The sequence below is a fragment of the Amborella trichopoda genome, chromosome 4 (genome assembly GCF_054954075.1).
Source record: "Amborella trichopoda isolate Santa Cruz 75 chromosome 4, AtrichopodaSantaCruz75HAP2 v2.0, whole genome shotgun sequence".
Lineage (NCBI taxonomy): Eukaryota > Viridiplantae > Streptophyta > Magnoliopsida > Amborellales > Amborellaceae > Amborella > Amborella trichopoda.
The window spans coordinates 24,193,571-24,265,659 of NC_142339.1; the positions used below are offsets into that span (position 1 = coordinate 24,193,571).

Below are 72,089 nucleotides of genomic sequence, written 5' to 3' on the forward strand. Positions count from 1 at the left end.
GACTACTTAACACTCTGAACAGGCACGGCACCACATGAAAGAAGAAAAAGGCTATACACAATTTCTAACAGCACCACCTCCACTGAGAGAAGCGCCATCCCTTTTATAGTTAAAGATGAATACAAGCTGAATGTACGGACATGTGTCACATGTCAGTATGGACTAACACGTGCCGATAACTATTGATATGTCAGGTGTTAGTATGGAAGGGTGTGCCACTCTCATATTCACTGAATGAAATGTCACATCAGTTGTCGATCATACAATGACATCCAATGGTACTGACACTGACGACACTGGGAATGGCACCAACGACAATTAGAATGGTGTCAAAATCTGATTGGTCGATCAGTTGTATGGAAGAATGCCCAGAAGATGACATGTGTCAAATTGTGTTAGAAAGTCGTTTTGAATGTCTCCAACGACACTTCCAATGATGTTAGGCCTTTGACACCCCTTCCACAAAGTTGTACCTAGGCCAGGATCACGTGATCTTGGAGTATTTAGTTGCGCTAACAGTAATTAATGTTGATTGCGTGCCATTGCTAGTGGCTCCAAAGCCACTACAAGTGGTGCCATAATTTGAATGGCTCAAATTGCATAAAAAACGACCAATGGTGATTGTGGAACTATTCTACTCATAAATAAAGGGTTTCTGCTCGAGCAAAACGCTCAGAAGTTTTATAAAATTTTGCGTAAGCTCTGTTGGACAGGCCAAGAATTTTCTAAAAAGAGCATGTAAGCTCTACCGAATCAAACGCTTATCCAACCCCTAAAATGAAATCCAAACCCCATACCTCAAACCTTAGGAGTCTTATTCAATTTAATCCAAACCGAAGGCAGTCTAAATAATTTGACTTTCCAGACCCTCATCTACTTATAACGTTGACTGGTAAAAACCTGAAGGACCAGGACTACTTGTGCAATTATCGACAATGAACCAATGTTGACTCCGAGTGTAAGGCCTAGGGGGCCCTGGCCTAAGGTATCATTTCTCTTCTAATTTTTATTTTGTTAATGACAATTACAAGCTTTCTTTAGTTTCATTTATTGCTTTCTTTAGCTTGGTTCTATTTTGAAACCCTTCATTGAACCACACCCCCCCACTCCCCCGCCCCCCCGGCCCTCTTTTCTTATAAATATTCTGAAAACCTCTCTCGAACTCTAAGACTAAGGTGTATGGAAAGCCAGCTTTGCTGGCAGTTCAAGAGGGATGAGGTCTTATGGCCAAATTCTTGCCCAGAATGCAATTTGATGGGACCATTTTTTCTATCAACACTTTTGACGAGTTTACGCCCAAAACTAAGGTAGGACCAAGTTCTTGCCCTCTTTTTTTAGTATAAACAGTCTAGCGCCCACCGCGAGCCTGTCAAGCCTCCCTTACACCCTTATTTTTGAACCTTTGAACTTCACCCCAAAGGGCCACCATCAACTTGGAGTTCGTTCCGGCTCGTTACGAGCCTCTTTTCGCTTATTTTGGAGTTTGGAACACTAAAATTTCACTGAAAATTGCATTAAGGAGATAATGCCTTCTTGTCTCAGTACCTTTTGTGCATTCCCTAAAATCTCAAAGTACAGGTCGCGCCAGTGGCGTCAAATCGCTAAGACGCCAGCAAATGTTGTTGACCTTTCACGACCTCTTAGTTTCCATTTTGAGTTCAAGGAACTTATGGGCCAACGACATTGCCAATAATGTTGAAACCATTGTCACTGTCGCTGGTCCCTTCTTCCCTGTTATGCTCTTTCTTCAGTTGGTCAGAAGTGATAGAGTATTCCTCAGTTGGCACTATCATTGATTTTGGCACCATTCACACTGGCGCCCGAGCCAGGACCGTTTGCTGGTCTCAGCAAGTCCTGATCCTGGCGACACTACCATTGGTATTGGCACCATTGCCATACTCGCCATATCTAAGTCACCCCAAACCTTTATGTTTTTGCTTGGTAGTGTAGCCTTACCGATTTCCAACATCTCTATCTGCTCCTCGACATCTTTAATTTAAGGGACTTCCAGCTCCCCACTTAGACCGTGCTTCGAGAAGGGTCACACATGACTCCAAGAGCGCTCGGTCCGGCATAAGCTGCATTTTTCACTTAAACCATGCCTTTAGTCAGTTTTTCAACCCAAAGCGCACCTCACTAGGCACCAACATGCACTTGTTTTATATTACACACTTACGCATGCACCCTATGCACAAGTGAAAAATTATCTATCAAACTCAGTTTTTCAAAAAACATATATCTGGCCTTAAGGTTTATAGAACAGGCACCTAGTTCCTAGAGGAAGGGAAGTTGGGATTGTGGGCCCTCAACCGGAGTGCACTTTCTGTATATACTTGGCCTCTAAGAACACGCCACACTACTTTAGACCCATAACCACTTAAAGAGTGGCTCAGACCAAAGGTGTGCGTATCCAGTTACCTGCCCTATTTTCTAAAATGGTTAACCCTTAGGTAAGATCCCCTGACCTTGCCTCACCCATTAGTGGTCTAGAGGTACCAATGTCTTTTCTTATGCTTGTTTTCTTTGCTTAGCGAGATGTACTTTGACCCAAGTGCGAGGGTGTGGGACTTAGACATGGAGTCCACAGCTACCTCATGCCCAAGACCAGGTGTGTCGAATGGCCACATAGTGGGACCACACGTTTCCATCCCCTGGGACTATGGGACACAAATTCAACTCAAGACTATGGTTAAGTCTCCCAACTATTTCTATGGTTACCCACGAGATTACCGGCCAGATGTTGGGGTCATCAAGTTTGAACTGCCATAAGAACCTTGAACAACTAGGGTGTCAAGCTAGGTGTAATCCTCTAGGAATCTAGATTGTTACAACTGTCTTGATGTCGAGCTCAAGACAGGGTTTGTATCCAAGCCTTCGATGGCAATCAAGCCAATGATCTTAGTGTAGCTAGTCTTGGAATCCCAGTAGCTCCTGCTCAACCCCACAAGGAGACATCCCTTAGGCATAGCACATCCAAGGCCTCTAGCACTCATAATAGTTGTGGGGTTGATCACACACCTCTTAGGACCACTCCACCTAATGTAGGGGTAGTAGGGGATCCTAGCATGGCTCAGATTCCACTAAGGATTAGCCCACCTATGGTAGGTAGCACCATAGATCAGGTCGTAATAGTCCAAGTTGTTCTCCAAGCTATGGGAAACCCTAGCTTAGGGCATGCAGTGAACCTTTCGGCCCAACCTAATTCAGGGTCCCCACAATTCGGTAGCATGAAACCTAACCCTAGATGTTGCCTAGCCAACCCACATTCGACCCATCATATCCCTTCTACCATCAACATCAATACGATCCTCAACCTAAGGGAGCTCCACCTGCCTCTATGATGCTAACTTCTCCACTGGTACACCAACCACCCATCTATTCAGCTGCTCAACCCATGACCCTGGGAAGTAACCCTTGGGCATCATTTGTGTAAGAGGATGCCAAATACCCATTTTTAAAAGACCGGGTCAAAACCATTTGAGGGGCCCTACATCAACTAGGGGTTGACGATCCTGCCCTCATGGAATCTTATGATGAGTCCTACCGTCCTAGCATGGCTCACAAGTCCCTTGGCTCTCTACCCTAGGCAACTTCGACCTCATCAAGGAATGACCCTGTTAACTCTCATCGATTGTGCACTAAGCCCAAGTAAAAAATGGTTTTCTAACTCGAATGTCCTAGAATATAAAGCTCAGTCTAAGTATCAGCAAACAGCATTTGCCTATCTTGATCCATAAAGGACTATACTCTCATTGAGTTTATGTTCCATTATATCAAAATATTGAATACAAGCTCTCATAAAGCCTTTAATGGTCACATAAACCCAACAAAGATAACCAAAATTGGGACTTCCCTGTTGCCTGAAGAACAAGACAATATATCTTTCTTAAATAATACCGAGATGTCTTTGCATATTCATATAATGACATGCCTGGTTAGATCCCACTCTAATGAGCACCACCTCAATGTGCGCAAAGAGCTGACCCCAATCATGCAAACCAGTCGACTAAAGACCTATCTAGAACTAAAAACTAAAGAGGAAATCGATAAACTCTTAAAGGAAAATTTCATCATGCTTAACAATTTATTCTGATTGGCTGGCCAACATTTATAGTCATCCCCAAGAAGGACAGGAGAATCTGAATGTGCATTGACTTTAGGGATCTGAATAAGGCATGCCCAAAAGATGACTTTCCACTGCTTAATATAAGTACCCTAATCGACAATATTGTCAAACAAGAAATGTCATTTACGAATGGCTTCTTGAGATACAACCACATTCGTATGGCTAAGGAAGATCACATAAAAATTTCTTTTACTATGCCATGCAGAACATATTGTTGCCGAGTCACGCCCTTCGAACTTAAAAATTCCGGAGCAACATACCAAAGGGCCATGACCTTTATTTTTCATGATATGATGCACATCAGCATGGGAAATTACATGGATGACATCTTAGTCAAATCTAAGACTAGGGATGACCATTGCACCAATCTAAAATTGTTATTCTATTAATTCCAAAGATACCAACTCAAGCTCAACTGGTAAAAGTGTGGCCTTCAGAGTCGCTTCGAGAAAATTGTTGGGCTTCATCATCAGTTGGAGAGGCATTGAGGTAGACCCCCTAAAAATTCGGGCTATTGCCAATATGACACCTCCCCAAATATCTGAGGCCTACAAGTAAGAATACAAGCCATAAGGCATTTCATTTCTCAATTAGAAAACAAACGTGAACCCTTCAATCGACTATTGAAAAAAGATACATCGTTTGTGTGGGATGAAAAAAGTCAAGAAAGCACTTGATTGGATCAAGCAATACCTGTCAAACCCACCACTATTAAGCCCACCTGTTTCTAATGAACCCATGTTCTTGTTCCTCTCGGTGAAAAATAAGACCATGGGGCCTATGTTGGGGCAGTATGACAACCAGGGATAGGAGAGAACCATCTAACTATCTCAGCAGACCATGGTCGACTATGAATCCTGATACATGAATGTTAAACACTTCCTAGCTCTCATATGGGCAATTCATAAACTGATGCATTATGTCTTATCATATTCCATTAAACTCATCTCAAAGATGGACCCACTGAAATATATTATTGAAAATACATTCCTCAACGAATGGCTAGCTAAATGGCACATACTCCTAAGTGAATTTTAGATCGATTGTGTCACTCAGAAATCAGTCAAGAGGCAAACAATTACGGATCACTTAGTAGAACATTCAATTCTTGATGACGCACCAGTCAATACTAACTTACCTAATGAAGACCTCTTCAATGTCGAGGATCGGACTTAGGAGCTCCATTTTAAGGGTGTAAGGAATGAATATGGGGCGGCGTAGGAGTCATCTTATGCTCCCCATAAAGGATTTTAATGCCCATCATTGTGAGACTCGATTTATGTACAAACAATATCACAGAATATGAAGCCCTAATAATGTGGCTCAAAAATGCCGCAGAACTGCGGATCGAAAGATTATGAGTCATCGGTGATTCCCTACTAGTGATAAGCCAGATTTAAGGGGCACGGAAGATGTGAGAAGAAAATTTGATTCCCTATTACAAAAAGGTGGGCACTTGATAAGAAACTTCAAAGAAATCACTTTCTAACATGTGAGTAGGGAAACTAATATATTTGTACATATTTTACCCATTCGGCTTCAATAGTCAGTATCCTGCCTGAAATGAATGTCAAGCTCTTATACGTTAGGTACAAACATGACCTCTCACCCCTAGTAAATAAGAAAATGGAAGAAATTGACGAAGAAAGAGAAGTAAGTGAGAGGGGTCTTTTCTACAAACGCACAAGGCCACATAGAACCAAGGCCATGGTACACTGACGTGCTGGCTCCACTAAGAAATAATTAATATTCAGAAGGAGCTAGCCTAAAAGGCAAGGAAGACCTAAGAATATTTTTAGTAAATTTTGTTATCCTGGGCGACCAAGTCTACAAGAAATCCTTTGAAGGGGTCCTCCTAAAGTGTGTCGATCACTCCAAAATCAACCAAATTCTTAATGAAACACAAACAAGAAGGACACCGGCCTTCGCCCAGAAATTAAGTGCTAAGGATTCTACTGGACCATGATGGAATAAGATTGTTAGAAGCATGCAAAAGCTATCCTAACTGCCAAATTTACATCATCCATGTGCCATCCGTGCCCTTAAATTCAACACCACCAATATGACATTTCACTAAGTGGGCCATTGATGTCATAGGGATGATAACCCCTTAGGCATCAAATGGACATATGTTCATCTTAACAGCCACTTAAGTATTTCACCATGTGCGTTGAAGCTACCACCTTCACAAAAATCAAGGGGCGGCACATAGCCCCCAGTTCATTAAAAACACATAGTCTTCAGGTTTGGAGTCTCAAAAACAATTGTCCTAGATAACGAGACAAACTTCAAGTACGATACTATAACTCCTGTATGCAAACAATTCAACATAACTTAGAAATTCTCAACACCATATTATCCATAAGGAAATGGCCATGTTGAGGCCACCAACAAATCCCTTCTCAACATCATTAACAAGATTGTAGAGGACGGGAAGGATTGGCACGAAACAAATGAGAAGATGCGCACAAGAATGATGTTATTCTCACTTGTGTATGGCACACAGGCAGTAACGCCTTTCGAGATTGGTATATCTTTCCTTAAGATACTCACTCACTACGCTTCAAGCGACAAGGAACTATATGTGGCTTGCCTGGCCTCCTTCATCACACTTGATGAAAGCTAGCTCTGAGCCTACAATACCATGAGGAGCTGCCACCAGCGGGTCAAGTGAGCCTACCTAACGAAAGTCATCCTTAGACAATTCAAAATAGGCAACACGGTGCTAAAGAAAATATTCCATTCATTCGCCAATCTACACCCATTGGGAAAATTCAAACCTAATTGGGAATTACTATTTGTGGTAACTGAGATACATCTTGGAAACTCTAAGAGAAAAATCACGAGGCTCATCAATATTATGTACCTCAAAAGATACTACCTGTAGGGGACACAAAGACAAAACAAAACAAAACAAAAAGAAAAGAAAAAAGAAGAAAGATAAATGGCGGACATAGTGTAAACCCGAACAAAGGCCCCATAGGTTAAAACACAAAAAAAAAATTTGGACACAGTGAAAATCCGAAAAGAGCGCCGTAGGTAAGAAAGGAAATGATAGACATGGTGAAGACATAGTGAAAATCCAAAAAAGGCGCTATTACGGTATGCCTTGGATGAATACCCCAAAAGGGGCATCTGAAGCACGGTCCTCATCTAAGTAAGGAAGGGATCGGACCATCCGAAACTCATGACAAGATCCAAAGATCACGATTTCCCTAACCCACTTGGGAATCTGAGGGGACTTCGCAGAGCTAGGGGCGACACCCTTCGGCCTCCAAGACATGAGTTGAAGAGAAGCCAAAGGATATCTCTCGACACACAAAGAAACGTGCGAGGCTCCAAGGTGAGAGGTACGCGAGAATTTCGAATCCCCGTGATCCGATCGAAACCGGTCCAGCTCTAATTTAAAAATTTCAACCTAATGAAAAATCTCCTTTTCTAAAAAGAAACCATTTTCAAAAAAGAATCATTCTCCTCTTAAGATTTTTTACTTGGGGCAAAACTGTTTCCAAAATTAGGATTTCAAACTAATTTCTAGGTAATTTTAACCTCATGACCGCGCTTATTCCTTATCCCAACCAAAAGGGCCACAGGTGACTAAATTGTTAGGCCCACCGCCTGTTTCGAAAGAGAGTTCTGAAAATTTATCCTGAAGTTTTGAAAATTTATCCTGCACCCCTTTCAAATTATTTTTGAGACTATTTTCAAAAATAGGATCTATACTCCATGGTTGCACAAGTATAAACTGCTAATGACAAGGCTAACAAAAGGAAGAGCTCTCTCTCACCCACATTCCTGAGGCAAAAAGGGGTGACTCGTTCTCCATAGGTGTGTACCTTCCTAAATTAAACCAAGAAAACCGGCAAATCGACCTACAAGGGTCAAGACCCGTCACTTGCCCATGGGCATGCATGCGTCCGGTGCGGCATGCTACTGACCTATATACATGTAAGGGACTTGGCCCATATGTAAATATATGCGATTGATTCAATCTGCATACAAATGGAAATTATACATTAGTGCAATGCACCACCACCGAGTACTTGGCTAAACAAATTTCCCTCGGATCATGTGGGTGCAATCGGTGAATGCCCACACGCTAGTCAATCCCTAAATAGACATATACACAATCGGTGGATGCCCATCTGATTCGTATATCGCTCAAAAGTGGAGGAGTTATCCACATGATCTAAGATGGCAAATATTTAGAACTCAAATATGTGCATTTGATGACAAATATAAACAAGCCACATGAGATGAAATGAAAATAGCGATAAGAAACCCAAAGTCAGCCACAACTCACAAGAAGCACTTAAGCGCTCCAATATACAACAATCCAAGGGAAAAGAAAAACAGAAAACAATCCTAAGGCAATCAAAATGCCAAAATATAGGAAAATGTTGTAGCTGGCCATCTGACATATGTTGAGCCTCCTCCTCTCCTCGACCCTCTGCCAATCTGTTGAGACCCCTAGTTGCCTGTATAGGCTGAAAAAGAAAAGAGAGAAGACAAATACAAGATAAATTTCCACCCTTGAGATCCCAGGGATAGGAAAAACAAACAGATCAAAATCCAGAAGTCGGCTATTGGTGACTCCACCCCAAAATAAATTTTAGGGGAAGGAGAGAAGGGCTCCAGAAAGCCCTACCCCTGTTTTCCTAAAAATCAAGATAGTCTCGGGTAAGCCCTAGAAGTAGAACTCTGTGAACCCCAAGATCCGTCTTGGGGCATGAGGGAAGGGACCCATAACGGAATCTGCCTCATCATAGGTACGGTCCCAAGTAGGCCCTAAGGTTAGATGGTCAGTAAAAGAAAATATACGCATACAAAATCTAAATAAGTATACGATAGAAAGCTAGGGACAATCGTGAGGCTCTCCCTGAAGCAAAAAGGAGCAACCCAAAGCCAATAGGACCCAAGGCCACGTGAATAAGCACGTTAGTCCCAGGCTATCCGAATCAGGCCAATGCAAATCCCCACCCTCAAAAAAAAAACATCCCACGACGGCTACATTAGAAGAAGAAAATAAAGCATCGTGAGACCTCTCGAGGTAAGGCTTGCACAAGTCCCAAGACAGGCTTCAAGGCCTACCCCAAAACTTTTGGGAGAAGGCCTATCCAAGATGCCAAAGCATCAAACTAGGGTTCAGAAGCTTAAAAAGCAACGCTATGACTCCGAGCCAAAGGTATTAGACCCCCTGAAAGATGAATCACTTCCCGATCGGCCTAAATCCGATAGTTAATTATCTCAACAAGATCCTAATGATACCTGCTTGGGGTAGTATGTGATCATATTACGATGTCAAGTTTTGTATGACGATAAACTGCTTAGATGGCTCCTTGGTCATACAAGCCTAACCTACGAGCATTCTATTTTTAAATTCCTCTCTTTTCATTATTTACTCATAGTTCCGTGGTCGGATGAGCCTAAACTGCATGGTCATCTCAAATTTTCTTTATTTTCATTTTCGTTCTCAACATTTTTCAAGTCTCTAATCCTTCATTAGCCCATGGTGGAAAAATCCATACCATCTCTCTTCTTTCTTGTCAAAATCTATTTCAGTGCTCCTTGGTCATACGAGCCTAAACTATGACCATTCTATTTCAAAAAATTTCTCACCTTTATTTTCAAAATTTTTCTTTCAATGTTCAATTGTTGCATAAGCCTAAACCGTGTGATTGTCCCATCTTCAAAATCTCTCCATTTTCATTTTCTAGAATTTTCTCTATTGCCCACAGTGGTAAAAAACAAAGTTATTTTTGAAATCATTCCATCTCACTCTTCTCAAAACATTTATTTCACTAGTCCTTAGGGGCATGAGCATAAACTGCTAACCACACTGCAGAATCATATTCTTCTTATTTCATACATGAATCCAAATTGCCATTCTCAAAAGTCATTTTCAATTAGCTCTATGGATGAGGGCAAACTGCTATTTTCAACAACTCCTCTCAAAACGACCATCTGGTACGATGTAAAAGATTGGGACCCCAATTTTAGTTCAACATCAAACACCTGTTGTCACGACCCTGCTCCCGTCTACCTAACCTTCACAATGGAAGGCGACCGGGCGCGGGTTCGTGATCCCAATATAACGTTTATCACCCAGATGGGGGTAAATTTAACGCCTCTATACGGTAATCAACAAACCAACGAAATGAACAGGGCAATAAATTAAAACTTAACAAGCACATTCCTGAGAAAGGTATTACATTATATTATAGTTCAATAGGTGATACAATCAAGTTCAAGGCTCCAAGGAACATAATTAAAAAGTCTCTAAGAACAATCTAAGCAAGGCTGAGGGTCCAAAACCTACAAGGTTATCTAGCTTCTTCAAAAAGTAGCTGCTTCAGTCTTCAGCTGCGGTCCACACCTCTGACTTGTAACCTGCTACTTTCAATCTACAGGGAAAAAAAGTTATTGAATGAGCTTTGAAGCTCAGTAAGCAGATCTAGTGTTACGCATGGGTATTAACCATACCTAGGTACAAAGAATAGTGTCATTAATCATCATTTGTAATAGTGCAGTAGTCAAGCATATTGGTTATCGAATCAATGCAGCCGTTATAACAAGATATCTAATATAAAAGTGCATTCAACATAAGCAACATCAGGTAGGCAATATAGGAGAAATCATAATTCCAATGTATACATCTCATACTCACTCCCTAATTCACCTACCCCTGCTAGTAGAAACCCTATCCATAAGACTAAGTCAATCCCATTGCTTAGGGCTTCTACCATCCCACAGAAGGGAGGGTGATGACAAGCAGGGAAATCTGCATCGTAATACCCTCAACTCACGCACACGATCCCCAGCGTGCATTGGGGATCGATAGACCATCACCTTGCAAGGCATCAAATCAAATCTCATATCTCACATTATGGATCATAGAGAGCGACCATCTTTTCTCCCCTAGCTTGTTCCTGTCATTATGCAGGCTAGGGAATACGTCGGCATCACTATCTCGAAGAACCTAGCTCCACTACCGATAGGCTCAAGCCCCACTGTGTAGCGGCTAGTGTTCTCATTATTAAGCCCAATATCCACTATCAAAGGCCTCTAGTCCCAATGCAGAGTGGTCAGCATTATCATTAGTATAACAGCACAGTATCCACTACCAATGGGCTCTAGTTCACTACATAGTGGTTAGCATTTGCATCAGTAAAATAGTACAACTCCCACTACCAATGGGCATGGGTCCCAATGCGCAGAGGTTATCATTAAGGCCTCATTTCATTCCATTCATACCAGTTAATTCATTTGCCTCATGGCATATACATCACATTCTCATCATAATAGTATCATAACAGCCTCGCAATCATCACGGGGCATTTATTTCATGATTCATAGCATCACATTCATACATGAGCATTATCAATGGCATTTTGACCATTATCATGAAGCCTCCATCATTAATCAATCGTATTAATGTTGCACTGTTTTACTCTTCACCTAACACTTTGTTAAGTGGCATCATTCACATAATCCCATAGCATATACATGGCAATTATCATGTGGCATTCACACTCATTCTTGATCATTACATCTTAATGCTTCAATTAACAACTAAGCAAGAAAGTTAGATGTTTCACTTATTGCGAAAATCAAACTTTATTCACAAGATCAAGATGTGGCCTCAAATGAGCAATAGTGATGAGTAATGATGTGTCGATGCATTTTCAAACATAATTCAACATTTACAGGGAATTTCAATAATCTCAAAACATGCAACTTTACGTTCATTCATAGAACTTCATGATAGTGGCAAATTTAGGGCATTTAGGTGTCGTTTACCTAGTCGAGAATGCGGCCCAAACAGGTCCATAGTTACTGAAAATTTACAACAACTGTGTCTGTGACATATCTCGCATAAGAAGCCATATCTCTTGATTTTCATGACATTATAACATGGTGCAAGAGGCAAACTATGCACATTTTTCGTTGAAACTGATTTGGACCCAAGCGGGCACTATTTGGCTAGTAAAAAGCACCAAGCAACAGCTCTAACGTTTGCTGGAAATTCTATGTGTCATCGTCGTGTTACTTACCCATGAATCAAATTAAATCTCAATGAATAAGCTTGCAAGTTTGGCAAAAAAAGGGTTCTTTAATTTCCTTAAAATTTACAATTCATTCTCGACCATTTATTCTACTCTATTTCGTTCATCCTCCATTCATTCTTTCCATTGACGATGTTCCATTAAATTATAACTAAGCTGAAGAGCATGACACTAAACCCACTTACTTGTTCATGGTGCTCCCCACTCCCTTCACGTAGTCGCCTTCGTTCCAAAGGCCTCCTCACGACAATAGCAGTCCCACGGCTATGGTGCAGGCACAAGCACGGCGATGGGTAGAGGGCGTTATTTAAAGACATCGGGGTTGGTGAGAGTTGGTGGGAATTGGTGAAGCTTACTGTGGCTGACATCGCGGTAGGTGGGGAAGAAAACTATAGCGGGCATTAGCCGCGCAGCGCGTTTCTGACAAAAGCGACGCGGCACTGATGCTATCGGCCATCGTCCAACGCTTAACGCGCATGGCAATAGCCTTACGCCTTCCGAGCGGCGATAGCCTTCTTCCTTCCTAGCGGTGATAGCCTGCCTCTCTTCCTCTTCTCTCTACGGCGTCCTTAATCCAGGCGGCGATAAGCTCCCGGCAACGCTCCAGTCGATGATACCTTGTTTCACGCGCGACGTTAATCTCCTTTACACGAGGCGATGCTTCTTACAACTTTCACACGGGGCGATACTCCTCGCTCGCACGCGGTGTTACCATTCTTCACTCTTACGTGCGGTGATAGCTTCCATGCTATGTCTAAACACTCAAATGACGCTAACCTTTACACTTAGCGTCAGTCGTGCGCTTCCTTTTTTCTCGACTCCCTTCTCTCTCTACTGGCGCGAGTGGTCTGTGCAATCGAATTGCAGTCCTTACATCATCCCCCTCTTAAAAGGGATTTTGTCTGCAAAATCATTGATCAAGGAGGTGGGGGTATTTCTCGTTAATTTCATCCTCCCGTTCCCATGTTGATTCTTCCTTTGAGTGATATTGCCATTGCACCTGGACTAGGGGAATTTTTTCATTGCGTAATACTTGCACTCTCCGGTCGAATAATCTCGATCGATCGTTCAACATAAGTTAGGTCTTCACTAAGCGGGATTGGTTCGTACTCCAAAACATAGGACAGGTCGGGGTTGATATTTCCTCAACAAGGATACATGGAAGACATTATGGAGGTTGACCAAATCAGGTGGCAGGGCAAGTCGGTATGCCACGCTCCCAATCCTTTCCAGAATCTCAAAAGGCCCAATGAATCGTGGTCTTAATTTCCCTTTCTTACCAAATCTCGTAACACCCTTGGTTGGCGATACCTTCGGGAAGATCCGGTCTCCTACCTCAAACTCGAGGTCTCTCATACGATTATCAGCGTAACTCTTTTGCAGACTTTGGGCTGCCTTGAGTCGTTCTCTAATTAAGAAGATCCTTTTAGAGGTTAGCTGAACTATTTCGGGCCCTAATCATTTCCTTTTGCCTACTTCTTCCCAGCAAATGGGCGATCTGCACTTCCTCCCATACAGGGCCTCATAAAGTGCCATCTGGCTACTAGCCTGAAAGCTATTGTTGTAAGCAAACTCTAGCAGGGGTAGATGGTCTTCCCAGCTTCCTCTAAAATCAGTTACACATGCTCTCAACATGTCTTTCAAAGTTTTGATGGTTCTTTCTAACTGCCCATCTGTTTGGGGGTGAAAGGCGGTGTTAAAAGTAAGCTCGATCCCAAGGGTTGATTGTTGACTTGCTCAAAACCTAGAAGTGAACCTGGGGTCTCTGTCTGATACAATGCTGATAGGAATCCCATGAAGTTTCATAATTCCTCTGATGTATAGATGAGCCAACTTATCCAATGTATAGGTTGTGTGAACTGGTAAGAAGTGAGCAACCTTAGTCAGTTGGTCCACCACGACCCAATTACTATCATGCCCTGCACTAGATCTTGGTAACCTAGAGACAAAATCCATTGCGATGCGTTCCGATTTCCATTCTAGAATGGGCAAGGGCTGTAATAATCCAGCAGTTTTCTGATGTTCGACCTTCACTTGTTGGCACGTGAGACATTTAGCCACAAACTGCGCCACGTCTCGCTTCATGTTGTTCCACCATAATGCTCTTTTCAAATCTTGGTACATCTTCGTACCCCCAGGATGTATCGCGTAACGAGAGTTGTGTGCTTCCTTTAGAATGGCTCTTTTTACACTTTCATCATTGGGAACACATGCTCGACCCTTAAACCTTAACAACAGTCCATCGTTGTCTACAAAAAAATCCTCTTTTCATTTTTGTTCTTCGAAGATTTTCATCAGGTGGGGATCTTCTTTCTGAGCCGCTCGGACTTGTTGGAAGAGTTGGCTTTCCACCCTTAAACATGACAGTACTTCCCTCCCTTCACCGAGAGGTTGAGATGTCTGTCATTCCACTACATCCTCCAACAACTTCATTTCTTGCACCATCAATTGTGCCACGGAGACCACGATTTTCTGCCTTAAGGCATCAGCTACTATATTAGTCTTACTTGGATGGTATTCGATTGTGCAATCATAGTCATGTAATAGGTCCATCCATTTAATAGGTCCATCCATCTTCTTTGTCTCATGTTCAACTCTTTCCGAGAAAACAGATACTTGAGGCTCTTGTGGTCCGTGAACACCTTAAACTGGGCTCCATAGAGGTAGTGCCTCCAGATTGTTTAGTGCAAATACTACTGCCGCGACTTCCAAATCGTGAGTAGGGTAGTTTTGCTCGTGTGGCTTTAATTGCCTGGAGGCATAAGCAATAACCTTACCCCTCTGCATTACTACACTCCCGAGCCCTTTATGAGATGCATCAGTATAAATCACGAAGTCTTCATTTCCTTCAGGCAATGCTAAGATCGGGATGGTGGTCAGTCTCTTTTTAAGTTCTTGAAAACTTCTCTCACAACCTTCTAACCATATGAATTTTACGTTTTTCTGGGTCAGCCTAGTTAGGGGAAGCGCCATTTTTTAGAATCCCTCTACAAAGCGCCTGTAGTATCTGGCTAACCCCGAGAAACTACGAACTTCTGTCACATTTGCTGGCCTCTCCCATCGAAGTACAGCTTCAACCTTGGAGGGGTCGACCACTATCCCATCCTGGGAAATAATGTGACCCAGGAAGGTTACGTTGGAAAGCAAAAACTCACTTTTACTAAATGTCACTTTTACTAAATGTGGCATACAAATTTTCTAACTTTAAAGTTTGCAAAACGGATTTTAAATGTTGCTCATGTAACTTCCATCTTTTTTAGTATACTAGACTATCATCGATAAAGACCACCACAAAGTTATCTAGAAAATGTCGGAACACCCTATTCATTAGATCCATGAATGCAGTAAGGGCATGGTTAATCCGAATGGCATCACAAGGAACTCGTAATGACCGTATCGAGTTCTGAAAGTAGTCTTTGGGATGTCTCCTTCCTTCACCCTTAGTTGGTGATATCCTGATCAGCGATTGATCTTAGAAAATACTTGGGTTCTCTAGAGTTGATCAAAGAGATTATCAATTCTGGGTAAAGGGTACTTATTCTTCACCACCACTTTATTCAACTTCCTATAGTCAATACGCAGCCTCAGGGACCCATCCTTCTTCTTCACAAATAGAATTGGCACACCCTAGGGGGACATGCTTGGTCGGATGAACCCCTTATTCAACAATTCATGTAGCTGCTCTTTCAACTCCTTCAACTCTACTGGAGCCATTCTATACGGGGCTTTGGAGATGGGTGCAGTGCATGGGGCTACATCTATCTCAAAGTTGATTTCTCTTACTGGAGGCAGGGATGACAACTCTTCGGGGACTACATCAGGGTACTCTTTTACCACTGGTATTCCTTCTAGTTCGGACATAACACTCCGATTCTCTACTACATAGGCCAGATACCCTACACATCTTTTAGCTAAAAGGTGAGAGGCTAGGAGGGCAGAGATAAAATGCAAAGGAGAAGTATCTTTAATGCCCTCAAAGTGTAATTATGTTTGATTAGGACGTTTAAAGGTCACTGTCTTCTTATGAAAGTCGACGGTGGCACGGTGCGTAAACAAACAATCTATGCCCAGGATGACATCAAAGTCTTGAATATCTAGGTGAATTAGAACTACTGGCAGATCACAACCATCAATTGAAACCTCAAACTGCTTATACACTCTATCTGACTCCATAGAGCCTCCCATTCGTGTGCATACCGCTAGGGTGTAGTTAAGGTGTGCAGGTACAGCATTCAAATGGCAAGCAAAATGGGGTGCAACAAACGAGCGAGAAGATCTAGGGTCAATTAAGGCTCTAGCTTTAGCATCACAAATTGAGAGCGTACCGCGGATTGTTGAGGTGGACGCCTTGGCCTCTTACTCTGTGAGGGCAAACACTGTCCTTGAGTCTTTGGGTGATCCTCAGTCTTCATCATAGGGCAGTCACTAGCTCAGTGACCCGGCTTGCCGCATCTTAGGCACACATTCTTCTTCCGGTAACAATCTTCGGCGATGTGGCTGTCCTTCCCACAGTAAGTACAAACCGAGCGTCGATCATTGCTCGTGCCACCCGAAGAATTCCTCTGGGTTCTTAAGTTTAACTGATATGGCCTCCTTCTCACTTCTCTTCTTGGAACTTGCTGAGGTGTCTTCCTGAGCCTCCCCAATGATGCAGCCTTCATTCTTCCTTCCTTCCTCAATCAGTGGTCCTCACAGTCTCTTTCGATCTTCGAGGCGAAGTCTACAATCGGAGCGTATGACTTTAAGTTGGTCAAAATCACTCTACCCCTTATGTTCGGCTGTAGGCTCCTTTCAAACATGCAACTTTATGTTCATTCACAAAACTTCACGACCGTGGAAAATTTGGGGTATTTAGGCATCGTTTACCTGGTCGAGAATGCGGCCCAAACAGGTTCATAGTTGCTGGAAATTTACAGCAACTGTGGTAGACAGATCTCGCATAAGGGGCCATATCTCTTGATTTTCATGATATTATAACATGTTGCAAGAGGCAAACTATGCACATTTTTCATTGAAACTGATTTGGGCTCAAGAGGGCACCGTTTGGCTAGGTAAAAGCACCGAGCAACAGCCCTAACGTTTGCTGGAAATTATATGTATCATCGTCGTGTTACTTACTTATGAATTAACTTAAATCTCAATGAATAATCTTGCAAGTTTAGCAAGAAAAAGGGCTCTTTAATTTCCCTAAAATTTACAATTCATTCTCAACCATTTATTCTACTCTATTTCGTTCATTCTCCATTTATTCTTTTAATTAACGATGTTCCATTAAATTCTAACTAAGCTGAAGAGCATAACACTAAACCCACTTACTTGCTCACGGTGCTCCGCACTTCCTTCACACAGTGAGGCCTCCTCATGGCGATAGCACTCCCACGGCTATGGTGCAGGCATGCGCACGGTGATGGGTAGAGGTGCTATTTAAAGACGTGGGGGTAGGTGAGGGTTGGTGGGAGTTGATAAAGCTTACTGTGGCTGATGTCGCCGTAGGTGTGGAAGAAAAATGTAGTGGGAGTCAGCCGCGCAGCACGTTTCTGACAAAAGTCACGCAGCGCTAACCCTGTCGGCCATCGTCCAACGCTTAACGCGCGCGGCGATAGCCTTTCGCCTTTTGTGCGGTGATAGCCTTCTACGTTCCGCGAGGTGATAGCTTGCCTCTCTCCCTCTTCTCTCTACCCCGTCCTTAATCCAGGTGGCGATAAGTTCGCGGCAATGCTCTAGTCGACGATTCCGTGTTTCACGCACGGCGTTAATCTCCTTTACGCACGACGATACTCCTCGCTTGCACTCGGTGTTACCATTCTTCACTCTTACGTGCGGCGATAGCTTCCACGCTAAGTCCAAACACTAGACGGCGCTAACTTTTGCACTTAGCACCGGTCGTGTGCTTCAGTCTTTCTTGACTCCCTTCTCTCTCTCTACTGCCGCAAGTGGTCTATGCAATCGAATTGCAGTCCTTATACATGTGATGCAAAAGAGTCGGAGCAGGTACAGTAATACATCCATCACTACACGACGTTCAACTGTTGAGCTTAAACGATGCAAAAATCACTCCTCGATCGCATGAGCTTAAAATGCACAACCATCTCTATTTTATAAAACCCTTTTTACCACCCCACGGTGGCAAAACCCTCACCTTCCAAAAACCCAAACATTGGGGCAACCCGGTCATAGAATTTCATAATACTTTCAAAGTATGTAATTTTCAAAACTTTAATTTCTTTGTTTCAAACCATAACCCAGCATTAGTATTTGTTGCTAAAAACCTCTCCCTAATTATGAATTCCTTTTGAAAACATTTTTAAAAATGAAGGAGTCGGATCAGCCCCAGTAACACTGAACAAAATGCACAAAATGATACCGGGGTGCAAAAGGTAAAACACCGTGGCAAAGAATACTACACACCCCATACCCCAATAAAATCCAGAAACAAAAAAACAACAAAACAAAAACAAAAACAGCACCCCAATCCTAAACTATCTCGGCCCTGAAACCTAGGATTACACCCGAGACATGAGGTTGACCACAACCCACTCGATCAGAATTTCTCTGCGATTCTCACTTTAATCATATCCACTAATTGCAAAACTTGAACTTTCTCGGAATAATGACACCACGACCTTAGCCGACAAAACGAACAGTGTAGTGATCGCCTCGACCGATGGGCTAGCTCACCTCCTGATCCCAGAGACCATAGGCTCAAGAGGGCTGAATGTTGTCAACTTATGAGAGACAATAATGTTTCATACCTCACCACCCAACTCTATATCCTTGACGTCTACTTCTTTATCAGTATGTGTCCCACCATGCGCGCAACACAAGCGAAAAAGAGGGAGAACTATAGACACCCTGATACTGATCGCGGAACCTATGGAAGACCCAAATACCCTGGGCAAGCTACCTCAGCACTTGAACCAATCACCCCCCCTTCCTGACCTAACTATAAACCATCCCTCATGAACCCATATCACTAGACAATGCTCGAAGCATTGAAGAATGCCCCCAAAGAACAAGCAAGGTGGATCAGAACCAAAAATTACCAAGCTGGAGGCAGCCTGGAAGAAAAATGTCCCAACATCATTACCAATGGCGCCAGTCTCCATTGCCGACTCATGAAGTCTGCCCAACACTCGAACAAACGCAGTGACATGTGAAAAAAGAAAAAGGCCTGACTCCATTGCTAACGGCACCAGTGTTATTTAAAGCAACGTCATCCCTATAACAATCAAAGATGAATATAGGCTAGATGTATGGAGTTGTATCACTTATCAGTATGGACTTGTCGACAAGGACTGACATGCCATGTGTCAGTACAGAAAGGCGTGCCAATCTTGGATTCGTTGAATGAAATGTCACATCAGTCATCAATCGTTACAATGGCGTTTAACAGTCGACAAATACCGACAACACTGGGAATGGCACCGATGAGAGTTGGATGGTGCTAAAGTTTGATTGGACAGTCGGTTGTACGGAAGAATGCCTAGAAGATGACATGTGGCAATTTCTGTCGAAAAGTTGCTCTGAATGTCTTCAACACCACTTCCAATGTCATTAGGTCTCTAACCCCGCCCACAATGTTGTACCTAGGCCAGGATCATGTAATCTTGGAGCATTTAATTGCGTTGACTGTAATTAATGCTGATTGGGTGCCATTGCCAATGGCACCCAAGTCATTACGAGTGGTGCTAGATTTTGAATGGCCCAAATTACATAAAAAACAACCAACAGTGATCGTGTAACTAATCTGCCTATAAATAACGGGTTTCCCCTCAAACAAAAAGGTCGGAATTGAAGTAAATCTTAACCCTATACCTCAAACCTTAAGAGTCTTATTCAATTTAATCCCAACCGAAGGTAGTTCGGATACTATGACTTTTCGGGCCCTCTTCTACTTACAGCTTTGACAGGTAAAAACCTGAAGGACCGAGACTAAACGTGCAATTATCGACTCTGAACCAATGCCTAGCCTAGGGGCCTGCCCTAAGGTATCATTTTCCTTTTCATTTTGATTTCATTAATGGCATTTACAAGCTTTCTTTATTTTCATCTATTGTTTTCTTTAGCTTGGTTCTATTTTGAAACTCTTCATTAAAGCCCCCTTTTTTCTCATAAATATTTTGAAAGCCTCTATCGAACTCTAAGGCTAATGTGTGTGGGAAGCCAGCTTTGCTGGTGATCTAAGTGACAAAGTCTTGTGGTTCGATTCTTGCCCGAAACGCACTTTGATGGGACCATTTTCTCTATCAACTCTTTCAACGAGTTTACGCCCGAAACCAAGGCGGGAACCGAGTTCCTTGCCTGCATTTTCAAATATAAACACTACCCCACTCACACCTTAAAAAAACTAACTATTAAACTATTTGAAAAAAATGGGTAAAAACATGTCCCCACTGAATTACCAAAAAAAAAAAGTTATTAGATATAATTATAAAAAGAAAGAAGAGTCACATGAAACTAGTGATAATCAGTTTAAAACACATTTGGTTGCAAAAGGCTATAGGTGAGCGCCTATAAGGGTACCTGTGAAAAAAATCAATGGGAATCTCTTTTGAAATTCAAACGGAAAGTAGAGTTTTGTTGATAATTTTACCTTGAATTCCTATTTTATAGGATTAGTTTCTTTTTATTTTTAATTTCTTATTTTTTAGATAATTCCTAATAAGATGTTATCTTTTGGAGTAGCCTATTTAGTTTAAGAGGCATGGCTCAATCGGGATAAGGATAAAATTAAGGTTTTCAAAAGTTATGGAAAAGTCGATGGCCTCATGTATTTGTCTTGAGGTGTGCTTTTCTCAATGGAAAAAGTTTATATAAAGGCGCAACTTTATAATGTAGAACTATGGATGCACCTTAAAAATCCATCGGAAAAGGTAATTTCAATGTTCAAAAACCCTTTGATTGATCATCTCGACATCGAGATGTATGACCATGAAAAATAATGCATTTTACAACATATTATCTACACCGTCTATTTTCAAGATTTTCATATGTTTATAAATCTACTTGATTTTAACCATTTTTAAATTTAAAATTTTATAATTAGGTATAAAAATAGATTTTGAGATAATCCTAAGAACATTTTACATCAAAATTATATACCATCATAAAATTTGAAGGTGCACAACTACAAATGCATCCGTATACCAACAGCACCTTTCTCATTAGTTATTTTACAAAGTGATATGCCAGGAAAGAAGGAATCTTAAGTATTTAGAGAGGGAATGTTTTTCTCTTTATATATTGGTTATTTTGTAGAGAGTGAAAGTGCAAGAAAAAGAAAGAATATCGGGTGTTTAGAAGGAGAATCATAGAAAGAAAAAAACTTAGTGGAAGATTGAGTTTTGAGTATCTTGATCTATTAAGTGCCTCATAATTTATTTCTTTCAATTAATGAAAATCCATCGATCATCTTTGCATGTACATGCAACTTATAATGATCCATGTAAAATCCGAAGTTTTTTTTGCATTATTTATTTCCTGATTTATTTTTTTGTGTTTATTGCTTGCTTGATGCAAGCTCTATTTTTCTACCTTCTCTTCTATTATAACGACATTCCATCAAAGTACAGGATACCAGCCAAATTCCTGCTAAATTTTCCTGTCACTGACTATATCACTATTCTCTCATTAAAAATTAGTTTTTGAAGAATTAAATTCTCTCCCTTTTTTTTCGTTTGTGGATAAGTATGAAAAATAAAATCCAGTAAAACTTGTTTGTCCCACGCTAAAATATCACAGGAATCTGAATCCTCCAACACTAGCTCAAAAATCCATAAAAATCAAACATTGAACACGCTATTGACTTTTTTAGAATATATTATGAAAGATTAAGAGTCACAAACAACAGGGGATGCAATGCATACATTCTTTTGACAATCTCAAATGCCCAATTTGGGGGGCCAACAACTCTTTCTCACAACAAAATCTTAAAAGCCGAATTTACGTGTCCTAAAATTCAATCCAATATGAAGGCATTTAATAAACAACACCCATCTCCTTACCATGAACCGTAACTTGCAAGGCCCTAGAACAGACAAAAGATGAACCCCTCGCCCCCCCCCCCCCCCCCCCCCCCCCCCAACCCAACGAATGAACTCATAATCTAGCCTGAACAGTGACAACGGGCAAAAGATGAAACCCCCCAACCAATGAATGAACTCATAATCTAACCTGAACAGATGCAATGTTTAACAAAATATTTGACCAAAGAAGGGAAGCGAAAAAATGAAGATACAACGTTTAACAACATATTTTCCCAAAGTAGGGATGCAAAAAACTGAAAGAGATCCCATGTTGCAGAGAGCATTTACATTCCCATCTGAGCAGGACGTTGTGCTCCTCAACAAATATGATCTCCCTGGAGCAGTAAACAAGTCATTCTAAGTTGCAACTATGTCTTTGTCTCAACAAATTCTTAAAAGGGCTTCCCTTTTCAGGCAGGAACTTGTGCTCCATGACAAATATGGACTTGTAAAGCAATATAACAAGTCATTCCAAGTTGCAACAATGTCCTCTCAAAAATCAAATTCTTGAAAGGGCTTCCTTAATTGCAAAGGCAGAAACAAGATCATAAACTCAATGATGAAGAATGAGAAAAGTCAATGACAGCTCAATTCAATAAAACAAACTTACAAATGTGCTTGGTCCAGCACGAAATTGCGGTTGACATGGTATATAAACCATGACGTGCTTCGATTCTTTTCTATTTTCATCACTCTTAAGTAGCAATCTGCTAGTTTAATGGTTATCTAAAATCACCTAGGAATGCAAAACGGAAAGCACCAACCATTGCCTGTGTATCCAGATAGAAGCTAGAGGACCCATGAAAAACTTACACAAGGATAGCCTTTGAAAGAAAGATCACAAAGGAACACGCACCCATAAGTAATATCAGCACGAAATCCTATTCAGAATTTTGGAATAACACAAAGTGGCTTGAATTCATTCAGCACCAACCTTAGCAATGATGGATCCACCTCTTTTGGCAGAGGCGCGTAAGAATAATCAGAAGTACTAAACCCAGCTAACCACATGTAAACTGCAAGGTGTTCAAGCAGCTCTTCATTAGCCTTTCTTTCAGAAGCATGACAACAATCACACATTCGCTATTGCTTTTCAACTCCAGACCATAAGCATTGTAGTTTATCTTGCCAATCCAATGGTGTACCACATCACTGCCTTAGAGCAACCAACACATTGAAAAACCATTACTTAACCTGCTATAAGTTCCTGCTTGAGCCAAGCAATATTGGCAGTCGTAATACCATTTTCAGTTGCTTTTGATGAATAACACCTTTTTCCATGGTTGATGAAGAATACCATTTACAAATAAAATTCCATGTTATCTTGGAAATTAGAAGATGGTCTGTGTCTAAGCATTCTGTTATCATACAGTAACATAATTCTTAAGGCTGATCACCAGGCTTCTCAGGACAGACGAGGAGCAGGTAACCAAATGGAGTTGCAAAATAGGAGTTCTAGAAGGTTGAGGATTCAAGCTCCTAGGGAATGGATGCACAATATAGATGTATACGACAACACCTGGAACACAAATATACTTAAAAAGTACGATTTTTCTTTTTCAGTGTTTCACTTTAGCTTCACTATGAGACACCTAGTCTATATTGAGATGAGTCTCAGGATCACGCTTACGGACCCTTTCGTGAAAACTTAAGCTGGACAAATAAACAAATAAGTAAATTTGTGGTTAACAAATGCATACAAAATGCATTACGTAACTGTACAATTTGAAACTAATTATAATATTTCATAAACCACGCCAGGTTAACCAGAAAATGAAAACCAGAGAGAGTGTTCTAAATTTACAGAGAATTTTTTTAGAGAGTTTTGGAAATAGCTACAGAAAGAGTTGGATGTGATAGCCTTAAAGATAAAGCAATAACATCATTAAGGACGAATTAAGTGATACTTACTTACAATCAACAAGGATACAACATTATTGCCAATGTCCAATGTACGTTAAGCTTGTCAAAAGAAGCAACCCTAAGTGTGCCAGTAAGTAACTATCAGCATACCGTAAAGCAAGCGACAACTCAAGGGGAGATGACAATGGTGCAAAGCGTTCAGGTTATGCATCAGGTTCAAGGTAACAATGTGTTGAGTTTTTTAGGTTCGCCTATTGTGGGTAGAAGAACCTTAATGAGATATGGTATTTGAATGTGGCATAGAAATGAGTAGGAATCATAATAGGATTGGGATAGATATTTAGATAAGAAAAATATTTCGGACTTTGGAGAAATATAACTAGATCTGGGATTTGGATGAATATATTAATTGGATAGAAATTCTTCCAAGATAGGGAGTCTTGGAATTTGGACAGAGAGAAAAAGACACTTTCCTCATTTGCTTTAGAGAATCATGTGCCATACGTCTCGACCCCGTGTTACTAGTCTCTCCGTTCTCTAGGTCCTCTCTAGAAAGAATAAGAGCTACTTACGTTCCATTACAAGAATCCTTGGGCCATCTCCATCAAAGGCTTGGGGATTTGCATTGCATAAATCCTGTTTTTAGTTCGAGTAATTAAAAGTCAATCTAAGGTTACAAGCATCGAGCTCTCGACCAAGAGGAACCAATTGCGGAAGAAAAGGGTAAAGATCAACAACAACAACAAGAGGGAATTCAAATTCAAAAAATGTGTTTAATCTCTCTTTGATCCTCTTATTTGTGTTTTTACTGTGTTTGGGGATCATCAATAGATTCCAACATTGGTCTCCGAGCACTTTTAGTACATATTCACCTCTCAGATTTGATAGTTGTGTAGTTGGTTCGTGAAAACACAATGTAACCTAGTTTTTAGAAAGATTTTTTTTTTTTGGTGGTCCTGTTGTGTTTTTCAAAGCATACAAGCCCTCATGGCTGTCAGACATAATCTGGGGGTGCATGAGGCACATACAGGCGCACTCGGCATGGGCGGGGCATCCACAAGTGCGCCAGTCACATTCCGGGCGCACCATGCATGTTGTGGTCCTGTATGACAGACCACCCAACGTTCACACAGATACCGTAGAAGCTCACTCCATGCACTCAGGGCGTGAGCCATGCTGGTCTTGTGCAGTGGATACACAATGGACAAGCCAGTTGTATACCCATCACGTGGATGCACAGGAGCACAGTGCGGTGCACATGCGAGGGTGTAAGTGACGTGCACATATAGCACGCACCTGCATGAAGAATGTATCAAGCCACTCGCGGTGTGCTCGCATTTGTAGAAAATGTGTGAGGCGCATGTGCGATGCACAAGCATGCATCACACATGCACGTGTCATCATACATGTGATTTCTGTAACTAGAGAGACAAGGCACAAAGCCGCACAAGTTTTAGTGAGGCCGCAATCTCACCGGTAAGAGTTTACTGTGAGGCCTAGGGCTGTGGTGTGGCTGCATAGCATAGGTACGACCTCAACACCGCACAAGTGAGGCAGTACCAAAAACATGAAGCCGCACTCACGCAAACACAGATGCACTGATGAACAGTGATTAAGCCTTACTTTGCTGCATGCAACCATAGGGTCTTAGTTTGGAACTGCAGTTGTGTAGCAACAATGTGCAGCCTTAGAGCAGCAAAACTAGGTCCAACCTTCCGAAGGCCAAACTTTTGCATCCAAGTCTCCATTTTCAACATGTTATGTGTTTTTAGGGAGCTCGTGAAGTAGAACGCAACAAGTAGGGTAACAATTGTAGATTGTGCCCACAAGACCGTTGTTTTGGCCTTAAATCATATAATGTGCTTTAATTACACTTTTAGTAAAAGGTGCCATGTGGTATCTCTTACTAGTATTTGCACCTTCTAGTTATGTGAAATTTCTGATTCAAGTTTTTTTTGGAAGTACAACATTCTTTACCCTTGAAGACTCATGAGAGAGCTCAGAACAATGATACAGATACGAATATGTAAGCACGTGTGCACAATCCCCGTTATCCATGCTGTTTACTCTATTTTTCTTCATGGGTATAGACTGCAATAGCTTCAAAGACTATGATTGCCCACCTCATTAAAGGGGAGAAACTGGATGGTCACAATTATGTCATGTGGCACCATAAAATCCAATACCTGCTTGATGAGCAAGGTGTCCTGAAACATTTCAATGTGAACCCCACTAAGGAAGGAAACCCAACACAAGCGCGTCGCGATATAGAAGCATACTAATCATGGCTAAAATGAGATAGATGTGCACCCACCACTACATTAGTAGCATGCACAATAACCTGATTGGTCAGTTTGAGAGCAATCTGATACTAGGGAGATGCAGCATGCTTCGCAACTTCAATTTGCTGGCACCTCAAGCCACTAGGAAGAGTGTGCCACATTGGCATTCGAAAACATATAAAATGCGACTAAATGTCCCCATAACAGAGCATTTGAGAAAAATGTCATAAACGATATGTGACTTGAGCACCACTGGCAGTTCCTTTAGTGATGGGCAACAAATTTTGGTTGTGCTCTGATCATTTCGTCCTTCTTGAGAGGAGATGAAGATAATGATGACACATGATGAAAACGCCAAAACTTTAGCTCATTTATTTCATCATCAAGAGCTATCATTTATTTCATCATCAAGGTGGAAAAGCCTGCTCTGTTCATGATAGTTTCGTCCCCTTGTTTGCTAAACAAGGCAAACCTGTGTACTAAGAAACCCAAGGGCATGCTTAGGGGTAACATCCATCCCAAGAAAGAGGATAAATCAGCCTTAACCTGCTTCAATTTTAGGAAGACCAGCCACTTTGCTTGTGAATGCATGGAGTCAAAGAAGATACGAATTGATCATCTCATCATTTTTACTGGTCTAAACAAAAAGGTGCCAGTTGCTCATTAATTCTATAACAGTTGTATTATGGATTCAGGAGCAACAAAACACTGAAAGATGACAATGGATTCGTGGAGCTTCACTGAGTTCTAGTAGGTAACGTGAAGATTTTCATGGGAAACAATGCGTTAAGGATGTGGTGGGCATGGGGACCTATCCTTTACAGTTGTGATCTAGTAGGACCATGTTTCCCCATGATGTGCTCTACACTCCTAGAATGATGAGCAGCCTAAAGGACATTTAATTTCATATTTAGATAATAGGGTCCAAATCGAATTTAATGATGATTCTATTTTTCATGGTTTTCTTCATAATGGTTCGTTTACTTTGGATTTGGAAGATTTTATTTATTATTTTCCTTCTTTTCATGATAATGCATCATCTCTTTCTTTTTCTCTCTGTTTCTTTCTCTATTGTTTACCATGATGTTTCTACTTCCATGTTATAGCAAGCAACATTGGGACATTAGAAAAAGATAGGATGGCAAGATTAATTTAAAAAGGGCTTCTAAGATCCTTGACCAAAGTTAACTTACGCACATGATGCAAAGATTAATTACAAAAGAGCTTTTAACATCCTTGACCAAACTACCAGTTTCAAAAAAAAAAAAAATTCCTTGACCAAAGTAAACTTACCCACATGTGAACCATGTTTAGTGGTTAACTAGAAAACCATTTCCTAAAGCTCAAAGATCAAAAGAACCTTTAGAAATCATCCACTCAAATATTTTGTGGCCCTTTTAATGTGATGACCTGTGACAAATCACAATATTTCGTCACTTTCATATATGCTTAATCTCGCATAAATCTGAGGCAATTAATTACTTCAAGGGATTTAAGTTGCAGGTTGAGAACTAGTCATTAGAACTCACAAGGCGCGAGAATATGCCTCTAAATTATATAGTAAACTATGTGGGTATCATTGGATTTGTCGACAGGAGACAATAATTTAGAGGAATATGTGAGTCACTCATACATAGCATCTCTTTCTCTTATAAAGGGTTCCCCCAATTGAGATGTTTCCACAAGTAATTGAAATTCAATTTCTTTTCTTTTTTTTTGACAAGTTAAAATTCAATTTCTTGATCTGTGCCTTCAATTTTTATAAACTTATGTCTTATACTTCACATCAAGGTGTTACAGAGAAAAGGAATCGTACCCAAATGGACGATCTCCCGATGACGTTTTTAGGAGATGCTCCATTGACCATTGTGTACATCTTAAAAAGGGTCCTTTAAGTTCATGCCCAGAACCTCTTATGAGTCATGAACAAGTAGAAAGCCAGACCTATAAGCGTATAGAGTCTAAAGAGAGTAGCCTAAGAGAGGTCAAATCCCTCGATGATGACTTCATTGAAACAAAGTTCCCTTGCAAAAAATTGTCTAGCATGATTCTAGACTTATATGAGATAGTTGATACTCATATCAAGAATGGTGAGGAAATTCCTCCACTTGACAATGACAATGGGAGCATTCCCATAGTCGTCAATGATAGAGGAAGTGAACCACAATTCATTCTTGAACCTCGTACGAGTGCATGTGGAGGAGTTCTCTGAAAAATTTTAGATTGAAGGGGAAGGTTTGATGTGCATCTTCATTGATGAGGATTATCATGAAGCGCTTTGATTCCATGTTGAATGTAAGTGAATTTCAATGGACAAAGAAATTAGTTCCCCTAGATAGAAAGGTCATCACGAACAAGTAAGTCACTAAAATTAAAAGAAATGTCGATGGAACTACAGACATATACAAATCCTCAAAGGTAGCGGAAGGTTTCACCCAAATTGAGGTGTAGACTACAACAAGACACTCTCCCTTGCAGTGAGATACTTGCCATTGTTGTCCATTTGAACATAGAACCTTAGCAAATGGATGTCAAGACAACATTCCTCAATAGGAATTTGAAGGAAGAGATTTAAAAGAAGTAGCCAAAGGGCTATGAGAGCCATGAGCAAGAACAGAAAGTTTGTCAACTCGCCAAGTCAATTTATGGACATAAGTAATCCTTCAAACAGTCGTAAATGAGATTTCATAGGATTGTGAGTTCATATGGATTTTCAATGATTGCACAGGACCATTGTGTGCATGTTAAACACCATAAGAAAATCTTCATGATCTTGTCATGTATGTCAATGACATACTAATGGCTTAATGACAAGGAGATGATTGATGCCATTGAGAAGTGGTTGTCCTCCAAAATTGAAATAGACAGGGCAAGGCACATTATGTGCTCAGTGTTAAGATCGAGCATGATCATTCCAAGAAGCCCCTAAGTTTGTCCCAAGAACTTGCATACGATTCGATATGAATAAATGCAAGCCCATAGATACTCCTGTTGAAAAGAGTCATGTGCTTAGTCTAGATATTTGTCCCAAGATAGAGGCTGAAAAAGAAATGATATCCCTTGTAACCCATAGGAATGCAAATAGGACTCTCATGTATGACATGTTATGCACGAGACCATATATTTTTTATGTCATAGAACTTGTTAGAAACTACTGGAGCAATCCAAGTCCAAAACACTGGCAAGCCATGAAGAGTATATACTATGATATCTTCATGGAACTACAAACTACTCACTGCTCCTTCAAGAAAATGATCTATGGTTATGAGGATACAGTGATTGGGCAGGTGACCTGGATGTGTGCGAGTCGCCATCAAGATATGCCTTCACTGTGGGACGAGGAGAAATTTCCTAGTCTAGACAGAAGCAAAAATGTGTACATTGCTTGTTGTGCAATGTCGTAGGAGGGCTGTGGCTCAAGAGGTTCCTATGAGCCATAGGGGTCACTCCAAGTGCTTAAGAGCCTATGACCGGTTTAAAAAACCACACATAACTGGCTTTAACAATGGAACCAAAGTATCACAATAAGACAAAGCACATAAAATCAAGTATCATTATGTACGAGATGTCATAGAGAAGAAAAATATCGTATTAATATATATTCCAAAAAGTAGAATGCTAACAGATCCCTTGACTAGGCCTATACCTAGAGATACCTATACACACATATCAAATGAATGGGACATAGAAGTTCCTCAATTGTTTTCTATACCATGATCATTTGTCAACTCTTTTCATGCATGGATATACATTTTGTTTAGCATTTATATGAGTGATTCAATGTAATGTGGTTTGTTTAATGCACACACACAGTTTGGATGTACAACCATATTTGTGCACTAAAATGGGTGTTCATTGAGATAAATTGTCACGACAGATGCCCGTCTCTCGCACAGTATGACCGCCCTCAACGTCAATGTCAAGGACATTGGAGGATGAGACACATACAGTGTGTGAGTTAACCTCAATTAGACATCAAGATGAGAGTCTGTTTGAGATTGAAATGATCCATGTATATCATCCCACTAGATCATGTAGCATGTATAATAGCCAACTGTAAGAATCGGGAATGCTAAGGTAAGGTGCATGGATATGACCCTAGGAAACATTAGATGTGAAGGGATTCATGACTACGACTAGACTAAGACCTGCATGTTGTAAATATGACGCAAATCCTAGTACCTTATGTAATTTATACCATGGCATGTGACTCATATTACATGTGCTCAACGAGACCACTATGTTCATAGTGTAGAGGTCTATATAATGATCCATGTTCCCTATTTGCACAGTGCAAGAATTGCCAGTCACCTAATAAGTGCCATCATAAACCCTAATAATATATTAAGAAGTAGAGACTTGATACTGCTACTTTAGCATGCCTCCCCATGGTTGTGATTGACGCGGCCGGCTTAGGACCAAAGCCAAGAAACAGTCATGTTAAGCGCAATAATAGTAGGGGAGGAGAAAAGACCATTGGCAACACTCTGATTAGTCTTTGAAGAGGTCATTTTACTCAATGATGCTCATCAGTTGTACAACGATGTAAAAGTTTTTATCCAAATGTTATTTTGCCAAATATTTTAAAAACTAATATAACATAGTATAATACAATATAATATAAACATAATGTAATATATTTGCAAATGAAATTTCATGGCTTGCATGAAAACGATGTTTTATTACGTGAGTTGAGTGGGAGCGCATATAGGGGTTGAATGTCTCCTAAGCATAGAAAAGCTCGTGAGAGATTAGTGGAGATGCTCAATCCCATGTGGCCAATAGACTTCATTGGAGCCATTATTTTAGAGAGGAGGTGTTCTACATTAGTTTTGATGGAAAACTTTATGCGGTTCTTTCTGTAGAGATGCAGTCGCTTCTCAAAGTCTCATGGTTCATTTCCCTATTTAACATATCAAAGAGTTTTTTTTAACAAAGCTACATGTTTCCACCTATTTTGGGATGAGTTGGAGATGTTGACACTTGTAAATCGGCCACATGTGAGTAAAAGGACCAACATTGGATTTGGGTATTTGATTGTGGGTTAGAGATGAGAAGGAAATTCCAGCATGATTAAGTTAGATATTTTTTATAAGAGAATATTTAGAAATATCCTTATAGACATCTAAACTTAGGATTTAGATCAACATATAGAGTGGATAGGAATCTTTCCAAGATATAAGGAGATTTAGATAGAAAGTTTAAAGCACTTATTCATGTGTGCTTTTAGAGAATCATGTATCACACCTCTTTTTGGACGAGAGTAAGTAAAGAAGTTAGTCCAAAAGAATAGATTTTGTCTAGCCACATGGAATGCATGAACATTTACACGTAAGAGTATGGAGTTAGTGGATACAATGAGACGAAGGAAAGTAAACATAGCATGTCTACAGGAAACTAAACAGACAGAAGAAAAAGCTAAAGAAATATTTGGGTATAAACTTTAGTATACAGGAAAGGATAATGACATAAATGGTGTAGGTATAATAGTAGACAAAGATTTAAAAGATAAAGTAGTTAATATCAAGAGAATAGGTGATAGGCTCCTACTATTTAAACTTGCATTAGGGGAAATGATAATTAACATAATTAGTGCTTATCCACCACAGGTATGACTAAAGGATAGAATTAAGAGACAATTTTGGTATAGGATGAAAGAGTAAAACCACAATCTCATTGATTTGCTACATAGGATGAGAGAATGGTTTACTAAACCCTAAATCCCTAAAATCCTAAACCGTAAGCCTTTGGGGTTTAGTGGGTAGCCCGGGATCACTTGGTACTAGAGCCAGCACTGGCTTTGGATCTTCCCATTTTTAGGGGCAGAGGTTAGTGGGGAGTCTCTTTAGGTCTGTGTGGTGTTGTCCTGCTATTTCACATACCTCCATGGGAAGATAAGTCGGGCTCGACTAGTAGCATTCTCGTATCTTCATCCGATGTCTTGTATAGAGTCACTTGTAGGACGTCTGTTGCTTGCAAAAGTGGCTAAGAAAGACCATGTCCAACTCTCTTCCTTCTCAGCTTGGCAAGTATTGTAGCTGAGAGCAGGATGAGGAGGATGAAAACTCTCAGGTTCTAATCTCTGAGTTCCTTCGAAAAGATGGGCCTCGAGAAGCCAAGAAAATCCATATAGAAATATAAAGGCTAGAGATGTATATATGCTCAAGGGAAGTTACAGGATTTTGACCTAAGATTAGTAGATAATGTTGAAGTAGGGGAAGGGATGTTACAGGCTTTTGGCCTAAAACTTTTAAGGCCTATTTAGAACCATTATCCCTTAGTTTCCTTGATCAATTCTCTTTTAATTTAAATATTTCTAGTAAAATAAAACATAAGATCTTAAAAGATAAATCTCCCATTCCCAAATCCTGCACAACCTTATCAAAACTAAAAGGGTACTTTCCAAATATTCTTGGAAACCTTCATTCCTCTTTCTTTTCTCTTTATTTCATTCCTCTTTCCTAATCTTTATCAAATACAATGAATTCAATTTCCTTGGTCAACAAGTTTGGGAGGAGATAAGGATAGGTAGCAATGGGCGTCAAGGAGCCCTAATGGACCCAACTCCACACCAAATGCGCCCCCACGTGGGCCCTTGCCCATTGGGCCTCACATGATTCACGCATATTTTATGTGTGCCCAAAACGATTTTTAATCCCCAATAGGTCCTTTTAAAATGACTCATAAATTCTGAATGCTAAGATTCCCATTTATTTTTTGATTAAAAATTTATGGTGCAAAAATGAAACTTTTAATGGAACTTCAAATTCATTTTTAATAAATATTTTAATATACAAAAAAATTAAAATTGAATTGGATACATCGGTTCAAGAACATACGAAATTACTAAGACAGTTCAAGAACATACGAAATTACTAAGACAGTCCAATAAATAGAGGGAACATAGGTCCAATGTGTCGACTACAAGTTCTCCCTTAAGGACAAGTCATGCCCCATAAAGATGTGCACACGACCGCACAAGTGCAAGGAACATTTCTTCGGCACATGTACCTATCTTACCACAACAAGTCCCTTCCATAGATGCAGCTATCATGTATGCATAACTTGCAGCGATAATGTTGAGGTTTTGGCCCTTGCCCTTGCAAGCTGCCATCCACACACAAGCGACCGACAACCTTCTGGCTAACCACCTGGGTATCTTTTCGACCACAACAAGGGCCAAACCTGCAAACCCTCCATGGTTGTGCCTTATGCCCAAGGCTTAAGGGTCTTAAACTCCAATCCCAGACATAGATTACCCAAGTCGGGTGAGTCAACAAGTACTATGAAGCATGCCTCTCTGGTCCCACATGGACCACACTCCCATCAGAGCACAATATTTACTATAGTCATAGTTTTTACATGCTCTCGAGGCTTGTAAAGGCCACATACCCCAACCCACTAATCTAAAGAGGAAAAAAATGATGAAATTATGTTTATAAGCATTTCAGGAAAGTGAAGTCATCCCATTGGCAAAAACTTGAAGTTATGGTAATTAATAAGAGATGATCATGCATCCATAACAAATTTGGAAAAACCTAGTTTGCAAGCTTCCTCTGACATTATTAACCTTGGAAACCTGGAAGACCTAAGGTGACTCGCTCACCTCGATCTTAAGAACTGCATCCCTATTTCTTAACATAAAGATTTCCATGGACTCTTTAAGGGAGGTAAGTTGCCTGGTTTTCCCATGTAGAAAAGAGTTAAGTTTCTATAGGATGTTGGTAGCATCTATCATTTTATCGGCAGCAGGCTGTTACTACATCTTATCATCAGCAGACCAAACTTTAGCTTTATAGTGGGTCTTGGTAGCCAATTCACGCCTGGCCTAATGAAACCACAAACACAAACATGTTTGGATTCTTCAAATATATCCAGGAATGCCTGGGAAAAGGCTTTTTCTCTCAACAGATTCCAGCATGAACATCTCAATCTATATTAATGTTGATATGACAAAATGTACAAATGATTTGGAAATCCGCCAATGGGTATCTTGTTCATATGGCCCAAAACATTTTTAATAAAACAATAAACAGTATTCTATAATATGTTCAAAATCCAAATAAATGGCGTACCATGTCATCCACAACAAGGGAGTTAATTCAGACACAATGCTTCATGACTGCTTTAAGGCATAGAAATAAGAATGTTATAACCAAATTCTGCAACAAACAAAAGTGGCCCCGAATGCATTTCACAAGCACACCAATTATATAGAGGTGAATGACCGCGATGTATGAGGAAATGTCAGAAAATCTATCAAGACCAAGTACATAAAAGCCTGAACAGCAGTCAACTAAAGCTGTAGGTCAACAAATTCAGCCATTATTAAACAATCTAGGAACAATTTTTCTTAGTGAGTATAGAAGAAGCTAGAAACCGTTGTATTATAGATTTTTCCTTCTTGAGGTTATTATATGTATTATACCCTTCTTGCTAATAAAGATGTACACAGGCTAATTGGCCCCTTTTAAGAATGATAAAATTATTCTTGCATTGCTTTTTTTTTTCTTTTGATAACAAATTATTATTGCCTTTCCACTCTTCATATTCTTTTTGCATGAAGGTCATCCACAATCATTGCATCATAAAGTATTCCACATAAGGTTCAGAAAAGGTAGCCTGAGATATTCCAAACAAAGGGGATTCATGTGATTAAGTGCACTTGAATTACATTTAAGAAACATGTAGTAACAAATTAATGGATGAAAATCATTGCTATTATATATCAATCAGAAAACAAAAAAGAAGCATTGTTATTCCTAAAACTCTCTAATGACCGATGAAAATGAACAGAAATTGGAGCAAGGTTTGTGGCTTAAAGTTGCGACAGAGTAAAATATATGCATATAAAGACAGTTTTGAATAATCAAGTGCCATAGAAGTAATCATTTCAAATCCAAGCTAGTTTGGACTAATTTAGGGACTTAAATCAAATTTACAGAGGGAGAGCAGATCCATGAAATATGAAGAGCCCAAGAGGACATAAACACACCTCTAATAATTTCAAGAATGTCACGATCTTTGTTTATGCCATTCTTTTTTTTTTTTTAGTGTAACTACGTGATTACCAATGGAAAACACCATTCTATTTCTGTTTCCTTTTTTTAATAACACAGATTGTATAAAATAGAAGCATATGTTAAAGTTTGCACCACATTGTATTTGTTGTAAAAGAATTAAAAAGATAGGTCTTACAATAAAATGGTCATGTGAGGAAATATGGGATTGCTAAAAAATTGCTCGAGAAAGATAATATAAACGGAGCTGCAGATGTGCTGATATCTGAGTGATTGATGATAAGGCTTGCCCTAAGGGCACATTGTTTAGTCAGATTGTCCACCATGCCGTTGGTCTCACGCTATTTGTGGTGAAAGGAGATGTTGATAGGGCTATCGAGTTGGAATATGCGCGAACATACATTCAAGCATCCATGGACATGCGTCCCGCAAGCAGCGACCATGGATCCATCTATGGTCAATGTAGTAAATATGACAAGCCCCAAGAAAGACGAAATCCGAGTCGTTGGAAACGATTCTGAATCCGAATAATTTTAGGAATCGGAATCGCTGAACCGCAGTGGCTAGAAGATTCATGTTTTCTAAATTGACATCCATACAAGAGAAATCGTGGGGAAACAAGATTCTATTTTATAGGAATCGAAATTCAACCAAAATAGAATCGAGATCCCTACATGGATAAAATCAAGATTCCTAGCTCTATGAAATCAAGTTTCCGACAAAATGGAATCGAGATTCCTTCATTTATGGAATCAAGATTACAACATCTTAGGAATCGAGATCCCTAGACATTTTGAATCAAGATTCATACGAGTACGGAATCGAGATTCAACCAAACTTGGAATCAAGATTCATAGTAGTTTGGATTCAGATTTCGACCCATCCGAAGGAGTATGTGCCTTTGATACCAATGATGATGGCATGGAGTATTCAATTTTTATGTTACACTGGCAAGTTATCCTATATTTTAATATTCCAAGGCCCTGCAAAAGAAGTCATACTTTCCATTGATACCTGCAAAAGACATTGGAATGAAATTATTAAGAATTTAACTCTAGACTTTTGAATTTGAATATTAATATGCGGAACCAAAACTTAGGCAATGCATTCATCGGATTATTGTTTGGAGCACACATGCATATCAAAGATAATCGGCTCCAGATCCCGTTTCCAAATAACTCGAAACAAAATCCAAAAATATTTCAACCAATTTATAAGTCACAAATTTATGCACCTAGAATATTAGTATTTGATTTTGTGGTATTATAATCCCAAAAAAAAAAAAAGATCAAGGTTCTATGAGGGTGGAAACAAGTTTCAATGTTTGATTATTTCATTGTCTCTTGCATCTACTAAATGCAGTACCTGTCGCTCAGAAACCTGGATTCAAAAACAATTGAAACAAGTATCGTTATAGGTGGAAACCAGTTTCAACAAGTGTAGAATTATGATCCCCCAATTTCAAAATCGAAAATCAATAAATATTGGAAACAAGATTTTGTAAATATTGGAATCGAAATTCCAGACTTCACGGAAACGGGTTCCGTGAAGATTCCTTGTTGGAATCGCCAAATCGGGGTTACAACTCGGAATCGCAACCGTTGATGCGAGATTTGGGTAACCATGGGCAAAACTGTAGCTCCTTGACTATCTCTAGTGAGACCCTCGACTCCAAATATAATGGATTTGATGGCACCGATCCCTGGAGCGACCCATTGAGAAGAATGATTGGAAGGACTCCGACTTAAATTTTTATATTGTCCCCATAGATCAATAAGAAATCCAAGGTGAACAAGCTTTTGAATCCTTTCCACAGCATTGCCCAAGCGATAACATTGGCTCTTAACATTTGCCAAAATAGCTTCGGGAGGTCACACCAGATGTTCCACAGGGCAGCACAGAATCAAATCCTCCAGTGTCGGTCTCGAGAGAGGGAGAGAGGGGACCCAACGAGAAGGTGCCCGAGGGGGGAAGAAGGTTCTCGATAGTTATGGGATGGAATTTGGAACACGCACTCAAAGTCCAACAAGGTTAGGACACCAGTTTGAATGTGTGTCAGAAACAGGAAGTGAAGGAGATCGTCAACAAATTCTCCATTGTCCTTGCCATATTGTTGGAAATGCCTGAGATTCTGAATAATTTTAGGAATTGGAATCGTGACTGCGAGAATCTTCTTGTTTTCAGAATCTACACCTGTACAAGGAAATTGTGAGACACGAGATTCTTACTTTATAGGAATCGAGATCTGGCCTGAATAAAATCGAGATCCCCACATATATAGCATCGAGATTTGTCCTCTTTGGAATCAAGTTTCTAACCCATTTGGAATGGATCTATATGGAATTAAGATTCTTTCACATAAGCGATCAAGATTTTGATATCCTTGGAATCGAGTTTCTAATTTGATGCTTCGCATAGGTTCTAAATTGTTTATTTTGCAATTCATGGCCCTATGTTTTTGTTTCTAATTTGATGGAAAGAGTATCATTATATGTGGAATCTAAATTCAATAAATGTAGAATTGAGATTCAATAAGTGTGGATTCGAGAATCAATAAATATTTAAAAAGATATTCCATAAGTGTTGGAATTAAGAATCCTAAAATAGGGAATCGAGATTTCTGACTTCACAGAAACGAAATCCGTGAAGATTCATTTTCAGAATTGCAGAAATGGGACTCTGAATACGAATTACCACCTTAGGTGAGAGATTTTGGAAACTACAGTCCTTGCACATGGTGCATCTATTTGGCACGGTGAACCACACACGCCTTTCGAGTTGGTCGCTTGTATCATTTGTGAGCTGCCAACCAGTTGAAAAGTTAGAACTTTGCACGAGAGGAGGAAATCCAAATACTACCAAAAGCTGAATGAGAGTGGATCCCATGCCTAATTTCTTGGTAGAAGGAGAAATAGATAAAACCCTGAAGCGGATGGGGGCAAACAAAAATCCATCGCGTCCCAAGCCAGGGAAGAGATAGGTGTGGAGAGAGGAAAGAATGCACCTAATCTCAGTAAGTTTGTAATCTAAAGGGTCTGTCCTAAACCTCAGTGTCTCAATCAGTCTACCTCTCAAGAATAGTTGTATCAAAAACACTGCAATATTTGTTCTTAGCAACCAAGAATAAGTTGGCAGCAGGGTCCCCCAACAATAGATCTTTTCAGAAATGCACTCCAGGTCTAGATTTAACTAAGATACAAGTTGTGTGCGAAATAGGTTGTATGCCAAAAGAATACCATTCCAAGTGTTAGATTTGTGCGGCCTTTCAAGGCACTCCATTATGTTTATGTGATTATTAGCTCCAGTAGGAGTGTGGAACACCCGAGTGGCTCACCAGGCTTTACAGTCTAAGGCCAAGGAAATGGTATCTAATAGAGTCACGAAAGCCTTGGTTCCACTAGGGCATGGGCATGTGGCCCTATTGTTGTTGTGAGGGTTATCCCTCTGTGGAGGTCGACAGCGGTCCAATGGACGTGTGTAGCAAGGGCATGTGTTTTAGGTAGCACGATATGGATGTTGTTTTGGTAGCATGATTTGTATATGCCTTGTAGACCTATGTGGGGAGGCTTGGCTAGGACAACAGCCAAAACATCAACATTTGCCAACATCAACATTTGCCAACTCACAGCATGTGTGTGACAGCCGTTTTCAGCAAAGCGCCCTTCCGGCTGATCTACCAGACATGAAGCACACACATGTGCTTAAGAGAGGAACCCTCACACCCTCATAATGGTGCTTTGTGATACTTGTCCATTGGGGGTGCCCCATAAATCCACCAGATCCCATAATTCAGCCATCTAATGATAGACTTTGATGGACCAAGCATAAGCCCCTGCTTAAAATTATATGTCATGGGTTCCATTGGGCACTTTGAGAAAATGGTTGTGAGTTTCAAGACGAGGCAAAGTGGAGTGCTTTGTTTTTATGCGTTTTTATCAAACCTGAAGGTACCTAATTTCCCTCCAGAATTTTTATGAGGCTCTGTGATGATGGCGATGATGATGATGATGATTTTTCTGATTGTTCAAATTAATTTATTTTTTAAAGTGAACCCAAAAATGAAGTTTGGTGATTTTTGAGATTTTTATAGAATTTTATGGAGGCTTAAATGAGCTAAAAATTGTTTTCAAAAATTCTAAATAAGGACAGACAGGTGCCTTGACAAATATGAGGCCCAAATGGCCAATGGGCCACACATGTGTCCCAAAGGAGGGCCCGTAAGTGATCCCCACTATTTGAGCACGTGGATAACATCATCATGGTGTCATCAATGTGATGCTATTCATAAGGCGGTGGGTTGCCTATTTAAGTAAGAATGTTGTTGATTCAGGCAATCTAATATTGCACATAGGTTGCACATGGGCTTGGTTTATAGCAGAGGGCATAGGGTTTGATATTTTGCTTTAAACCCTAAGGCTTATGGGCAATTAAACTCACTTGTATGACACTGCTCATGCTCTCCTTAATCATATGAGAAACCCATATACAAGAAAGAGAGAAAAGATCTTGATTTCAAATTTAAAAACTCCACAGAGAATAATATTTGAAACTTAAGGGCACACCCATCTTTACTTGATCGCTCTCACACATCAAAATTTTATCATGGACAATTGTAACTTCATGCAAACTTTTGAATTTGATCACATGCATTTCACCAAGAAATATCTATGTTCATTGATGGGAAAATTGAGTTCAAATTAGAGGGATGTTTCGTCGCGATTGTTTGCCAGGGGATAATGATAGCTAGCCAAGGAATGGATGGCTTCCAAGATCAAGGGCCCTAAATGATCCTCAAGAGAAACTTCTACCCACTCTTACTCAAAGCCTATAAATAGGAGTCACCTCTCTCACTTAAACCTAAACCCATCCCAAAGCAATGTCACCATGCCAGAGTAAGAAAGAAAAGGAGAAAGAAGTGAATGGCATGACATAGAAGAGAGTGAGCAGGCATGCCATTTGTAGAGTGAGAATGAGGCCCCTTGGTCCTTGCCATGATCATGAATTTCTAGCCCCTTGTTCCATACATTTACATGGTGCATTACCTTCATCTTGGAACATAAAGCCAACATTAAAGCTTCATCATCTTGTTGCAACCTGCCCCTAAACCATCATTTACAGCAAGGAAATCTCTCTCATGGTGATTTTGGTTCATTTTCCATGCTATCCTAATTCTAGCATTAGCCCCCTCCATGCTTCATTGTGTTGCACCTATGTGGCCTTCAATTGGAACCACGCACCACCTACCTATCTTCACTCTCTTGCTTCTGTAAAAACAGTCACCGAAGTGACCTTAAAGTGTTTGATTGAAGTTCACTTTATGCTTCCCATGATAAAGAGTGTGATAGGGATCGGATCACTTATGCCATCAGGGCGGAAATCCAGAATAGGGTTTAATAAGTCTCATGGAAGGGACCAAACAAAATTGGTTATGGCTTGGATTCCCATAGTTTACGTCACTCTTGCACACATTTGTGGAATTCTTTCTAATGAGCGAGATTGCATTTGACTTGTAATTATACAAGAAAGTGTTTGATGTCATTATATGATAATTATATGTCGCTGATTTTCACATAAGTGGAAATTATATTACATCTATGCATTCTCATTGTGTCCAAATGAATGGAAGTCATGTTGGGGATGCTTTGAGGTGTATTTGGTCCTCTTTTGTTACTGTAAATCTGTGAGAGTGATCGTATATGTGAGATACGGCTATACTTTTATGAGAAAGTGTACATAATAAAGGTGTACTTGAGTCTCTGTTAAATTTTTAGGTTTTATGCACGAAGAGACCGGTATCACCACCTAGCAACACAGGGTCAGTGGAACCCTTTGGAAGCCAACCAGAATCATTGACACAGTACTTGTGAGATTGCCTTCTCCAAAGTTGGGTTTCTTGTGTGACAAAGCACCACAGCCACTTTCCCAGCAATTCCATGTTCATATCCCTTAGCATCCTTATCCCCAAACTCCCAGCATTTTGGGGTCTACAGAAAGCGGTCCAATTAACTGGTGGTACTTGTTGTCCCCACTAGCCCCAGACCAAAGGAAATTCCCCATTAAGCATTCCAACTTCTTCAAAATCAAAATTTGCATTTGGGATAAATATAGATGGAAAACTTGAATGCTAGAGAGTGTGGCCTTTATAAGAGCAAGTCCTCCCTTCAAAGAGAGAAAGCGACCTTTCCAAGAGGCCCGACAGTTCTCAAAGTTTTCAAATAACACTTTGCAAGATAACACCATTTATTAATAGAAATTTTTGAAATTCATAAAACAAATACATCCTCTTTATCTGGACGAATTATTTAAATCTTTTTACAAAACTTGGTTCGAAACATTTATGAGAACTTTAAACAAGACGAAATTTGTGATCTTTGATTAATAAATATATTCATGGGCAAGTCAGGAGATCAAGAACATAATTAGATGGAAGGGGTAGATCCTGCATACATGTATAACAAGAATAGAACCAGATAGTCACCAAAAGTTCAATAGTTTGGAATTTAGATGACTAGCCAATATGCCACAGGTTAGGCAAATCTATTGAATAAGCAACAGTGTTTCCTTCTTCTTCTTTGTTTTTTTTTTAAACTTAGGCAACTGTCTTTCTTTACTCAATAATATCTCACAATCATAGAAACATAAGAAACATGAATAATATATTTATGAGAATTTAACATATTTATCAGAATCTGCAGAAAATCTTGCCTGATTATGGCATTTCTCAATCAGTTTCCCAAACTTGCATTCTAGATAAAGAAACCAGTAGAAAGAAGATAAAATGCTAATTATATAAACAACTTAACCGACAAGATAAGATCCATCAGATTAAGGAACAATAGAAAATTCAACATCCCATCATTTCCACTACAAGGCCATGTGATTGCAAAAAACTCAAGCAATTAGGGTATATCCCATCGGTCATGGAAACAATTCAAGGATGTCAGAGCAAAAGACTAATATCCTGCCACATGACTTATCAATAGAATCAAACAAATGATTAACTGAGGGGTTCATTGCATAGTTACCGGGAGCGCCCAACTATAGTAGCGCTCCCTCTCTGGAACCCAGCACCGGCGCTCTGTGGCCGGGATCTCGTCCGGAATCCGTTCCCAACTTTTTGGAAGCTCGCTCCTATTTTTAGGATTCTCGATTCCATTCACAACAGAGCTCACTCCCGCTACCGCACGGATGTCACTCCCACTATCCCACGGAACAGGTTCCCGAACAAATTAGATCCCCGCTCTCAGAACTTCAGGATCGCGATCCCTACGTTCCCGGAACTCCATCCTTGGGGAGGATCCCTACCATGAACAAAAACAGAGCCACCCACCATTAAAACAGTAGGTTATCAGCTAAAAAACGCTTAGAAATTTGCCTCCAGGACTGAAAGCAGCTATTCTAGCCCTAATTCCTGAGGGGTAATTTTTGGTTACTCCATTAAATATGTTAATTTGCTCTTCCAATCCTTTACAAAGGTTTTTCATTTGAATTCCTATAGAAAATCAGTCACCCCAATTCTTGAATTCGTCAAGACCAGCTTTTATAACATACCTGAAATCCCCTTGTATATTTAGGCTTTCATGGTTTCCCTGTAAAATCAACAGCTTCCCATTTGATTTCTCTACGTCTTACTTGAGTTTTTCTAAAAAATAAAGCAGCTTGAGCTCTTCTCCTCCTCTATCAAGGAAATCACCAAGCTTCACAACCATGGAGTTGTCTGCAATCCAGTGATCGTTCTCATTGAAGATTTTAGCAATTTTCAGAGCTTGTTTGGCCTTTTGGAGATCGCCATGGAGATCCCCAACTGCTAGCAAGCGAGGTTGAGATGGGTATGTGGATTTTTGTTGTTGTTGTGCTTTCTGAGGAGAGAGAAAAAGTCCACTCATTGTGAAGTCGATGAATGTGTTCATGAAGTTGGAGAGGGAGAGGGGCGCGTCTTGGCATATGAGTCCATTGGATCAGGGATGTGGAGGTTGAAGAGGTGGTGAATGTCTAGTCGAGAGAGAGAGAGAGAGAGAGATAGAGAGAGAGAGGGAGAGAGAGAGAGGACATGTGGAGATTGGCTCTAAGTTAAGCGGAACACAATCCAACCTTGAATGGAGCTCAATCCATTCCAAATAGGAACGCATTTTTCTTAGATGGGGGCGCGACTCAACTTTAAATGGGATCTCGTTCCTATTGTCTATGGGAACGCGATCCTAATGAGGATGGGAACACAATCCCATTTTACATGCAACGCGATCCTGTTAAATAAGGATCTTGATTCCAATGTATCAGGAATGCGCTCCCTGTTCATACAGGATCTTGATTCGCAACTTTTACCCTCACCGAAACTCGCTCCTTGAGCTTTGGAGCTTTAGGCAGCTCTCGATCCGACGGTCCTGCTCCCGCTCCCGGTAACTATGATTCATTGTACATAAGGCTTGCAATGACTTATTTAGCTTTTTAACAGAGGTATTATCATAAATTTAATGGACTACATGATGAACTTGAAAAGCTATCCCTTGGGAAATCCAGACACAAGTGTAGGCAAATTGATACTTGTTGTGACACGAATATGCGAAGAAATTATGAAACTGCCCAGTCTAAGACCTGTCTAATTCTGGTGGTATTTCCATGGGACTTACAAGCGACTCGCCTTCTGCCTTGAGACAAATTAACTAAGGCGAGTCCTGAGTTGATCTGCAGCAGTTTTAAACACTGAGCCACCCACTGGATCAGCTAATGTAGGAATTGAAACTCATTAAGTTGCAAACCTCCCCCAAAAGCTTAAATCCTAGCTCCACACTACTAATTTTGTATCAATGCTTAAAAGAACAAATACAATTACGACTATATATATAGCATTGAGACTATGAGTTGTTTTCTTACATCTGCATGTCCCATCACAAACATGACTATGTACATAACAAACTGAAGGAATAAATCAACTTGTTTTCTCTCTCCACCATACCAACTTGATTCTCAGATGTGATAGCATGATTGTGATGCTCTACCAACAGGGCACGGGCACCAAGGATTGGTGATAAGGAATAAATCACCTCTAAGTGGCAAGAGTAACTACGATAGGGTACACAATTCATTTTGTTACTTTGTCAAGCCATCATGTTTACCAGTGCATCCTCCACATATGGGAAAGGTTAGTGGAAGTCAGATACCATGACATGCAAATACAAAAAAATAATAATGAGCAGTCAAAACATCTGGGTCTGATCCCAAACACAAACAAGATTCTCAACTGCAACATTAAGGCACTATCAAGTTAAAGACTCGACATGGTCAAGTAATGCTCTTAAAAAAAAATTCATCCCCCTTATTCAGAACAATTCCTAATCTAATTGAGGGCAACTAGTCATCAACAGGTTAGATAGTAAATATATGCTGGGATAGATGGTCTCACAATTCTTTTGCAATGGCAATGGAGTAGTTTGGAAGCTCATACAAATCCATGAAAGGGCAGACTTAATGCATATAATAGACAACATTTACAAAGATATAGGCTTTAGTTGAGACGCTGTTGGCCATAATGGATTAGCAGTAGCACTTGATGGTGCCCCACACGGTTGAGAAAAAGGGATCAGGGATCCCTTCAAATACAATGCAAAATGTGTTTGTTAGTGACATTCTGCATTACTGCATACATGAAATTGCGCATCCCATACCACATAGCATCGACCACCAAAACTATCTCGTGCATTACAGCCCAGATTACATTCTGGAAGCTTTCCCTAATGCAGCCTTAAGACTTCTATGCGATAAGTCCCATTTTTTTGGCACAGGTCCATCAGATTACTGTAGATATAAGGGCTCCAACAAACAGCCCACGAGGTTTACATATACATGTTCACCTTGAAACTGTCTTATATGCACAATCAAATATGACAAAGAATTCCTGTGAAAGTTTCTAAACATGATCTAGCTTCACCGCAGACTTCCATGGTTTTGAGTTTTTCCGACATTCAGAAATGGCCGATCCCTGAGATCAAAACTTGGAAAATGCATTGCTTACCACCAGAAGTACCAGCGCCTTCCAGTAAATGCAAGTGTGTAGCCCATATGTACATGAACGAATATTGCATTTACCTCAGTAGAAACGCATTTCAAAATTGGTATCTACGACTTCTATTCACCGTAATTTTGTGATTAACTCTGGGTCTCCACAGTTTCAACTTCTCCGAACTTCAGTTTCAGACATGTGATTTGTAGATCAGACATAAATCCACATCTCAACTTTTACAATTTGACCAACTCAAACTGATTCAGACCATATCTGTTGACTTTGTGGTTTTTCCTCCACTGTCACAATGAGACTGAAATTTCAGAAGCAACTCACAAAAAATTTAACAGAATAACCTAATATTAAATCTTATTTCAAAGATTTTTTGTTCTCTATGGCTCATCTCATCATTTCCCAGTTCACATAATTAGTGGGTCAATACAACTTACAGTATAGTCATGAGAAGCATGCGTGCAGTATGAATATATTGGTCTAAATGACTAAGAAAATACTTATCACGAAAAAAGGCTCAAGAATAAAAGGACTTGAACAAGGTGATTCTAAAAAGAATACTAGAATCGAATGGGAAAATGATTGTAGAAGAACAATAGCGATTGGTCATACAGGAATCACCATATAGCCTTACAAGTGCAGTAACAGGAGAACTAAACCATATACTCCACATTGATAACTCATACCTCTTGCCAAATGGATGAATAACAAATAGGCAGTTTATATGGTTCTCCTATTAAGCTTTGGGAAGCAATTGGATGTGATAAATCAAACCATTGTATAAAGAATATTGTCTCCAATAACAGAGATCGATGCAGGAAAGAGATGCAGAACCTTTGGGGGAAACGACTTTGAATGTGATGAGAAGGGTCTAGTAAATTATAAAAACCTTGGCCATCTGTCCAGTTCAAAAGGCTGTATGCTGCTTAAATGTTTCGAAAGACAATTATAAAACAACGTAGGTAATGTGGGCTCCAATGATGTTATCTGACCGTGATAGCTAATGGTGCCATTTTAAGAGCTGCAGGGACAACCTGAAGGTTTAGAAAAGAATTTTCCAGCAGGCTACAATTTTACAACCATGCGATAGGTATTTCAGAGGTAGTAACGGAAATGCATTTTATTATTTATTGTAGTAGATAACTTCAATTTTTCAAGGGAGGATTGGGAATGACATATCAGATGATAACAACATGGAAGGATGGTATTGGAGATGCTTATGATAAGGCCAACTTGAGAAGAGGAAAACCCCAAAAGTCTTTTCCATCTCCAGTATTGGTAAGTGAACAAGTTATGATGCAACAAGAATATGCCGGATGAAACAGTTCAAAGAAGACAAATGTTCAATTATGACACAAGGTTCATAGTTCACAATGTAAGTCTAAACTACAAGAACAAAAAAGTACTAGATGGGAATCTCGAACGTAATTCCTTTGAAGCCTAACAAGGAGATACCTCAAGTGAAGAGTTGTGCAAATTAAGATGGAACAGCCAGCATTGCAACTATTAGACAATGTCAGAAGCAACCTACTGAACCATTCCACAGTACAGCAGCAAATAATGGATCACCCAGAAATAATACAACATCAAGCACCTTAAGAAATAGTCCAGTACATAGTTACCCGAATCTATCATTGAAGGTTGCCATTCCTGAATCTATCACTGAAGGTTGCCATTCCGATTCAAAACCCCGATTCGGCAATTCTGACTAGGAATCTTCATGGAACCCGTTTCCGTGAAGTCGAGAATCTCGATTCTTTATTTTAGGTATCTCGATTCCAATACTTATAGAATCTCGTTTGCAATATTTATTGATTCTTGATTCCATAATTAGTGAATCTCAATACTACACTGGTTGAAACTAGTTACCACATTTACCGGAATTCTAGCACTTCTCTCTTTTTTTTCTTTTTGCTTTTTTCTGAGATATATAGAATAGAAGTTTTCAAGACATCGAACTTCTTAACGCTAGACACTCAATCTCAAGCTACAAAACGTAGTCATCTTTTTTGGAATGAAATGACCAATAGAAATTGAAGTGGTGGTCCACGTTCTCTACTTAATTCTTTAAGTATGCATTGTATTAATCCAATGGAGAGATTGCAAATCCAAGATGTTATTTTTAATATATTACAAATAATGCAAACATGCATGTATAGCAATGTCGATCAACGAATGGCATTGAGACATGTATTATTTTTCCTCTCAATTCCCACTCGATTCCAAAGATGTCAAATTCCCTATTCCATAAATGAAGGAATCTCCATTCCATATTGGTCGAATCCAGCTAGGTTGGAAACACGATTCCATAAGGCTCGGAATCTCGATTCCATCTATGTAAGGATATTGATTATCTTATGAACGAATCTCGATTCTTATAAATAGAAATCTCATCCCCCACGCTTCCTCTTGTACGGATGTCGATTCCAAAAACAGGAATCCTCCAGCCAACAACGACTCTGCGCTTGCATTTCCTATGTCAATTTGGTTTTCGAATCGCTTTGGATAACTATGGTCCAGCACTATTCATCCAAAATGTAACGTACTCAACGCAACTAGCATTACAATTTCACTTGCACTTTTCTGATAAAAATAAAGTCCCAAAGCTTATAGGAAAGAAATAAGCTGACTAAGAAAGAGGAAATGCAATTAATATTGACGAGACTAAGAAGCATTAAGACACGAATTGGATTATGTGTATGTCAAGATCATAGTAACTTCACACTCAACATAAGAGAACTTGATTGAGTTGCATCCATCATTTCACATGAGATGAGCCTTGAAGCTTCATTCATAGCATAACTAAAGCTGGAAATAACTAGCATAAGTATCATACTGACACCAATAAGCAATAAGATGAGAGAGAGTAGACTTAGACGGGCTGGCTATGTGTGGCACCGACCAAGTACAATACCGATTTGGAGGTGCAAGTTAGTTCAAGTAGACTGAAAAGGGCAAGGGATTGGCTCAAAAGGACGTGGTTGGAAGTAGTCCAAAAAGATATGGGGACTTATGAGCTCACGGAGGGTATGGCCATTAATAGAGCAGATTAGCGGACCAGAATTTGTATAGCAGAACCCAATTAATTGGAAAAGGCTATGATGATGCTGAAGTATCATAGATACACATACATGATGACCAAATGTGCACTTGCCACCAATGTGTCAACATGTGCTCAAAATTCAAAGCAACAACAAAGAACTGCAAAAGAAAATGCAAACGTTTCCAATTACTTACAGTTTTCTCGAGCCTCACCTTGGTTTTTCAGTTTTGTCTTTTTATTTACTTAATCTTTAAACTGGTTTTCTTGTATTTTTTTCTTGTTCTGTCGCTATGGCATCCTTTACTTCTTATTTTATCAGAATAATTGACCCAATTTGATTTTCAATTGGATAACAAACAATGTGCAACAAGTGACCATCAGTGTTTCAAAAAGCGCTAGGTGGCACCTAGACGGCCGTGGGGGTCCGGGCCGCCCAAGGCCTAGGCAAGCACCCAGTTGAAAAAAAAAAAAAGATAGAAGTCGAGAAGAGAATTTTAATAATCCATAAGATCAAAATCTATATTTTCATTCAATGCTAAAACAGTAAAACCATACAAGCATACACTGATAATTTAGACTGTACACACAAAAGTTAGATAGTAGAAACTAGAAAGTAGAAACTAAAAATAAGAAAAAAAAATATAAAGAAATTCAAAAAATATATAGGACACAATAGTCAACACTCAACACCAAGAGTCAAGCACTCAAGAACCTTCAACTCTTCATTGTTCAGTAATCATCATCATCATCATCATCAGAACAAATTGGGTAAGCCTCATCATATGCATCAGATTCGTGGCCATCATCATCAGTCATCTTCCTCTTCAATATAATGCTCGTCCTCCTCTGTTTCTTCTGAACTTGCATCTTCCTCCTCTTCTTCTACCTCCCTCTTACTAGTATGTGTAAATGAGGCCCTAGGAGTCTTGGCTGCTCTACCCTTGTCTATCTTTTTGTCCTTCCCTGAACTCAAATATTGTATAATTGTCTCCCTGATAGCCTCAGGAACATTTTTATACGGGGCAACATCCCCCTTAATACTGGTAAGGTGTTTTCTAAACCGGTAAATACCCCTTAGTATCCATTCCACAATAATTACATTTAATATGAATTTTGTCATTCGGGTTATAACCATACTTCCAACCTGGATCACCACTTCTAGAAAAACATGAAGAAGGCATTTTCATAGAACAAGGCTCATTTTCATCCTTTTCTGGTTCTTTTAAATTCAGAAATTGTCTAATCTCATCCCGAATAGCTTCAGGAACCTTTGCATAAGAAGCAACATTCATTTTCATACCGGTAAGGTGTTTCTTGAATCGGTTAATACCCCCATTGGTATCGTTTTCACAAAAATTACATCTTATACAATTTTTATCGTTTAGTTTTGGGTTATAACTTTACTTCCAACCCGGATCACTTTTTTTAGAAGAACCAAAAATAGATCTATTCAAATGACAAGGATTTTGTTCCTGTTTTTGTTTTACATAACTCATATATTGCTTAATCTCCTCTCTGATAGCTTTAAGAACATTTTTACAAGAGGCAACATCCCCCTTAATACCGACAAGATGTTTCTTAAACCGGTTTATGCCCCTTTTTATATCTTTTTCACAATAATTACATCTAATGCAATTTATCATTTGGATTCAGATTATATCCATATTTCCACCCCGAATCTCCACTTCAACTAGATCCTGAAGAAGACATCTCAACATAAAACAAGCAATCTAAAAAATAAAATTTTGCACTTACTTTGATTACTCGAACTCCAAACTCCCACCTCTTAAATGTTTTCTAGTGCTAAAATAATAAAAAAACACCCTCTAATAGGATTAAAAAACTCCAAAACTAAATTTAATCTACCTAGGTGATGCTTAGATCCATTTTCCGTAACTTTGAGAAACATTTCGATCCAATGAAAATCACAAAATTAAGTTTTTTTTAGGTTTCTTTCTCTCTAAAATGGGTTCTTGTGGGTTTAGGTTTCAAATGAATCGAAAACCCGTCCTTAAAAGCCTTTATATTTCAAAAAAACTCATTTCCACCCTTAAACGGGACGCAGGCACTGGGCCGGTGCCTAGAGCTAGGCGTTGGGCGCTGACTTAGGCGGGTTCCGTGCCACCTAGGTGGCCACCGAGTGACTGCTGCCTAGGTTGGCCTTTTGGACCGCCTAGGTGCTAGGCGATCCGCTTTTTTGAACAATGGTGACCATCACAGTCAAAACTAGAATTTTTTTTTATGGTAATCAAACGTAGAATATTTTTGGAGAAAAGTTGCATGTTAGATAGAAGTCAACAATAAGAACTTGAAAAGGAAGAAGAAATGGTTATTTCAAGAAACTTGAAATTTTAGTGAAAACTTGGGGTCTTTATGACCCAGCCCAATCATGTCACTCTTGTTGCTACTTCAAGAGAGAAGCCATATATCTAGCAAGATAGAAACAGAAGAAACCAACTGATGTGTGATTTGAATTCAGTGAAACAACAAGATCAAAGTAGTGTAAGCAAAACAATGATGAAAAAGCTCCATCAGTCTGACCGTCAAGGAAATAATAAAAAAAAACATGATGACCTACAAACCCCCGCTTTCACGTATATAAAAACTTTTATATAATCGAGCCAATAAATTAATCACCTAACAAGTTATTTGAGGCCCAAGTATAGACAATGTTTCAAGTCCATAAGCTCCATAACACAACCCCTTCTTGTTTCCTTAGCAAACTGAGTTTCACAACTTCAGATATTGCTCACTTGCTCACTTTCAACATAAAAGCTGACCTTTGATAAATGAAACAAGATGCAATTGTCACAACACCATGGAATAATATGGAAAGATGAACAGGACAAATAATACCAATTCCATGGTGAATAATATAAAAGATGACTTTAAAAGTTCAATTACATATGTTAGTCTCATGAGGACAAATACCTGCAAAGCCAACTGATGCATTTTGAAATATGTTTGATATCAGTTCAATGTACACTTACCATAGCAGCAGCTTCAGGCGTTCTTGTTCGCAAGATGTTAGTAACTTCAGCAATATGAACTTTGAACATATATAGATTTGAATATGCAAAATAAGATAGACATCCTCTAAGGTTGTTGAGAAAGAATACCCATGTACAAAGGAACTCTCAGAAAGCCAAAACTCTGTATACTCCACTGGGGAAAGGATTTACCTCAAAGAAAAAATCAGTAATGAGCTAACGGCTCAGGCCAGCAAAGCTTCCCCCTTCAATATCCTTTAAAGCACCAAATAGGCAAAGACGAGTTACTTTTTTCATGGGTCTCTCCACTTTGGGCTGGGAAGTGAGAACCTCGCAGCTGGTGATAACGGGAACATAAAACCAGGAGAAGGAGGGAGGGGAAGGCCACCCCCAGGGATCCCAAACTGAGAAGTAGGGGAAAAGGGAATGAAGGAATTCATGGCATGTGGCGGTGGAAACTGTGAACCAGGTGACGGCAGCGGGAATGGGGAAAGGGGGGGCAAATACAAGCTTGGTGAAGGTAACAAGAACTGAGACGTCGGAGATGGAAGTAGAGGAGGCAGACTACTCTGCCGTGGTGATGGTAAACGCTGCGGTAGCGGGGGCAGACCCGGTGACTGTGGTGGGGGAAACGTGCCCGGCTGCAACCCAGAGTCCACAATTGAGTATCGAAGGTACTGCATATAGGCAGTCATTGGCGACTCAGCCATATTTGCCCACGCTGAGTCATTTGGTGGGAAAGGCGGAGCGAGAAGTGGACCCAAAGGAGGTCGAGCTTGAGGATTATTATTGGGAAGGCCTAACAATGAGGAATTAGGGTTTTTGGCGGAGTTAGGAAATGAGGGGGGGGGAGTTTGGGTTTGGGGTTTGTTGGTAACGATGGGGGCCAAGGGAGGAGGGCGGATCTTCTGGAGGCGGAGGCTTGCGGGCTTGGGAGGGTGGATTGGTGGAGGAACTGAGAAGCGGTCCTGCGGGGCAGGCGAGCCCGTCAGCCGCTGCACCACGTTGCGGAAATCATTCTTATTTATATTGTACACAGGGGGCTGTGCCGCCGCCTGTTGCGGTTTCGCGTTGTTCATATTGGCTGCCGCTGCTGCTGCCGCCTGTTGCTGCTGATGATGTATGGAGCTCGGTTTTTTGGTGGGTTTGGATATCTTATGGGACTGTCTGTTGATGCCGAGGTGTTCGCCGTGACGATCCGGAGCCGTGGACGAAGACGAATGAGAGCCCTCCATCCTTCTTTCTTGAACTCGGAATAACACAGAGTTACTTCTCCTATTTTAGATGCAGCAGCAATCAAATAAGTAGCAATAAACCCAAACCAGTTCCTTGAAAGAGATTAAGAAAGCTGCACTCTGCCATCGTGTTCCCCTCACTCGTTGCTCAAGTACCAGTCACTGTTCTCTGCTACTTAGGTAGTCGATACGCAGGAGAGATAATGAACACAGTTACACATCGAAGCAATTAAGACGATGGCCGTTTGAAACCCAAGATGATCCTCCACACACACACACTCTCTCTACTTTCTCTCTCTAGACCCAGGACATGAGCAGGAGTAACCGAACTGACTGCTTTAGCAACAACCAGCACTGACCGACCCGCTGCTCTTTAAAACCAGGCAATCATTTAAAGAGACTTTGTGCCAATAAAAGCCCGGCCAAATTCCCCACCCCTTCACGACGCCGAAACACAGTGAATAGAAGAGTTGAGATTTTAGAGAGAGAAACGGTGTAGTCTTAGAGAGAGAAAAGGGGTTTGGTTACAGAACCTAGAGAGAGAAAGAGAGATGATATGGATTCTGGAGAGAAGGTCTAGTGTGGCTGGAGTTCAAAGACGAGCCAGCGAGGCACTGTCTGTTCTATAAAAAAGAAATGGAGATATGGTGTAGTTGCTTCTTTCAAAATTCTCCCTTTGACCGAATGCGGTCACTAATCAATTGACTACTAAGTGCTTGGAAGTTTCTAGCCAAAATTGGGACTAAATTTCAGTCCGGTACACAAGATAGATGAGAAGAAAGATTCAGACACGTATATTAGGGCGGAGGTAGGTGGTAGGGCTAAAGGTCCCCACAAGAGATTTATCGCTGAGTACGTATATTTATTGTTTTTGGAGCTTTTTTTTTTTTTTACTAGGAAAAAATTCGTTTTTTTTTTTGTTTTTTTTTTTTTTTTTTTGCACTTGGTTTCTATGAGGCCAGTCCATGCGGGCTTGGTAGTAAGTATTTTTTAAAATATAATTTGATCCATATTTTTAAAAAATATATAATCTTTAACATGGAAATCATCAATATAAAAAAAGAAAAAAAATTTGACAATAGGAAATGATAGTTACATTGAGAAAATATTTGGACACTCAATTACACTTGTTTTTAGGTAGACCACCTATTTACATCCATCAGCCCGCATGAAACAATTTACCTTTTGTTCTATACACTTGTTAAGAGTTGTGCTTAGGATCTAGTAGTTTTCAGAACATACCTCTAGTAGTAGTTTCTGGAACATATCTTACTTCTTCTCTCTCAATTACTCCCATTAGTGATTTAAAAAACGGATTGATGATTTTGATCAGGCACTTTAAAAACATGTTCAGATCAATGAATCAGCCGTCCGAATTTTTTTCAATCTTAAATTTTGATAACCACTTTAGAATTACTAACCGGTTATTTTCAAAAAGAATTTTAAAGGGGTGTAATTTGTATAAGGTTGCATTCTTAAATAATCAAATTAAGACACACCTCCAAATTTTATTGTAAATATAAAAATTTTCAGTAAAAAATTATTAGGATGGCTCGGGAATCTATTTTCATTTCTAGATGTAAAATCTTTAACTCCAAAATAGTTCAAATCAAGTAGATCTATAAAAACTTGGAAATCTTGAAAATTAACGGTCTAGATAATTTGTTGCAAGATATACTATTTTGAGGCATCAAAATTTTTTTTCCTTTTCATATGCATACATCTCGATGTCTAGATGATCAATTTGAAGGTTTTCCAACATTTAAGCAACCTGATATGATAAATTTTTGAAGCCCACCTTAATGTTACATTTTAAGGTTGCAACATCTTATGAACTTCTTCCTTTTAAAGTTTGAGTTTTCTCATAATTAAATCTAGCATTTTGAAAATTAGATATTTATTCAATTTGGAGATATTATTTTTTCAAGTGCTTAAAGGATGTAATTAAAAAAATTTATTGAAATTAATTTATGTATTAAAGAGATTATTTCCCTAAAATGTAGGGTCTAAAACTATAGGTGGGTATGTAGACAGTAACTCTCCAGTGGAGTATATTTTAGCTAAAAAGAGCCTCCATGGTCAATTTATTTGGACAAGTGGGCATTTATGGAGGAAACTGCGAACAATGCTTCATTAGGCCGCTACAGTTACATACGCTCGTTTAACCTTCACGTTTAATGTGGTCGAGATTATGCAAGGTTTTTGTGGTCCGCATGTGCTTGAAATGACACGTGCAATTCTAGAGTAGAAGACATTAACCCTTTGCCGATTTAGGAGTGGCCTTTTGGCTATCTTGATTAAAGGCTAGGTGGCACGAAAGCGCATATACTATGCTCCCATCAGGTGCACACTATATATATTTACTTTTTCAGGTAAAACACTAACTTGGGAGTCTTTTTTTTAATTTGAGGTTTTGGTATTCATCTAATCAACTTGGTAATTACTTTCAAATAAAAAAGAAATTGAATTTTGAGTTCATAAATACCTGGATTATTCCCTCAAAAAATTGGCGATTATGGTACGGGACGATTTTTTTTTAAGCATATCGAGTGTGAGAGTTAAATTTTTTTTTTTTTTTTTTCAGTCATTTGTCGATTTCTAAATATCACGTTCCAAAAATTTGAGATAAAAAAGATATCCCTAGAATATGTGTTGCTCGAGGGAGTAAATGGATAGTATACCACCACAAGAGTAAGAATTTTTTTGGCTAATATTTAAGAGTTCCCTTCATATATTGTAAACTTCAAATGAAAGATTTTTCTTGTGTTTTTTTTAAAAAATTTTCTTAAGGAAAAAAGCACAAAAAAACGAAAGAAATAATTTTTTTTATGGAGGCTTTGTCCGATGGAGCGATTTCAATTTTATGTAATATTTCATGTAGACTTCTAAAAGTCATTAATCTCAATAAAACCCTAGACTCCCAAGTTTTATTAAAGGTTGCAACCAGGGTTTGAAAACTCGGCGTGTCAAACTGGACTTGCCCGGTTCGACTCGAGAATCGACAGACCCCGTGCCAGTTCCACTACAATATCGGGAATCGCCCGTGTCTAGAGAGAACCGCGCGATTCCCAATAGTAAATCGCCGAGTCTCAACTGTGACGCGTCCAAGAACATGGGCTGTACAATGTTCTTCACGATTTTCATGGTTTTTTGTCATTTTCTTATCATTTTTCATCTTTTTCAGCTTTATAATCGAATCTTGTAGGCTTTATTTTAAATTTTTCAGCCATTTCCGTAAATAAAAGGTAGTAGAAATCACCAATTTTGATCAAAAAAATTTGGATCTGTGAAGAACCCTAAAAACGTTTTAGGTTTCCGCCATTTCTTTGATTTCAAGTAAAAGAGGGCATCATTTTTTATAAAATCTGAGGGTTATTGATCATAAGAGTGTTGTTCATAAGTTTTTGTTCATAATTTGTGAGTATTTTGGACGAATACATATCAAATTTGAATTTGAAGCCACGGGTGCACAAAAAACAGGTAAGAACTACGTTTTTTTTTTTTTTTTTCGGCCATTTTATCAAATTTACTCAATATTTTGTAAATAATATGTTAAATTTATAGGCTTTTGATTCGTTATAGTGTTGTTTATCATCACATATATTTAATTTGATTTTATTTATTCAATTTGAGCTTGATTTTTGAGAAAAAAAGGCTGATGTCTGTGAAGAAAAAATGGACTGCGTTTTTTTTTTTTTTTTTTCCGCCATTCTATCAATTTCACTCAATATTTTACAAATAACGTATTAAATTTATAGGGTATTGATTCGTTATAGTGTTGTTTATCATCACATGTATTCAATTTGATTTTATTTATTCGATTTGAGCTTGATTTTTGAGAAAAAAAGACTAATGTCTGTGAAGAAAAAATAGACAGCGGTTTTTTTTTTTTTTTTTCCGCCATTCTATCAATTTTACTCAATATTTTGCAAATAATGTGTTAAATTTATAGAGTTTTGATTCGTTATAGTGTTGTTTATCATCACATGTATTCAATTTGATCTGATTTATTCAATTTGAGCTTGTTTTTTTAGATTGAATGATTGATGTCAGTGAAGAACTGCATTTTTTTTTTCCCTTCAAATTCAATCTATTTTATTTAATATTTTGATAATAATGTGTTAATATTATAGCGCTTTGATTCCTTATAGTATTATTTATCAAAACATGTATTCAATTTGATGTAATGTATTCGATTTGAGGCGGATTTTTGAGTTGGAATGACTGATGTTAGGTAGGTCTATGAAGAACTGCATTTTTTTTTTTTTTTTTAGTTCATGACCAATTTTTTTGAAAAATAGTGATTTTTCAAAAAATTGTGACCAGTTTTTAATTATCATGAGGAATTAGATAATATTTTTAATTTTTATTGTTAAATTTTTAGTTCAAAAAATTGCATGTTGATAGACTATTTATGCATGTTATTATATTTTTAATGCAAAACTGTTTTTTTAATTTGTTGTTAATGCAAAAAACCCAAATACATGTTGTTAAATTGTATTATATTTTTAATGCAGTTTTGCATTAAAAATGTATTTTAAAATTTTTAAATTTTTAATGCAAAAAATACATGTTGTTAAACTGTATTATCATGAGGAATTAAAGTGAATATCATTGTAAAAAAATCATGACATGTATGATAATTATATTATCTTGTATTTTTTAATTTTATTATTAAATTTTTAATGCAAAAAATGTATGTTCTTGATAATTGAGTTGTAGCTATGTTTGGAGCTTGCATTTTTTATTATATTATCTTGCATATTTGTAATTGAGATGTACGACTATTTGTGACCATTTCAATTGAGTTGGGATTGTGCCCACTATATCATTGTAAATTTTATTTGTGGCATTGTGAATGACTATATCATTGTAAATGTTTTTTTTGTCAAATATACGTGTAGTGGCATTATGGATGACTATATTATTGTAATTTTTTTCTTGATTCTAATTGTGATTTATACAGACTTTTTTTTATCTATAATGTTGCATAAATATTTTTTTTTCTCAGTAGGAACTAATTCATGTTTGTCGAAATGAAGATTTGTGACAAGTCCATATGTATTGGCATTGTGAATTTCTATACCATTGTAAATATATTTTTTATTGATACTATATCAATGTAAATTTTTTGTTCTATACTATTGATCTTCCTTGAGGCTATCGGTAACAAAGATCTTGAAGAAGGTGATGAGCAGCATGAAAGAGGAAGCAGCCCGCCAACATATCCACAATTCGTCGGAGATGTCGATGATATTGCACCTAATGAGGGAGAGTGAGAAGGGGGTCTAAGGGAAAATGAGAGAGATGATTATTCTGAGGCAACCCAATTCCAGCCAAATTATTCACATATCGAGTCCCAACAACAAGAGGATAAGGATGAGCACGATAGTGTAGGTGAGCATGAAGACAAGCTTCGGGATTTTGGATTAGGACCACAACAAAACACTAATACTCAGGGATTTGGGTATAGTCAGGTGCCCACTAATTTGGATGATTCGTTTTTAGAATGAGTCAATGAATTATCACGCGAATTCAATCAATGGCATCAACGTGACTAAGATGAAGAACGACGTCGTCTGTTATTTTTTTTTTAGATCATATGTTACGAATTGCATGCTTTATTGTAGTTCATGTATGATGATATACTTAATCCATGATAACTCTATGTTTATCATTTTGTGTGATGTAAATTAAATAGTAAATAGTAGTTCATGTAGGGAAAGAACATATCAATATTCGCATATTCATGCAAAGAAATGAAAATTCTTAATGGAGTACCCTCATTTCTTATTGAATTCCTAAAAAACAACATTTATAATGAATTTTAATAATTTTTTCGAATTTTTTTTAAGGTTTAATCCGGCCGATTCCCGATCCGGATGGGTTTTTGAGATGCTTGTTCTGGGTCATCGATCCGCTTTTTAAACCACTAACGGATCGGTGACCGTGATCGGGCATCCCAAAAACAGATCCAGATCGGCGCATCGACGATCCGGATCGAGAATCGGGTCGAATCGCTCGGATTAAGCTTTAAAAAAAATCCAAAAAAGTTATTAAAATTCATTATAAATGTTGTTTTTTAAGAATCGAATAAAAAATGGGGGTACTACATTCTTAACTTTTATTGTTTTCATCAATTTATGAATATTGATATGTTCTTTCCCTGTATGAACTTATGTTGACCATTAAATTTACATCGTACAAAAGAAATCATAGAATTATCATGGATTAAGTATATAATCATATATGGACTACAATAAAGAGTTGATTAAATCGATGAAAAATTGGCCACTAAAATCTCGAATTGGCAAAAAACCCTAATTCGCTAAAAAAACCCAAATTATTACAACCTAACTAACTATAATATTATATACCAACAATATTTTATAATTATTTTATTATATAAATAATAACAAATCTAGAATATTTTATAATATCATCTAATTTAAAATGTATTATTAACAACTGTAAGAAAAATAGTACACTACATGATTTATAATACAAAAATTAATAAATAAAATAAAATATTTGGTTATCAATGTAGAAATTATTTTTTAATTTTTTAGGTTTCTAGAATAAATTAGTGGGAGAGATTGTTAGTAGAAAGAGAGAGATTTCAAATGGCCTCATTGTATGTATTCTATCTTTAAATTAATATTACTAAATTTATGTTAAAGACCATCATGTTATAAAAATAAAAAATATAATTAGACCATTTATTCTTAGGTTGTATTAAGAAATACCTTTTATTTTTTTTACAAAAAATACTTATTGAGTTATCTTTTATTTTTCTTTACAAGAAATATATGATACTTGTTGATCATCTTCTTTTTTTTTTTAAAAAAAAAGAAGAAGATGTTGTACTACATTTGGTTTTGCTTGTTGTATTACTTTTTATTTTTTTTACAAGAAAAATAAAAAAATGATGCTGCCAAAGTACATTTTATTTTTTTATGCCTTTTGTTTTATTTTTTTGCAAGAAATACTTGTTATAAATTCAAAAAATGTTGTATTATCTTTTTTATCTTACATTGAAAGCCTTTTATTTTTTATTTTTTATTTTTTTATTTTTTTACAACAGTATTTTCTACCTTTGTTTATTTTTTTGACAAAAAAAATAAACGAGGGCGCGTGCTAAGGTTCGAACTCTAGATATCCACTGAAAAATCGAAGTTATCAACCAACATCACCACGTCGCCTAATGTGATTTTATTAGCTTCTATAATAATATATATTTAATCGTCTTGCTTTAATGATTTTTTGTGGGAATTATCCCACATCGAAGGATGCACGTCCTTTTGTTCTCTATAAATTCCTGTGTAATAGATATTGTACTGCGCGTGTAGAAAAACGAGGGGCAGACATGTGAGGTGAGTTATCCTGTGAGACGGCCACGTGTAAACCCAAAAAATTACTAGAATGCTCAAGTTTTTTTGGTGAGACTCGCTATTCACTATTGTGAATCGCCCGGTTCTCTTTGGACATAGGTGGTAGCAGACGATTCCAGAGTCGAATCGGGCGAGTCCGGCTTGACTCGGTGAGTTTTCAAACCTTGGTTGCAATGGGCGATAGCAGACGATTCTTGAATCGAACCAGGCGAGTCCAGCCTGACTCGGTGAGTTTTCAAACCCTCGTTGCAGCCTTAAAATGGAACGACGATTCAAATTATTCTATATTATTTTTGCTTCACCAAATCTGGCGATTCAAATTGGAACCGGCATACAAATTGACCGCGCAACGAAGCGATTTAGGCAAGGAAGCGGTTTAGGTAATAATTGTATTTTTAAACTCTGTTTTGCAGCAAATCACGTACCAACGGTGCGTTGTTTATACAAATATTTCTTCTATCTTTTGTCAAGACCTCACCACTTATACATTATCTTACTACAAGACAATTAGGAGTTTATATTTCCCATCTTTTATATATATGACATTTTCTTTCATCCTTCGGTATATAATATTACATGCGGTGCGGTTTATATAGAGCTTAGGTTCTAAATAATCAAATTAGTGCCTACCTTCAAATAGTGTCGAGAAATGTGGTTTCTGAAAATATTTGCGATAGCCTTAAAATATATTTTCATCTTTATTTATAAAATTTAAAGCTTAAAAAATAATGTAGATCGATAGATCTATAAAAACTTGAAAATCTTGAAAATTGACCGTCTAAAAATGTGTTGCAAAATACACAAATTCCAAAACTTGAAATCCATTTTTTTCTCATATACATGCATCTTGATGTCGAGATAATCAATTTGATGATATTTGAGCATCAAAAGAACCTCTGCTAGTGAAATTTTTGAGATAGGTTCAAATTTGATTGTTTAGAGCCTCGGTTCTATATAAACTTCTCTCATATTATATTGGCTTTTTGGATACTTCCAAACCTTCTATGTCTTCTCTTACTTGTCCCCAATTTTTTCCTTGCCCTAGGATCGGAAGTACAGTGGGGAGAAAGACTCTCTTCTAAACTTGTATTATGGATCTTCGCCACAGTAAGTGCTAGGAGATTACATGAAACCCTAATTCCATCACAAAATACTTTTCCAAAATTTATTTTGTAGTAACCAGCATTAGAATGAGGACCGGGGTTATATGTTGTGGGTTTGCATCCGTAGAAATCAAGAAAATGCAAATTTTTAGTTTGGGTTGCCTGGAATATCTTTTTTTGAGAAATACAAATCCTCTCTTTCTCTCTCTAAAATTTTTGAGAAAGTTCCTCTCTCTAAAATTTGATATGGTTTTTCTCTAAACTTTTAATACACTCTCTCAAAAACTTAAAATTTTAAAATAGTTTCTCTCTCTAAAAATTTTAGATACTCTCTCTCTCTAAAATTTGAGATAGTTTCTCTCACTAAAATTTTGAAATACTTTCTCTCTCTAAAACTTAAAATTTGAGATAGTTTCTCTCTACAAAATTTTTGAGATAATCTATCTCTCTAAACAATTTTAGATAGTTTCTCTCTCTAATAAATTTTAGGCAATTTCTCACTCTAAAATGTGATATAGTTACTTTCTCTAAAATTAGATGCTTTCTCTATCTAAAACTTTAATTTTAAGTTAGTTTCTCTCTCTAAAATATTTAGGTAGTTTCTTTCTCTAAAATTTTAATATACTTTCTCTCTCTAAAAATTAACATTTGAGAGTTTATTTCTAAAAATTTTGAAATAATTTCTCTCTCTAAAAAACTTTAGGTTCTTTCTCACTCTAAAATTTGTTATTGTTACTTTCTCTAAACTTTTAAGATATTTTCTCTCTCTAAAACTATAATTTTGAGTTATTTTCTTTCTCTAAAATTTTCAGGTAGTTTTTTTTTAAAAATTTTGATGTATTTTATCTCTCTAAAACTTAAAATTTAATATAGTTTCTCAATCTAAATTTTTTGAAATACTCTCTTTAAAAATTTCAGGTACTTTCTCTATCTAAAATTTGATAAAGTTTCTCTCTCTAAAGTATTAAGATATTATCTTTCTATAACTTAGAATTTGATATAGATTCTCTTTATAAAAAATTTCAGGTAGTTCCTCTATCTAATAATTTGATATAATTTCTAATCTTTAAAATTTTAATATACTCTCCCTGTCTCTAAAACTAAAAATTTGAGATAGTTTTTCTTTCTAAAATGTTTTGAGATATTTCTTTCTAAAATATTTTAAGCAGTTCCTCTCTCTTAAATTTAATCCAATTCCTCTCTCTAAAATTTTAAGATACTTTCTTTCTCTAACTTAATATTTGAGATAGCTTCTCTCTCTAAAATTTTAAATTTGAGATAGTTTATCTCTCTAAAAAATTCATGCATTTTCTCTCTAAAAACTTCATGTAATTTACCTCTCTAAAAATTTATATGCTTTTTCTCTCTAAAATTTGATATAGTTTCCCACTCTAAACTTTTAATATGTTTTCTTTCTAAAATTTCATATTTTTTCTCTCTCTAAAATTTTAGTTTGCCTTCGTTCTTCAGCAGCAAAATGGATTGTTTCGGTGAAATATCAATTCCACCTATTTTGGTGGAATTGAGATTTCCAAAATTTAGGCTTAAAATGAGTATTCAGGAATCCCATGAAAATCTCAATTTCAACAGAAATGTCAATTCTAAATGAGCCAAACACAATTGCCCGGCATTTTCCAGGAAAAGTCACTCCTTGAAATCTGAATCTAGGGATCCAAATGGGCCCTAAAATCATTCGCCATTATCCATCCATGATGTAAGTCAGATATCAAATGTTTGAAGTAATGGTAAAGAATTGTACGAATTTTGGTGCTCCATTCTAAATTTTCAACAGTCAATGATGCTCTGGCTGCCCGAGCAAAAATCGAGTCATCTTCAGGCTCCTATTTCAAAGAGGCCTCCTATATGGTGCAAATCTTAGAAGTATCGGCCAGCATGGGGCAAATGGGTCTAAGATCGAGAAAGAGGCTACAACCTACACCTCAAAAGCTCAAGGTCCTCAAGTTCCCTGATCCCTCACTTTTCCCTAAGCCTAAAACTCAAACCTACATCCTAATACAAGTCCCTATTACTTCCCCATCAACCTAGACCGCACCGACTGAACAATAAAGTCAGCCAATGTCACAAACCAAAACCCAACCAAAACCTGTTCTTAAGCCTGCCTTACCACCTGCACCAGTGACTGGATCAGGAACACATAAGACTAATGAGGATAAAGTGAAATATGACGTAATTGGGCACCTGAGAAAGCTCCTAACCCTTCTAAGTATCTATGACGTCCTCCTGCTGTCTGGGGACTATCGTATGGATCTGGTTCTTCTAACCCAAAGGTGTACGAGACCAAAGTGGAGCTTATTGAGGTTGACCCAGCTATCCTGAGTGGGTGTTGGGCAATCTCTTTTTCCAAAGACGACCTTCACTTGGGAGGAAAATTCCACAATCGCCCCCACTTTGTGAATGGTGAACTCCACGCTTGCCCTATCAACCGGATCATGCTGGATGGAGGGTCAGCAGTCAACCTGATCCCAAGAAGGATTCTCACCTGATTGGGATTAGGGGCTGATGACCTCATTCCTACCCACATCACCGTGCGAGGGTCCAATTAATCAGGGGAGAAGCCAGCTGGCACAGTGCACCTTCGTCTCAAGATCGGTGACCTCAAGGATTACGCCCAGTTCCACGTAATTGGCACCAATACCTCCTACAACGTCCTGCTTAGTCGCCCTTGGTTTCACGATCAGGGGGTGGTTCCTTCCACTCTCCACCAATGCTTCAAGTACAGCTGAGATGGAAGACAACACACGGTTTATGCTGATAAGAGACCGTTCCCTGTAGCTGAGACTCACTATGCCGACGCCAAGTACTATTTGACAGACCTTCCAGCGCCAGAAAAGTCAAAGGATGATGATTGGAAGCTTGTGAGAGAGACATGACCTTCGTCTCATGACGACGTTGAAGATCTGGGGCGAATGATCATGGATATGTTCAAAGAAGAGGAAGGACAGGGCAAGATCCTCCCATTGACTCTGATCCACTTGAGTATACCTTGCCACCTCTTCGAGGTTATGGTGCCATCCCCTAGAGACAAAGCTTCCCCCTCTACTTCTAAATTGCCAGAGGGTCACCTACACACCGGATCAGCAAAAGGTTCTGCATATCCCCATGGCTCTTTTGGAAGCAAAATTGGCACACCAACTACAAAGGAAGGTGCTCCAAATTCCATCCTCCTTGATCAAGGGGATCACCGGTAGTTAGAAGGTCTTACACTTCTCAGGGGTTATCGAAGAATTACATGCGGACAAGAGTTAGCCCTCCGGCTCTCAGGAACAACACCCCATGGCAGAGTTGAGAAGTGAGGTTCGTAGCCTCCAGAATCAGTTGGAGGTTATGCGCATCGCTTCAAAGAACTTGAATGAGTTTGTCTCTGAGACTAAGACTTATGACGTGCTCAAAAGCAATGCACCTCAAATCGAAGCTAATGCTCCCTCAGACTAGAGTATTTACAATGAACATGCTCACCAAATCATGAGAACCATGAATTATGAGCCCTGTCCAATCAAACACTCAGGGGTGAAGAAGCAGTTGCACCCCCATTCGAGGCCATTGAAGCCACAACAGGCTGCCATAAGACGAAGCAAGGAGTGAGCTATTCTTTTTCGTCTCAAACTATGAAAGGAAGGAAGCGGTGAAATAGAAAGAAAAGTGAAAAGAATTGTTTCATTCTCAAATCAAGAGGGAATTACAAGTTTCTTTCCTTTACAATGAGAAGAAATAAAAAAAGAGAGAGAAAGAAGGCGTCTTCAAAATCAATCAATTGCTTCATTGATCTTTCCGCTGAATATTACAGCCAATGTCTTTGTCCGCTCAATCTTGCTCCTCAACTCTGCCACCAATCCCACTTCATGCTCCATTGAGGTGGATGCCTCTCTCAAGGAATTCTTAAGGGTCAAAGCGTTATCAGCAAACACCTTGTCCTTCACTTCCCAATTCGTTGTCTCGTTCTTCAGCTTATCAAGCTTCTGTGTCAGCTCTAATATCTTCACCCTCAAAGCCATCACCTTGTGGTGGCGGATGATAGCCTCCGTAGCGAGGTCTAATCTTTGGGAGACTATAACATCCATTTGCTGCGATTGGGTGTTTACCAATTCACAGTATCGCAAAAGAGAAGACTCCAAACGGGTAACTACAACCTTTCCAGCTGCTGCACAGTTGCTTCTTCTCACAGGGCCTTCGCCCTCCATCCCTCCACCTCATTGGCAACACTATCAAAATAAGGAAGGACTTCAGGCACATGCCCTAATGCGATTCCCCTCAACTGTTGAATCGCTGTTCCAAGCTCTATAAGAGACAACTCCTTTAGCTTCTGGAGGCCCGTTTTAAGCATCTAAAAATAATTCCTGATAACCCGCTGAAAGAAGGCTTGGGCAACATAACGATCACAACATGAGGATCCCCAGTTGTAGCCAAGGCCTCAGGCTCCTCAGATTAAGGAGCAACCTCGAACTGCTCTGGTACCTCGGCAATGGCTCTCTCGCTCTGACCCTCTGTCATGACCACGTTGGGCTCAACCCTCTCATGACCAGGTATCATAGCCTCTCCCTCTACAAGCTTCATAACCTCAGCCGGTGCAAGGCTGACCTCCTCACTCAGAGCCACTACCACAGTTTCAGGCGGCACCACGTTAGCCTCCTCTCCTGGGGTAGCGATCTCTCCCTGTGTCCCCTCTTCTCGAACCATCTCCACCTCAGAAGTCACGAGTGCCGCATCTGGGCCCTCCAAGCTTGATTCCTTAGGGGCCCTGCCTCTACATCCTCCACAGATACATCACTCGAGGCAGCCATCTCCTGCTGCTCGGATGGCCCCTCTTCAGTCCCTGGGGCTCCTACTTCTTTTATGACCACAACCCGTACTAGGGTTACCCTTTCCTCAGTAGGCACGACAACTGTCAGAGCTCCAGAGGTCCTCTCCAACTCCACAGACTCATTAGGGCCGGTCTCATCAGGGCCAGCATCCTCAACCCCGCTCACCTCCATTGGGATTGGGCCCTCTTCTTTATCCACAAAGGTCACTTCCCAGTTTGAAGTAATCTCGATCAAGGTAGTAGGATCTGAGGCACTGGCTCGAGTCTTTGAAGGTTTAGGTGAAGGAGAAGGCGAATCCTCAAGAGCAGAGGGCGATGCAGAAATAGCAGGAGGCACGCATCCCTCCGAAGAAGCCGAGGGTGAAGAGTCGTCTTCTGACTCATGAACTACTGGGACCTTGCGCCCTTTGCCCCTCAAAGCCTTGGTTGCCTTCTTGGCCAGAGCGTGAAGATTCGCTGGGGTAGCCCGCTTCCTCTTCTGTCCTTTTGCCTGCTTGAGAGCAGCAGCCTTTGAGGTGCCGGACTTGGAAGAACTGGTAGCTAACTTGCTATGAGAGCCGCTCCCTATTAGCTCATTCAAATCCTGGACTGGACGCCCTCCATGCCCCGATACCTTGCGACCTTCCCTGCATTTGAAGATGTCAGAGAGGTTGTCAAAAAAACTCTCTGTCTTCTTCTCTAAATTGAGAAACTGCGACAAAGACTCTTCCACGGCAGTCTGGCGAGGTCGCTCGATCGTGCGCCAATCATGAGTAAAAGCCTAAGGTAAATATTTTGCCTAGGGGAGGGGTCATTACCATTTTCCTCTGCCTTGTATCTTGGCTCTAACGGTTTCTCTCCCCCCTTTCTTCCTAGTTGCCGAGAGCCAAGTCTCTCGGTGCTCGAGAGCCGAGAACAGACAACCATGATCTAGCCCATGTTACGGGGCAAACAGATGAGGAAAGTAGCCCTCAAGCTTCACGCTATGGACAGTGCGATAGGCAAGAACTCCGCCTCTCACACTCAGCATAAACATCAATTCTTTTGGGCTGGTGAAATCACAATCTAGGTGGTGGCCCAGCTTGTCAACATACGCGCACTCTATGAGGCGTCCAATCGGGAATGCCACCCAGGTCATGTAGAGGTGATCATTATAAAACAAGTTACGCGCATGGCCTAGGGTATGGAAAATTGCCTTTTGCCCCGGCAATCTTCAGCAAAAATGGGCACATAGTGTCCTCCAACTCTCTGATTCTGAGGATGTGTCCGAAAAATAAGCTTCCAGCCAGCCATACACATAATGGACTGGGAAAGGAGTCTTGAAATCTCCTGGGAAGGCCTCACCATCTACGATGCCATTCCCTCCTTCATCCCCTTGATACTACCTTCCCCTGGAAATGGCTCCCAGGCCATGATAAATACTGCACAGAATGGGCTGTGCGAGTGCATACTCCTTCCCTCGCTCCATGTCGCAAGCCGTATGAAATGTGCAGGGACGAATGACGTTTGCCTCTCCTGACAAGGCAAATTTACACAAGAAGAGCACCAGGTAAGCCGCCAGGTCAATGTGCTCATTGTCCTTCCGCAGCTCGAAAATTGGTGGGGTTTCATTCTCCTCTTTTCCCGATGATGGACTAGCTTCATCTGTATAGTCGTCATAGAAGAATGTTACCCATTTGGTGAAGGTGACTCGCTCACTTTTGAGCTCACCATAGAGTTGTTGGTAGATCACGAACAATTCCTGAAGCCCAGCCAGTGGGCTTCTTTGCCTACCTTTTCCACTAAAAAAATGACTGAGTTCGGGGGAATAAGCTCGTTATACATAGTGCCAAGGAGTGGTAGCCAACCAACGAAGTGCAAGTTCATCAACGATATCCCTGCCTCCCCATGACCAAGCAACCATGTGTTGATAACATGGCTCCAAGTTTCCAACAACACTTTGACCGTGTTTGAGCAACTGTCGTAGTAGCCTGCCGAGCACTAGAGGGCAGTCGACAAAGAAGCTTGTCTCAATATATTTCATAAATGCCTCAGCACTTTCATGGTCCATGAGGAGTATGCCTTCAGATACTGGTGCTCCCCTTGTACCCGTAGGCCAGCAGAAGACCATTTCATGCCTGGGGTTTGTACCATATGTTTGCCTAGAGTCGTTAAGTTCCCATTGGAGGCTTTGTTTTGGTGTAGGCAATGCAGGAGGCTTACACCTTTCTCTACACTTACATTGCCGTCATTATCTTCCCTCGCCACCAGCTGGATAGGGCCATTGACAAAGGCGACGCTCAAAGGCCACCTCGGTTCACACAAGCTTTCAGTGAGCCAGATTGGCTCGCCTCTCACCAAGCTGTCGTCGGTGAATTCATCAGTACCAAGCTCTCTTGCTCATGGGAGGTTCTTCTTGTCTGGAATGGCACCTGAAGACTGGGCCATTAGATCAGAAGTTTCACTGACAAAGGACACCAAGCAGCTGCGAAAGAACTATGCTCACAAAGGTGTATCGCCGACTGATCACTCAAGGTGTAATGTTAGGCAGGCTATCGCCGTCTCGCAACCAACAGAGGACTATCACCGTCCCACGAACAAGGTGGATTAGATGCTTGTACTTCAGCTATCAACACACGCCACACGTGAGTCCCTCGAAGTCTGGGCACACCGCTTGACAATCATGATGTGGCCTGTCACCACACGTGAGGAGGGCGACCATTCACCATCCTTTGACCCTTGGTCTCTTCGACTGTTACGGCCCCACAACCCTTTGGGTTCCCACCAGCGATTCCCCTTCTCGTCGGGACTTTTCACCAAAAAACCCTCCCCCGCCTTCTACTTGTTACTAAAGTTAACGGAAAACCATTGGAAATCCCCAAACGACTTCCTTGACCGTGCGGGTTTCCTTCCTCCCTAGTTTTTCCACTTCAGCAGTTCACCACAAAACTCACCGGAATCCCACCGAGTTCTCGGTGAACCCACTGCTGCTCCTCCTCCTTCTCCTCGAACAACCAGAGGACTGACAGAGCCCCTTAAACTCTCTGCAACCTCCCTTCAGCCTTGAGACTACCGAAGAAACACTAGAACTCCGACAAAGCACCTCTGCAAAACCTGCTAAGGTTTTGAGAAGACCTGAGTGAGCCTCGGCACTCTTCAAAAAAGTTCGCGATCACGGTACAAAGCTTCGTGACATCTTGAAACTCGTCAGAAAAGCTCATAACCGCCTATCTCTACAAATTTTGACCGAGAAGTTCTCATCGAAAATCTCTTACTAAAAGCTCTGGCTCTCTCTCTTTCTCTAAAACTCTTCAACTATTTTAGCCTTTGGTAAAACTGTAAAATGGGGGTTTTCCCCCTTTTATACTCAGCAATACCGCAAACTGCCCTTGATAAATATGACATGACGCTCCGGTCACCAGCTCTTGACGGCCATAAGACTAGGCCGGGGAGGGTCAAGCCCGAGACCCGAAAGGGTCATCGTCGCATGCTTCACCCAAAGGCTATCGTTACACGCTTCATCAGGGGGGCCATCGCCGTGCGCCTTGCGCTTCGTCAGGAGGCTATTGCCGCTTGCCACGTCAAGACTATCGCCGAGTGCTTCGTCAGGGGGCTATCACTGCCCGCTTCGTCAGGGGCTACTGCCGAGTGCTTCACCAAGGGACCTAACACCATGCATCCATCATCTAGGTCTAATGTCGTGTGCACTATCTAAAATTTAGTGCCACATGCATTCCATGGCACTCCCATCTGGACCATCATCCTCTATCTTCAGGAAGTTCATTCCTTGTACCACAATCTCGCTCCTCAAGGAGTCCAGTCCCCAGAGACAGCTCTGTTCCTTATAGAGTCGTATTCCCTCACCACGCTATGGTTCATGCTGCATGACCTTAAACTGCACAACCATGGTCCAAACTATATGACCTTAAACTGTAGCGGAGGTCTAGTTTCACGACCTTAAACTGGTTAGTCCTCATCGCATGACTCTAAACTGCACGGCCATGGTCCAGTTGTGTGACCTTAAAGTATAATGTATGTCCTGGCCGCATGATGTTAAAAGGCTTAGCTCCATGGTCCAAATTACATGACCTTAAACTGTGGCAAAGGTCTAGTTGCACGACCTTAAACTGCATGGTCTTAGCCGCATGACTTTAAACTACATAGCCATGGTCCAAGCTACAAGTCCCTAAAACTGTAACGCACGGCCCGAGAGATGAACCACCTCTTTGCTAAGGTGTATTTCATCAACATCCTCAGTGGAGTTATACCTACCCCTTTAATTCCCAATGGATTTGTTTCACACCAACATCCCAGTGAGAGTCACATCCTACTGCGACCCACTATTCCTAGGGTGTCAAAGTCATTCTTATCCCTTCAACCCTCAGTGAGGTTCATCTGTGCTCTGTCATACCTACCCCTTTAATTCCCAATGGAGTCATATCCTACTGCGACCTACTATTCCTAGGGAGTTAAAATCGTTCTTATCCCTTCAACCCTCAGTGAGGTTCATCTGTGCTCTGTCATTCTCAGTAGAGTTACATGCATACCATTACTCATTGTCCTCGTGGAGTCAAACTGGCTCTCCTAATCCCCAGTGAAGTCTCTTTCGCCTGCCACTCCTCGTAGGGCCACCATCTTTATCTAAATCTATCTGCTTATGTATAGCCTTAACTATCTTTATCCCCAAGGAGTCAGATGGCTATCCATAGACCTATCCCCCATGCTGCTTCACCTACATGGTGACCGACACTCTGGTCCGTGCTGCATGACCTTAAACTGCACAACTTTGGTCCGTGTTGCATGACTTTAAACTTCACAGCCGTAGTCCTAACTGCCTGACTTTAAACTGCACAGCTCTAGTCCATGCTGCATGACCTTAAACTGCACAAGCCATGGTCCAAACTATATGACCTTAAACTGTAGCGGAGGTCTAGTTGCAGAATCTTAAACTACACGGTCCTAGCTACATGACCTTAAACTGCACAATCCACGAAGCAAACTATATGACCTTAAATTGTAGCGGAGGTCTTGTTGCACAACCTTAAATTGCATGGTCCTAGTTTCATGACTTTAATTTGCACAACTATAGTCCTAACTGCATGACTTTAAACGACACAGCTCTGGTCCATGCTGCATGACCTTAAACTGCACAAGCCACTGTCCAAACTATATGACCTTAAACTATAGCGAAGTCTAGTTGCATGACCTTAAACTGCATTGTCCTAGTTGCATGACTTTAAATTACATAACCATGGTCCAAGCTATATGACCTTAAACTATAGTGCACGTCCTAGCAAGCATTACGTTAAACTGCTTTGCCTAGGTCCAAGAGGAACGACCTTAAAAGATGCCCCCATATACGCGCACACCACCTATATGTGCATCTCCACGCACGCTCTTCCTAATCGACCCATTCGTGTGTGCACACCACCTTCATTACCTCCCCAGTGAGTCCACATACGTGCACAGGCGCTTTACGTGCATCTTCACGCACGCCTACCCTAACCGACCTATTAGTGTGCGCACACCATCCATCATTCCCCAATGAGTCTTACCCATGCTCACGAAACGGTGAACCATTTTACAATCCATATTCGTTGTCAACTAGTCGGTCACCATTCTTCACCCACCATTCTTCTTCATAGGTAGCCTTGTGTCATTTTCCCAAAGTGAGTCGTAACTACCACCATACTCACTCCATGACCTTTACAGACTGCCATTCATCACCATCATGGTCCAGCTGTATGACCCTAAACTATAGTGTACGTCTTGGCCCCATGACATTAAAAGGCTTTGCACAGGTCTCGAAGGTATGACTTTAAACACGCCTTCACAAAAACAATGGGCATGGTGTACACTTGGACAAGGGAATGCCATGAGTAAAAATGACAGACGGGCATGGTCATGAAACCATGAGTAAAAGAGTTTCGTGAAAACAAAAATCCAAGCACGGTGAAAACCCCAAAAGGGCACCGTGAGAAAAAATAGATGAAAAAGGTGGACATGACCGCGGAATCATGGGTAAAGGAGCCCAAAAATAACAGAAGTTGGTGAAAACCTTCTTCATGGCGCCAGTTCTCCTGTTTAAGTGAAAATCCACGTAAGGGCTCTTTGATCAAAAAAACAGGTTGACGCATTGCCGCCGCCTCAGCCGACACT

General features: G+C 39.7%; 1 protein-coding gene across 3 annotated transcripts; it reads right to left on the reverse strand.

The window, feature by feature from the left end:
* Positions 1 to 10,319: 10,319 nt before the first annotated feature.
* On the reverse strand, positions 10,320 to 53,259 carry LOC18425305 (VQ motif-containing protein 9). 3 transcript variants are annotated; one of them, XM_088863892.1, is made up of 2 exons: positions 51,617 to 53,259; positions 10,320 to 10,530 (listed from the first exon to the last, which is right to left on the reverse strand). In XM_088863892.1, exon 1 carries the CDS (start codon positions 52,657 to 52,659, stop codon positions 51,718 to 51,720), a length of 942 nt encoding a protein of 313 aa, XP_088720018.1. In that variant the 5' UTR covers positions 52,660 to 53,259; the 3' UTR covers positions 10,320 to 10,530; positions 51,617 to 51,717. The 3 variants fall into 3 exon arrangements, with proteins under 3 accessions (XP_088720018.1, XP_006829932.2, XP_088720019.1); XM_006829869.4 differs by lacking the exon at positions 10,320 to 10,530 and adding an exon at positions 22,790 to 36,396; XM_088863893.1 differs by lacking the exon at positions 10,320 to 10,530 and adding an exon at positions 48,942 to 51,209.
* Positions 53,260 to 72,089: the final 18,830 nt, after the last annotated feature.

Bases quoted from the DNA above. Each gene is read 5' to 3' on its own strand.
- LOC18425305 (XM_088863892.1), bottom strand. From the start codon at position 52,659: ATGGAGGGCTCTCATTCGTCTTCGTCCACGGCTCCGGATCGTCACGGC.